Here is a 72089-nt window from a genome sequence, read left to right on the forward strand (position 1 = left end):
AAGCCCCACATCGGCTCTCTGCTTAGTGGGGAGCCTGCTTCCCCACCCCACCCCCCGGGTGTCTGCCTACTTGTGATCTCTATCTGTCCAAAAAATAAATAAAAACCTTAAAAAAAAAAAGTTTCTCTTTACAGTAGCATTGAGTGTATTCACATTGTGAAACCAATCTTAGAATTATTTTCATCTAGCAAAACTGAGACTGTACCCATTAACTTAACATTCCCTCCAGCCCCTGGCTACCACCTTTGTACTTTTCAAATCTATTAGTATCCCCTGATTTATTCAAATAATATGACCAAAAGACTGTTCTTTTTTATGTTCCTCTTGTTTCAAAGAAATTTGTATTATTTTGGTGAATAACAGGTGTCCATTTTTGAGAAATCCATTTCTGCCCAACTTTAGGATAGTGGTCCCACAGATTGGGATCTCAGCTTTATTATTAGTGGCAAAATTGCTCTAGTGGAAAAGATCTGGGAACGCAAGCCCTGCCTTTATGGCCTCTAAGCGCTGTCCAGGGTCCTGTTTTCTCTGTCTTTGGAGGCCAAGGTTGGGGTCCTTCCTTTCCAAGAACATCCATGCTGTGAACTGCGCACCCCAAGCCAGGTTCTGAGGGTGCCTATCTCAGGGACACAAGCTCCAGGAGTGGACTACACAGGCTGCAACTCCTGCTCAGGACCTGCAAGCCTGATCAGGACCGCCTCGCCCCCTGAGCCACCAAAAGCTACGACCTCCAACAGTACCGGGCCCCTGTCTCATCTGTGCACTCTGCTCTGCCTTCCCTACCCTGCTGAGCTCGCCTTCTCCCCTCTCCACCACAACAGCAGACACTCGCAGGAATCTCCTGGCCCTTCCAGGCTTTGTCCCAGGACCTGAGGGCAGATTCACCGCACTTAGTAATTCACAAAAGCCAGCTGGAAATAAGTGCCCTCATCCCCACCAGAGTTGGAATTCAGGGGCTACAGAGGGATGCAGAGGCTGCAAATCCAGGAGTTTCCTAAAAGGTGGGCATTCCCAAACTGTGGGAGTCACAATTTCACTGAGTTGCTAGTAAGTTGGCAAGTAATACAGCTGCCTTCAGGAGTAGTGGGATATTTCTGCTTTCATTCATTCATTAGTTAGTTTGTTCAGAGCCCACACTGGGCGATACTGTGCTGTGGGCTGGAAATACAACAGTGAAGGAAAGAGCCATAGTTCCTGCCCTTGCTGAACTTACACTGTGTTAATGAAAACAGACAATAAGAAAATCTTTGAGAAGCTGTAGGAAAATAAACACCTATGCTCTGTTAGCAAAGGGGGGCAGGCAGTGGTATTTCAGATAACAGTGCTTAACCAAATCCTTGACAAGGGGTATTTAAACTGCAGTGCAAAGATGGCTGAGTCAGCCCTGTGGAAGAGCCGAGGGGACAGAGAGGATCACCCGTGCAAAGGACTGGTGGTGAAAAACTTGTGACATTCAGGGAATTAAGAAGAAATCACTGTGTTGTTTGGGGAGGAGGGAGAGTGACATATTGGAAAGTGGAACAAAAACACTGCTTTTTATTATTGTTAAAAATTTATTTTGGAGGGGCACCTGGGTGGCTCAGTGGGTTAAGCCGCTGCCTTCGGCTCAGGTCATGATCCCAGGGTCCTGGGATCAAGCCCCGCATCGGGCTCTCTGCTCAGCGGGGAGCCTGCTTCCCTTCCTCTCTCTCTGCCTGCCTCTCTGCCTACTTGGGATCTCTGTCAATTAAATAAAAAAAAAAATCTAAAAAAAAAAATTGGTTTAAAAATTTATTTTGGAGAGAGTGCAGGAGTGTACGAGTCAGGGGGGAGAGGCAGAGAGAAGGAATCTTCAAGCTGAGAACCCAGTGCAGGGCTCTATTCTAGGACCCCTGAAATCATGACTTGAGCCAAAACCAAGAATCAGACATTTAACTGACTGAGCCACCCAAGTGCCCGAATTATGCTGCCTTTTAAATAAGGAGAATTTGATCCAGCCCTCGCATGATTCACATACTCTTTCATTTATTCAACAAATACTTATTGGGCACTTCTGATAGGGCAGGCACTGTCCTAGATATTGAAGATTCTGAAGTGAAGACAAATAGGAAAGAGGGCTGTTTAATTAAACAATTACATCTGAAAGACAAAAATATTAACAATATGTGAGTACATGGTCTTTCTTCCTCCTATTGGTATAATGGAACCTGCTAGTTTCCTCCTTTTAATCAATTCTTAGATCTTATCTTCTGGTAAAGGATCTATGATTAAAAAATAAAGGAGTGAAGACAAAAATATTAGAGGGAACGATATGTGCAAAAGGAAGTGGGGACAAAATGATAAGCTGAACACAGTATTCTGTTTGAAATAACATTGTCAGTGGTTTACACTGTTTGGGGGTTGAGAGCTGAAACTGAATGTAAAAGCAGTAGAGGTGGAAGGAGAGAGAAAAGAGACTTGAATATAGTTTTCTGTTTTGTTTTTAAAGAAAGCTACTTTGGTGTGGAAGACAGAGTAGAATGCAATAAGCAAGAAGCCGAGAGACTAGACAGGAAATGATGACCTAAAATAAGCTATACTAATTAGCCTGGAAAGAACATACCTTTTCAGTCTAGTCTTCCCTTATCTCTTTCACTCTTAAAGAAGTATACTGGGGTGTCTGGGTGGCTTAGTCATTAAGCATCTGCCTTCAGCTCAGGTCATGATCCCGGAAAGGGTTCTGGGATAAAACCCTGCATCAGGCTCCCCACTCCGAGGGAATCCTGCTTCTCCCTCTCCCCCTCCTTGTGTTCCCTCTCTCGCTGTCTCTATCAAATAAATAAAATCTAAAGGAAAAAAAAAAGTATATTGACCATGTTAAGGTACCACGTGTTTTTCCCACGCCACTTATTAATTCTCCTGAGACACTGACTGAATATCCTATAAATTCACTCAATTCAGACACTACCTACCTAGAAATAACATCACATTCCACAGGTTAATAAGAACTGAGTCCCACAAGACTGCCCCATATCAGATGCCAATTCGAAGTCCAGGTTGTTAATCTATGCTTCGAACATAAATTACAGTCTGTCAGCGACCCCTCTTCCTCAACTATAGACCCCAACAATTATTTCTTATTGCACTTTCTGAGGTACTTACGATAACTGGAACATTCCAATGGCCAGACCAGAAAACCCGATAGTAATGGCATGCCTAGAGGATCTCATGCCACATGTCCTGTCACCTTCACTGCCCAAGATCATGGGCTGAACATATACTGACCCCCACCCCTGATCACGTCCTCTCTGCCTGCTCACTTGCAGGTACCCCCCAACACCGAAAGTGTCTGCAAAACTCTAGGTGTCTATCTTGCTATTGGAGAGGTAGTTGTTATGGCTTGAGCCTGTCACCTCCCTCAGGTGCTGGCACCCAAAATAAATTTCTCCCTTTCTCTTCTTAACCCTTGTTTCTTGAGTTACTGACTTACCTTGTTATACCCCCAAAATGGGTCCGTGATTAAAGGAGCGAGACTGATATAAAGCAAAGGTCAAGCAAAGCTTTATTTCGCACCAAGCATCAAGAATCAAACCGGACATTCGGAGACGCACCTCTTACAAGAGAGGGCGACCCTTCTCTATTTCACAGACTAGCTTTTAAGGGCAAAGGCCATGCAGTCGGGCCTGGCCACACACAGGTGGCCAATGAAATTGTAACACACAGAGAAAGCTGCACAGTGATGCTGGGTGACCAATTGAATTACAATTTACCCTAGTAGACATTTGAACCAGCCTCTCACATCTTGGTTAGGATTGGCGCCAAAAAGGCTTCCAAAGGGCGGGGGCCCATACTCCTTGGTAACTAGGGAGACAGTATGCATCCCCCCACTGATGGGATGTCTCCACCTGGCCTGACCCACCGTTGTATCTGGGCTTTGTTACCTGGAGCTGGTTTCTGGGACTTGTTTTTAAGTAAATCCCCTGGGGGAAGGGGAGCAGGGACAGTTTAACTTTAATGAAAGCCTCTTGCTAAATAGGTCCTTACAATCTTAGGACAAGTTTATCCGAGTTTGTTCAGCAACAGTGTTGGCAAACCCAGCCAGGAACCATGCTTTCAATGTGTGCAGCCCCCTTGGATTCCCTGTAAGGGACCAGCTGGGTGTAGCAGCAGGCCGAGCCTCACCCGTTCCTTTTCTGGGTTAGTGCCTGTGATAGTTTGGTAACATCAAACACTATTTGGTAACACCCCCTCCTTGGGTTTGATTAACTTGCTAGAGTGGCTTACAGACTCAGGAAATCAGTATACTTACGGATATGAAATGCTGGGGTTTGGGACTGAAGAGTCAAGAAAGAATTCTTGACACATCTTTGGTGCAAAAAGGGTGTTTTTATTAAAGCCCAAAGACAGGAACTGTGGGCAGAAAGAGCAGCATCTGGTTGTGAGGAATGGCCGATTATATACTTTCAAGTAAGGAGGTGGCTGGGGATAGCAAGGTTTCTGGGACCTTGGAGGGCTAGCTGTTGTTAGGAAAAGGTCATTTATTACTGTCTAGTAAAACTAATCATGAGACCCTTCAGAAGTTTATCAGTGGGCCATATGCTTGGAGGATGACTGCTAACATAATCTTGGGAGTGAGGGGGCAAGGTAGAGATAAAGGAAGTTTCCAAAGGGATTTTTATGGGATCCTGGAGGTCGAGCTAATGTCAAGCGTCAAGCTATGGTTGCCTTTTGCCTCTAACAAAGTATTAACATTGAGGCAGCTAAGCAATGAGGAAGATCACTCTGCCTGTACTGAGTACTTGTCAATGGGCTGTAAGTTGTAAGGAAGTTTAATTTTTCTACCTTTGTTCTCGACATCACTATTACTGGATTATTACAATACAACAGAAGTAGTATATGAATAGCCAGATGAAGAGATATGTAGGGCAAGGTGCCTAAAAGTAGGAGCTTCTGTCCCATGGAGTTTGGGGACTAGTGGGTTCATATGTTCTGGTTCACCATCCTGGAAGTTCTACAAACACTCTTGGGTTTTTATGGAGGCTCCATTACATAGGCATGATTGATTAAATCGCTGGCTATTGGGGATTCAACCTACAACACTCCCCCCTACCCCACCAACACCCGCCCCCATCAGGTGCTGTGACTGAAAACTCTAACCTTCAAATCAAGGTTGGCTCCCCAGGCAGCCTGCCCCTCATCCTCAGGGGATTTCCAAAGGTCACCTCATTAACATAAACTTGTTATTGGAAGAGACTTGTTATGAATAACAAGACACCCATTTCACCTTTATAGCTCTGAGGCAATTTCAGGAACTGAGAACAGAAGACCAAATAGTATGACAAAAGATAAGCCCATTGATCTTCCCGCTTAGAAAATTCCAAAGGTTTTCTTAGGAAATTTCTAGAGCTGTGAGACAGGAAGCTTGAAGACTGAAATATTATAAACAACAGTAGCATGGTTGGGTGAAGACTTGTCCTTTTTCTACACCTCCCTCCCTAAAGTTCATTAGCTCCTAGACCAAGATTCAGAGGTGTTAGTGAGACAAATATCTTTTAGCCTCCATGTTAAAGGTAACTCAAGTATGAAAATCATAATGCTTCTGATATCATAGCAGACTACTATAGCAAGCAAGATGCCATCACTCGTATTCAGCAGTGGCCTGTGTTAAGCAGTGACACAAGCACCTAGGGCATTTCAGCTGAGACCAGATACCACCAAGACCAGCACCAGCTGATGACACAGTCAACTTTTAACTGACAGAAACATCAGCACCAGCTGATGACACACTCAACTTATAACCCACGGAAACAGTGGGGGCCCAAGACTGACTAAATACCTTTAACAAAGTAGGATTTTTGCAACAAACTGTTAAGACTCTCCAAGCACTGACCGCTTTATGCCTGACTACTTCTCAAAGGCAGCGGCTGCAGAAGACTGCCTGATTGATCTCTGCAAAGAACAGGGATCCTTCACCCCTTGAACATAATAAGCAGTGAGTCGGGAGAGCCCACTTACATGGGGCCAAGGACTTAACAATGTGATGATTTCACATTTGGTTTGTTAACCTCCTACCCCCTGTTCTATTTAGTTTGTCGTAGGACTTGTCTTGTGCATTACTTTGTGTGCCTTATAAGAAGCCTGTTAATCACATGGTGAAATGTCAGAGTTTGGAATCCTGAACCTGCTTTATAATTATGTTAACTTTAAGACTGTGGAAAGACTCCTGTGTGCGCCTTCATAACGTGCTCATGATGATATCCAAGCAAATCAAAACATAAACCTGTAAATGTCTCAAGGTTAAATCGAAACCTAAGGACAGCCAGTCACAAATAGCCAACTGGCCTTTTCCAAAGAAAGCTTATAATGCTTAAGCTATTGCCATTCAAATAATTTTTTTGCTTTCACATCTTTATTAAAAGACTTCCTCCTGTGTTTGGGTGGAGCCCTTCCAGCCACTTTGTTTGATGCTACATAGTTCAAATTAATTTACCCCTCAAATAAGATCTTAAAAAGATAAACTGAGGCATATTAAAAAATTTAGCAGTTCTTTGACTCTTGATTTGCTATTTGATCAGGAGATTCACAACTAAGGGTATAGAGATTATTTTGTAGAAAACTGATAGCAATGTAAATAATTCTTGTGAGCTAGCAGTGCAAATGTTCTGTATGATTAAAAGATAATCCCAAAGGGAGAGGGGAAGGAGAAGCAGGCCTCCTGCCGAGCAGGGAGCCCATTATGATGCCTGGCTAGATCCCAGAACCCCAGGACCCCAGGATCATGACCTGAGCAGAAAGCAGACACTTAACTGAGCCACCCAGGCACCCCAACAAAGTAACTTTAAAAACCCTTAAGTCTGGAAATTACAAATACTTCTATTTGACATATGGATCACAGAAAAAAAAATCCCACTGTAAGAAAACATTTGGACATGAAGGCTATTGAAAATAACTCCGTATTCAAGCATAGGAATTCAGCTAAAATATAAATTAAGGGAAATTTATACTTTAATACTTATAATAAAAAGGCTAGAAATCAGTAAGAATCTAACTTAAGGAGTTAGCACACTGTCAGAACAAATTCAAATAAGAATAACAAATAAGAATTTATGAAATAAACTTACTTAAAAAAGAAAATGTAAAGAATAAAAAAAAATCCAACAAAGCCAAGTTTATTTTTTTAATTTTTTATTTCTTTTCAGCGTAACAGTATTCATTGTTTTTGCACTACACCCAATGCTCCATGCAATCCGTGCCCTCCCTAATACCCACAACCTGGTTCCCCCAACCTCCCACCCCCCTGCCCCTTCAAAACCCTCAGATTGTTTTTCAGAGTCCATAGTCTCTCATGGTTCACCTCCCCTTCCAATTTCCCTCAACTCCCTTCTCCTCTCCATCTCCCCATGACCTCCATGTTACTTGTTATGCTCCACAAATAAGTGAACCCATATGATAATTGACTTTCTCTGCTTGACTTATTTCACTCAGCATAATCTCTTCCAGTCCCGTCCATGTTGCTACAAAAGTTGGGTATTCGTCCTCCATCCTTGATGGAGGCATAATACTCCATAGTGTATATGGACCACTAAGATGCCTTTCAATGGACGAATGGATAAGGAAGATGTGGGCCAAAGTTTATTTTGATCACCCTATTTGAATCTTTGACTATCCTTTTTGACCCTGTAACTACACTATTTGAAATTGCAAACCCTTTATTCTCCAGGGCTGGATTTAGGATGGGGGGGGGGGTAACTTGGGGGATGCACAACTTTAAGGAGATAGGGAAATACTCAAGAATCAAGATAAACATTTTAGTGGAATATCTTTTAAGTCAACATTAATGCAAATATCCATAAATGGCTACAAATACTTTAAAGACAGTGTCCAACCCTGCACTTGCACAAGGTCGGCCCCAGCCCCCATCTGCCTCCAGTAAATATTTCACTCCCCAATCCTGGCCCATGGATTATCTGATAGCAGTGACACCAGGTGTGTTTCCAAAATTTAGATGACCGTGGTTCTAGTATACTGTTCATAGTACAAGGTAAAAATTCCTTATGTTTTGAAATAAGTACCTGACCAACAAACAATTTTGTTAAATGCCTTATCAACATATGCTGAAGTGATTATTTAGCCTTTCTCCATCAATCGATAACATAAATTATAACATTCCTAATATTTGTCTTTTTTTACTTCTGTTCTAAGTCACAATATATTTACAGTGTATATTTAAGATGTTTTATTTAAGTTATCTCTACACCCATCATGGGGTTCAGACTCACAACCTGGAGATCAAGAGTGACATGCTGTATCAGCTGAGCCAGCAAGGTGCCCCTAATTCATGATATAGTTAAATTCAATTTTGGAATTTTCAAATATTCATATTTATGCATATATATTCGTAAATAATATGACTGTGAATTTCCTTGTAGTGCTATCTTCTACTATTAAAGTTTTATAGCCTTATAAAAGAAAACAGTAAAGTTACCTTCCTCAGTGATGCTCTGAAAAGGTTTAAACAGTCTTTTCCAGAAAATGTTACTGTGTCAGATTTCACATTTGGGATTGTCAAATGTGAAATGGAGGAATAGGTTTAATCCCAATAATCCTGTATCTACTTATATTTTCACAACAGGCTACAGATAATGTTCACTGAGGAAGTAGACTCCCATTTCAATTGAGAAACCAGCCATTCTCAAATAGTAATGTATCTAAAAGCTGCCTGGGAAATAATTTAAAATGCCAGTTCCTAGGACCTTCATCCAGGTATTTTGATTCAGTAAGTCTGATGTGGGGCTCAAGAATCTGGATTCTAAGAAACACCCAAGTGATTTAGACCCAGTGGTTCCAGGAACACAAAACATGCCAGTAAAACATGCCAGAGATGGTGAGGCTGTGAAAGAAGCCATCGAGGCAAGGGAGAGAGAGGAAACCAGATGCGCTAACATAATCTACCCTGGCCTGGTGCTCCAGTCTCATTTCTAGGCTTCTCACATCTGAATTCTCAAGCTCTACATCCAATTAAAAACATGTTATACCTTTCACAAAGCTTATGTTTTTCATTTTATTTTAGCCTCTCAAACCCCATGTGAAGTAGAACAGATACTTTACAGAGAAATGACTCACCTACATAACAGACATCAAACACCATCTGGGCACAAAGCATCTAAAGCTAAGAGCCCCCAAGCCTTGTCACTCTGAGGCCTTTATTTCACTTTTTAAAAGAACATCAGGTTCTTCAAATCAGGTACAGTGCCACCAGGAACCATCTTCGTCATTGTGATCAATATAATCATGCTTAATGATAAGGTGTGGGTTGCTAACTTGCACAGCTTCCAGAAGTTTCTGGGCTTCCTCATCAAACGCCTCTTTGCACACCCTGAGAAAACAAGGGAATATCTCTTCTTGTACTCAGTTTTTCCATAGTCCTGTAATTTCTCTGAAGAATTTGTTTTTCAGAGAAAGACTATTGATGTAGAGACAAACATAGGGAATGGGGCAAGGAAAGTGTGAGTGATGTACCAAGGGAACATAGCAGGTGAAGGAAAATGGAATATAGAGCAGAAATAGAAATAGATTAAAATTTAAGAGAATCCTCCAAGAGCCTTTTTCTACTCAAGGAAAACAGTACTTCTAATGAGGACAATAGCTAACATATAACACTGTTAGGTGTTATATGCACAGTTCTAAATACAGATACCATACCTCTGCTTTTCCAAAGGTCGTGGCTATACCACATCACCTTTATGAGAGAGCTACATTAGCACCTGTTTTTGATAACTGAAGGAAGTTCAAAGATTTTTGCTTTGAACACACACACACAGGTAAAAAGCAAAAATAACTTTTGGCATTTGGGCTGCAGCAAGCCATTACAGAGGCAGCAGGAACCCAAGCAGCAAGAGCAGCCCCTCCAAGTCCTCCCTGGGACCTACGTGCACCTCAGCACCAAGCCATCATACCTTTGAACTGTGGCTGTGGGTATCTGTGCTTCATATTAATTTCTTTTGTGCATACGTCCTAAGGTATCAGAAAAGCCTAGAAGAGGTTATTTTTTGGGGTCCAGGAATGCTCAAAAAAATTTCCGTATAAATTAATGGTAACTGCATCTGATTTACACCATTTTGGCTTGTGAAAGGTTTCATAGGAACACTCTACCTTCAGATAGTAGGGAGACACCTCTACTGCCTTACTGACTTGGCTGATCGATCCTCACAATAAACCATGGGTAGATATTATTATTTCACCCATTTTTATAGATAAGGAAACCAAAACACAGATTGGAAACTAGTGTAAGTTCAAGTATCTTTTAAGTTCCAGCTAGATTTCAAACTCAGGTAGTCTGGCTTTAGAGTTCTCAGCTATTACCACTTTGCTACAGTGTGTCTCAAAATTCAATGTCCTATAGGAGAAAAACAAGTAAGGGCCTCAAAAATACATAGGGATCCACGATCAGGTTGATCCTTAGGCCTGCAATAAATAAGTAGCTTCCCCAATCCCTGGTTACAAGAAACTTTTGCCCTGAGAAGCCAGTGAAGACTTACCCTAGAACTCTCAGTTTACATTCAGGAGACCTCAAGACTTCACATAACTTCATCACTCCTTCGTGCCCTAAAGTATTCTGTCTCAGGTTTATTTTTATCAGGTTTTGGTTGCTTCTAAGAACAGAGGAGAGATCCTGACAACACAGGGAGGTCAAACCACAATATTCCAACCTGAAGGGAAGAGAGACTAAAGATAAAATTAATTTTACTCCAGACAGCAAGCACATAAGACGTCTGTGAGCTGGGAGTGTAGGATGACTCCAGAAGCTTAAAAAAGAAAAAAAAAGGGGGGGGGGCACAATTAGGCAAATGATTCAAAGACTGTTAAGTACTTATAATACTCATTATTACTAGATATTTATAGACTGAATATATTCCTTCGTAAATCATAAATTGCAAGTTCATAATTATAGTCCAGGGAATAAATAGGGAAGCACACTAAGAAAAGCTGAAACAGTTGAATCTTTTATCATCATTAAAAATATAGATACACTGGGGCGCCTGAGTGGCTCAGTGGGTTAAGCCTCTGCCTTCCGCCCAGGTCACGATCTCAGGGTCCTGGGATCAAGACCTGATCAGCCTTTCTGCTCAGCGGGGAGCCTGCTTCCCCTTCTCTGTGCCTGCTGCTCTGCCTACTTGTAATCGCTCTCCCTCTGTCAAATAAATAAATAAAATTAAAAAATATATAGGTATATAAGTAGACTTTTGAAATATGATATTGAATATTTCAAAAGCAGGGTATATAATGAGGTCTCTTAGCACCACACCATTTATGCAAATAAAAATGAATACACCAAAAAACATTACATCTTTTGCAAAGATACTCACAATTCTATGGCATATTTCAAACACAGCAGAGCAGCTGCCTATACACGGGAAGGAGACTAGTTTAAAGGAGATAAATGAACCAACTAGCCAACCAGTAGTCATTGGAGGATCCTTGCATAAACCATGAACTGAGGAAGTATGTTAAATTCAAACTTCTATACATGATGATGTCCCTAACCAACTAAATTTAATTTAATTTTCACCTTATGTTTACTGAGCCATTCAACAACTGAGTGCCTATATAGGTGCAGAGTATTAAAAAAAAAAATTAAGTTACTGCCTAGATGGAACTGGCATTAATGTGGTAGAGCAACACTCCCACTATTTATGACACAAGATAAATATCACACAAAATAAACCATAGGGTAAAAAGCACTATGAGACATAAAAGATTTCAAGAATTCATCAGGAAACAATCATTCTAAGTTTGCAGTCACTTATAATGTTCTCAAAATATAGAAAACTAAAACTAACAGAACGACAAACTGAAGGACAACTCTATAGTTATAAAAAATCACTAAAAATATAGATGATTTGAATAACAGAATTAGAAATCTTAATTAACTCATACAATACAGCAACCAACAACTCTTCATATTAACTGCATTATGGTACATGTCTAAAAATGGACTGTATACTGGGTTGTGAAGCAAGTAATAAATTTTAAAGAACTGTAATCATGCACAATATGTTCTTAGACCACAATCCTAGAGATTAAATATAAAAAAATGACAAGAAACCCCTTTTGTGTTTGAAAATTGAGGAATACACTTTAAATTTTTTTTTTTTTTAAAGATTTACTTATTTATTTATTTGTCAGAGAGAGAGAGAGAGGAGAGAGAGAGCACAAGCAGACAGAGTGGCAGGCAGAGGGAGAAGCAGGCTCCCTGCCGAGCAAGGAGCCCAATGTGGGACTCGATCCCAGGCCGCTGGGATCATGACCTGAGCCAAAGGCAGCTGCTTAACCAACTGAGCCACCCAGGCATCCTGAGGAATACACTTTAAAATAACCAATGGATTGAAGAAAAAAAATCATGAGGGAAGTTAAATATTTTAGACTCAAAAATAACAAATGCTACATATAATATCAATTACAGGATGGAGTTAATGCAATGATTTGAAGGAAAAGTCATACCCTTGTGTTGGAAAAGGAGGAAATATTTACGAACTAAGCATCCAGCTCAAGAATTTAAGAACAGTAAAATAGGGATGCTTGGGTGGCTCAGTTGGTGAAGCATCTTTGGCTAGGGTCACAGTCCCGGGGTCCTAAGATCAAGTCCTACACCTGGTTCCATGCTCAGCAGAGAGCCTGCTTCTTCCTCTGCCTGCCATTTCCCCTGCTTGTGCTCTCCAGGGCGCACACGCATGCACGTGCACTCTCTCTGATACATAAGTAAAAAATTTTTTAAAAATGGTAAAATAAACTCAAAAGGAGAAACAGGATAAAATAATTAAGGAAAAAAAATATAGAGAAGATCAATGTTGTATTCTTTGAAAAGTAAAATGAGAAAAAGCTGAAACTGCCAATACCAGGAAAAGAGATATCAGCAGATGTCTAAAGCACTGGAGATGATCAGAAGTTGAGCAGACAATAAAATATCAGACACTTGCCTAGAGATTTAAAAATTTAGCTGAAATGAATAAAATCATAGGAATAATTTTACCAAGAATTACTCAGTAAGAGGAAACTTACATAAATGTGTGATTATTTTAAAAATTGAATCACAAGTCAAATCTCCACACAAAGGAAATTCCAGATCATATAGCTTCACCAGAAATTTCTACAAAGTTCAAGGAAGAAATAATTCTAATCTTACACAAACCCTCCTAGGAAAAAGAAAGAATGATCACTCCCAAACTCATTTTTTGAAAATACTGTAATCTGGACACCAAAATTTGATGGGAACTGCATAAGAAAATTATAACTTAATCTCCATTATAAACAAAGATGTTAAAATAGTCCTCTATCAACAAAATGAAGTACACAAAGTATATGAGATACCATGACCAAGTTGGTTTTGAGCCTCCCCCCCAATCTAATATATCTAATAAAAATCAATGTGATTTACCACAATTGGCACATTTCATAAATCTCAACATGTATTCATAATTTAGAAAGAAAATAAAAAATTCTTAGCAAAGTAAAGATAGGAACCTTCTTAAATTAATAAAAGAGAAGCACTGAAATTTTGCTTTTGACAAATTTTGCTTTTGACACTGAAAATAACACAGGGAAGCCCAGTATCTCCAGACATTCTATCACATGTCTTACAAGATACTAAGGCAGTAAGAAGAAAAAAGGAAAAGAATAGAAAAGGGGAAAAAAAAAACCCAAACCCTGTTATTCTCAAAAGAGAGGACTCTACCTAGAAGATCAACAAATACAAATAAGCAATTATAATCAACTGCAGGATGTGATAAACTACGGGATGTGAAATTAATATACAAAACCCCAACTGTGTTTCTATCTATAAGGAATAAATAAAACAAAAAAATAACAAAAATACCCATTTCTGGGGCACCTGGGTGGCTCAGTGGGTTAAGCATCTGCCTTTGCCTTAGGTCATAATCCCAGGGTTCTGGGATGGAGCCCTTCATAGGGCTCCTTGCTCAGTGGGGAGACTGCTTCTCCCTCTGCCTCTGCCTGCCACTCCTCCTGTTTGTGCTGTCAAATAATTAAATCATTAAAAAAAATGCCCTTTTCCAAATACTATTGCAATATAACAAGTACTTAGAAATAAAGTTAAACAGCAAAATAGAGGGCCACTACAGGAAAAATTACTAAGCTTTATTAATATAGCTAAGTAAACAAGGATCTATCATAATTGATAGGTTCAGTGCAATTCCAATCAAAATGCCACCTTATGTGTAGGCATAATACATACATACATACATACATACATACATGGGGAGGCTCACGTACACGTGTGTGTAACTTGGTAAGCCAATATTTAAAATTTTGTTCGGAAATGTGAAGGGAGAACCCAGCAACAGACCCATGCACCAATGCACCAATTTATAACAAAGGTGGCCCTGCCAAACAGTGAGGAAAGAAAGAGAGTCATTAAATTTTGCCAGAAAAGATGAGTATCCACATAGAAAAAATATTAAACTGGACTGACCTCCAACCATATTTTAAAATCTCAAATGCTTCATAAGTTGCCTTTTACATTTAGAAAATAGAAGAAGGTCTTCTGAATCCTGAATCCAAATTCAGAATTTCCCAGTGTCGGGAAAAATGTCCTGAACAATTACAAAAAAAACTAACAATAAAAGAATAATCTGATGTTAACAATTAAGTTCTTCATTTCCATAAAAGACACCATATAATGTGGAAAGAAAAGCCCAAGTTATTGTCACATATGTAAGTGACAAGGGCTCATAACCAAAATATACTGGAGGGAAAAAAAAAACAACCCTACAAATCAGTAAGGCCAAAAATGGCTCACCAAATGGAAGAATGAACAAAATACGTGGAAAAGGAACTTGACAAAAGAGGAAATACAAATGGCTTTTAAGCATCTGAAAAAGTATCAAACCTCTAACCAGACACATATTGAAACCAAAGATGCTAAAACACATACCTAATTCCCTAAACTTTAAAAATAAAATCAGACAAAATGGCAAGAACAGAGAACAGGAACTATCACACACCATCAGGGGCAGATTAGTACAGTCTTTTTGATAATATCTGATAAATTTAAAGATCTTTTCCCCATTATGTAATAAATCCATCCCTATTTACCCTAGATAAATATATACATATGTGCCTCAGAATTCATTACTGAAATATTCATCAACAGCACTGGTCAAAAAATAAATAAAAACAATACAAAAGTCCACCTATAATAGAATGGTTATTACATAGTTTGTGGTACAGTCATTCACTGGAATACTTTACTGTGATAAAAATGAACTAAGTACAACTACATGAAACAACTGGATGACAAACTCATAACAATGAGCAAAAAAAAAAAAAAAAGTAACACAAAAGAATATAGAGTAGAATTCCCTGTATATAAAATGCAAAACCTGGCAAAATTCAACAATATATTGCTTAGGGCTATATACTCTTGCAGTCACTGTATGGATAAATAAATGATGGCCACAAACATCAGGATAATGTTTACTTCTTGGGGAGGAAGGAAGAAGCAATTTATAAGGGAGGAGTAGGGGAATTTACTTTCCTGGTCAAATTCAGTTTACTGACCTGGGTGAAGTTATGCACATGATTTTTTTTTAAACAGTTTTATTTGCTTGTTTGTATATATTTTATATTTCATAGTGAAAATATTTAAAATATGAACTTAGCAGATCTTTATTTTTTTCTGTGTATAAACATTTTTTAAAGTTTTTATTTAAATTTCAGCTAACATACAGTGTAGTATTTGTTTCAGGTGTAGAATTTAGTGATTCATCACTTGCATTACAACACCTAGTTCTCATCACAAGTGCCTTCCTAATACCCATCACCCATCTAGCCCACCTCCGTCCATCATTCCGTGGTTTGTTCTCTATCATTAAGGGTTGTTTTATATTTGCCTTTTTCTCTCTTTTTTTTAATCTCACAATCCATCAATTGGACTACTAGGTATTTACTTGAAGGACACCAAAATACTGATTCAAAGGGATATATATATGCGCCTCGGTGTTTATGGCAGCATTATCAACAATAGTGAAATTATGGAAAGAGCCCAAGTGTCCATCAACTGAAGAATGGGTAATGAAGATGTGATACACATATATACATAAACACACACACCCCTCCCCCCACAGAATATTATTTAGCCATTTGCAACAATGTGAATGGAGCTAGAGAGCAATATGCTAAGGGAAATAAGTCAGTCAAAGACAGACAAATACCATAAGATTTCACTCATGTGGAATTTAAGAAACAAAACAGATGAACATAGGGCAGATCTTTAGGGGATGACTGGAAAAACCAAGTTATAGGCAATGGGATGGGACACACTGATCTCACGACTGTGGGGAACAGCAGTGACACCAATACCCAGGGAAGGAATATCTCAGAACCTGAAGGTGCAGGGAGTAGGAAGAACAATTAATGACTTCCTTTCCTTCTCTAGACCCAACACTACTGCCTGGCAAAATGATGTGGTCTGCTTAAGTAGCGGCTTCAGCTGGCAACCTGACCCACTGCCAAGTTTGTCCATGTGCTATGAAAATGGAAAATCTCAAGTGGACATGGCAGGTCCTAATTATTCTGCTCTGTCTGATGTCATCAATGGCAGCCCCCAGACCTGGACCCCTATCACAGGGGTACAAACATAATCAGTACAACCTTGTTTCAGTCTGACTGGTACAAATTCATAAGCTTCACCTGATGCCAGTACAGCTCTGAGTTATGCCATGTATGGCTAACAAGGCATCTGTAACTACTTAGTGACACTGCCTACCTACCTGACATAACCAAATCACTGTAATGGTGACCCAAATCAATAGAAGAACAGATTCCACACTGGAGTGAGCTGTGTTTCTTCAGGTTATATGTTTGTTTTATGTCAAGATATGGACCACTAAATTCTCTTTTTTGGGGATGGGACTGGTTTGGGCCAATTTTTTTGCCCCCCCCCCTTATTACAATGATATCAAGATCAGCAGGTCAACCCAAACCCCCTTTTATGAGTTGTAATAGGTAACAAGACCAATTGGTCCTCTCTGGGTCTCTTTCAGTTGGCTGAGTCCAGGATGCTGAGGGTATAGCTGAAATCAACACTGCAATTTGACCTCATCCTATGCTTGGAGTGCTAATGATAGTGGCCCAAATCAAACTGTGTAGGAGACAAATTGATCAGATTTGGCCCCAGCTTCTGTTGGTCAGATTAATGAGAGTGGCCAGTGGAATGGCATATCCATGTGAAAATTAACCAAGACTGTACTGTGCAGAAAAAGGAGAGATGAATATTTCAGGGAGTCTTTTGCAAGATCCTGACAACTCTTCATATGGGTCATTTCTAGAGTGTGTGTGCTGTGAGCAGCGTGGAGGGATGAGGTAATGTCTCCCTCCAGGACAAAGAGCAGGCTTGCTTAGTGCCTGCTATAAAATGATGGGTCTCCCAAGTTCCATGTTTCTCTCCTAGGATGCAACCCACTACCATGTGCAGGTCCAAGTTCCATGTTTCTCTCCTAGGATGCAACCCACTACCATGTGCAAGTGTCTATCCATGCTGTCCACATCCACCCAGTGGGATTTGGGTGACAAAGGAAATGGACGCAGAAACACTAGTGCTTATGCTGCCATGTGAGGAGTAATAAAGTCCTCAGTCTCTGATGGGATTTTGTGTTTCCTGCCAGTATCCAGGAAATATGGATAGGCTAGCTTACTAGGTTTATAAGCAGGATAAAATTAAATTCCAGATCCAGGGGCACCTGGGTGGCTCAGTGTGTTAAAGCCTCTGCTTTCAGCTCAGGTCATGATCCCAGGGCCCTGGGATCGAGCCCTGCATCAGGCTCTCTGCTCAGCAGGGAGCCTGCTTCCTCCTCTTTTTCTGCCTGTCTTTCTGCCTACTTGTGGTCTCTGTCAGTCAAATAAATAAATAAAATCTTAAAAAAAAATAAAAATAAATTCCAGACCCAAAAGTTATAGTATCATCATTGTTGAGATAAAAATATATAAACAGTCATTGGACACATAGGTAAAGTAAAGCAGCATTTTCTTGTAAGAGTCAGGGAGACATAGAATATTTGGGTTTCCCACATATGGAGCAAAATTCTTGACCCAGAGATCAATAAATCACAATATTTAAGTAAAAATGTACTAGACAATATCCATTCAAGATTTAAAAAACATCTAAACAATATATGATTAAACATAAAAAGTACTCAAAACATAGGATAAGGTTTTATTAGACCACAGGCTCCTTAAGAGCATAAATAGTGGGGTGTCTATGTGACTCAGTTAAGTATCGAACTCTTGATTTCAGCTCAGGTCATGATCTTAGGGTTGTGAGCTCAAGCCCTGTGTTAGGCTCAATGCATGGAGTCTGCTTGGGATTCTCCTCCACTTCTCCCTCTCACTCACATCTGCCCCTCTCCTGCCCATGCTTTCCCTCTAAGATAAATAAAATCTTAAAAACCAAACAAACAAACAAAAACCCCAGCAAAGATAGCATTTCTCCAGATTAAAAACAATGAGCAAAATCTTTTTTTTTTTTTTTTTTTTTTTTGAGAAAGCGTGCACGTGCAAGAGATCTAGCACAAGCTGGGGTGGGAGATGAGGGCGAGGGAGGGGAAGAGGGAGAGATAGAGAGAATCTTAAGCAGACTCACACATAAACCCTGAGTGGAGCCTTATGTGGGCTTGGTCTCAAGACCCTGAGATCATGACCTGAGCCGAAATGAAGAGTCAGGCTGTTAAGCAACTGAGCTACCCAGGTACACCCAAATCTCCACTTTAATTAGAAAAATTCAAAGAGAAATGGAATATCTGAAGGATGATAGAACATGGAAGACCTTAAAGCAGGTACCATTTACTTAATATATACTAATACATACTCTGTCCAGGGCACTAAGGAGGACACAGTGAATTGTGAAATATGGCTTCAATACTAACAGCACATAATACACAGTGATCCACATATTTGAAATTCAGATTCTCATTTCTGAGAGTAACTTACCTTCTATCCCATCTCTCATCCTTTCTCATGTACTAAATTTCTTCTAGCCATGCTAGCCACCAAATAGGTATCATTTTCCTAATGGAAAACTGAACTCACCCAAGCCTCTCAATATTGCAGTTTGGATGTCTCAAAGCCTCAGACAGAACTTTTACTCCATCATCCTGCAGGTCATTGTGTCCAAGGTCCAGGCTCCGCAGGCGTGTGTTGTTCAGAATAGCAGAAGCCAGATCCAGACAACACGTACTAGTAAGAACACAGCCCAACAATCTGCAAGAAATACAAAAGAGGTGAGACTGTCAGTTGTGAAGCTTAATTAAATTATTCCTAGGAGAGAAGCTGAGGTATCTAAGCCTTTTTCCTGACCCTTTTCTCCCCACAATCCAGGACACACAGAGGAATGTCTAACATTACCAGCAGAAACACATGGGATTTCTTAATGAGCTGAAAACAAAACAGTGGGTAAAGCTGCTTTCTCCCACAAATAAGTTATTACCCACCAAGTTTCCAAATCAAGGGTATAAACACTTTTTTCTGTCAAAACAAACAAAATAGAAGTTTACCCAAGGAACCCATAGATCTCTGTGGTTTCAGTTTCTAATATATTTTTGAAATAAAAATACTTTCCAAGAATCTATCTTAAAGTGCTGTTTTCCAAGAAGCAGCAGACTACAAAAAAAGAAGATATTTCTTTCAACCCTCTGTAGGGCATTCAAGAGCATGCATAATCTGCCCTCAAGTGTTCACTTTCCATATTTCATCCCCACCCTACTCATCAAGCATACCCATCTATTTTTTTTTTTTCTTCCAAATCTGCCACATCTATCTTCAGGTCCCTGCTCTCTTCCTACCTTCTGCCAAGGGTATCTGCATACCACAAAATCCTCTTCATCTTTCAAGGCTAAGGTAACTCAGTAGCCTCTGTCCCACTCCTTGCTCCTTGAGACTTTTGTCTCATAATAATACGTGGAATATGTTGTAACTGGCTTTGTCTTTATTTCCTTGCCATCAGCATTTTATGAGTTACTGGAGGGCAAGTGCATCACCTTAGTAATAACTTTTAATGCCCTCAGAATTAGCTTATATTTGTTGGAAATTTTAGTTGAGTGAATTGGCATGGTCTGCATAGAGGCTATGAAGGTAGCTAAGAGAGCACGAATTTGTCTATGTGCTTACAATGTTAAAGAGAGAAAGTAGACTACGCAAACATCTTGTGTGTATAGGTCACTTAGAAATGGTGGCTAAAATAAAGGATTGGATTTAACAATAATTTCCATGAAGTAAAATTTTGTCTTCCAATTGAATAATCATCAAGGAAGCTTCAGAGAATCACATTGTGTATGTTTTCCTAAAGAAAGTAAAGGTACTTACTGGACCCAAGAGTTCAATCACCTTTGTTTACCAATGTAACAATCAACTATTAAACTCTTGTGGAAATTTGGTTACCCTGAGTCTAGTCTAGTCAAACGATCTAGAGTTTATAGTTGTAAAAAAACAATGCTGGACGTTAAACCCTTAATAACTCACCCAGGTGACTAGTCCTATGGGAGGCCCTGGTGGGAAAGTGAGCTGAGGTCACTAAGTGACACCTCTATGTTGCTTCACTCTAGCCACAATATTTACAAAATGAAATATTAAATACTAAATATAGTGCATCCATTATTCAATAAGATATTGAATGTATATAGGATATATTCAATATCCAGTAAGATAATGTTTATAGCAGCAATGGCCACAGTCGCCAAACTGTGGAAAGAACCAAGATGCCCTTCAACGGATGAATGGATAAGGAAGATGTGGTCCATATACACTATGGAGTATTATGCCTCCATCAGAAAGGACGAATACCCAACTTTTGTAGCAACATGGACAGGACTGGAAGAGATTATGCTGAGTGAAATAAGTCAAACAGAGAGAGTCAAGTATCATATGGTTTCACTTATTTGTGGAGCATAACAAATAATATAGAGGACAAGGGGAGATGGAGAGGAGAAGGGAGTTGAGGGAAATTGGAAGGGGAGGTGAACCATGAGAGACTACAGACTCTGAAAAACAACCTGAGGGTTTTGAAGGGGCGGGGGGTGGGAAGTTGGGGGAACCAGGTGGTGGGTATTAGGGAAGGCACAGATTGCATGGAGCACTGGGTGTGGAGAAAAAACAATGAATACTGTTTTTTCTAATAAATTAGAAAAAAAAAGAGAAGTAATAGTAGGAACTAAAAAAAAAAATACTGAACTGATAGCATTTGAATGTGTATAATCCAATTTTATACTTTGAGGTTCTTTTGTGTTAATAACTGAGACAGAATTGATCTTTTCTACATTGAAACCATTACATATGATTTTTTAAATTTTAGCATGAACATTTTTGTGTGCTATTGAGCAATAAAATATATATCCTATTAATTTAAAAAAAGATAACAGCATATAAATATTTGAATGTTTCTGAAATACTATCCTATGAAAAGGAAACCTCTAAGTCCTATCTATACAGTAATAACAATTACATATACACATACCACACATGTAAATACCCACCCCCAGAATAAGAGAACATAGTAATAAAAACAGTTGCTTAATGAGTGGCTTGTTGAACCTTTTTAGAAATTCCCTTCCTAGTGGGTGCCTGGGTGGCTCAGTCCATTAAGCATCTGACTCTTGATTTTACCATCTCAGGGTCCTGAGATCAAGCCCCATGTATGGCTCTGCGTGTGGCGTGGAGTCTGCTTGAGATTCTTTACCTCTGCCTCTGCCCCAGCCTCCCCACTCATGCATGCATACTCTTTCCAAAAATAAAAAAAAATTCCCTTCCTGTTTTTTTAAAAGTTGACCTAGTTATAAACCTGAAAGAAAAACTAGTAGGGCACAGTTTCTGCCTCATGGATGTAAGGCAGAGGACACATAGTAGACTCACTGGGGTACAATCAAAAGAATATATAAAATGGCTGTTCAGTCTGTTGTCTCTGGTCCTCCTTCCCTGAGGGAGGTTGAATTACTGTATTAACTGCTTAAGAAAAATCTGATGAACATACTTTCCCAGCTTGTCTCAAGCAGGGTGAGAGAGAAGGAATCAGCTGTTTATTCTTTTCTCTGACACACACTCAGCTCATCCCTTCTTTCCTCATCTCCCCTACCCTCACAGTAGTCACAGCACCCAAAGAAAGGTCACAAAAGACCTACTCCAGCTCCTGAAGGTGACAGCTTGGATGCCGAAAAGCATCACACAGAAGCTTTACTCCATCATCCTGTAGCCAGTTTGACCCCAGATCCAGGTGTGTCAGGCTCCTGTTGCACAGGAGAGCGGATGAGAGATGTTCACCGCTAAGTGAAGAGAAGTGGCAACGCCTCAGCCTGTAGGAAGGACAGTGTGAGTGAAGATGGAATCACTGCTATTGCCCAGAGGTTCTTATCTTTGAGAAGATTTCATGCTCTGGTCCCTTATATCTATTCGCCAACACTCATCTTATCAAATACCCTCCGCCCTTGTTTTTCAGAATGTTTCTTATTATAAATGAAATGTTAGCCTCTTTACACTGGGCACAAATACAGTGCCCAATTGCAGAAGTAGCTACATGGAGCAGAAGAGCAGGCATATGGAACAGAATGGGAGTAATAACAGAAAAGTATTTTTGTACATAGTAAAAGTGGCATTTCCAATCAGTAGGGAAAAGATCTATTATACCATAAATAATTTGGGAAGGCAGACCTGACATATGGGGGAAATACGTTTAAGCCTTATAACAAATTAGGAATAATTTAACATTTCAAAAATTAAACCATAAAGTGTGTGACAGTTTTTTTTTTAAAGGATATTTCCAATTATGACAAAACTGAGAAGTCATGAGGAGGATTTTGACTTCACAAAAATTTTAAACCTCTATATTCTAAAAATAACCATAAGAAAGTTAGGAATTCAGTAACATGCTAGGTAAATTATTTGCAACATATAAAAAATAATGGCTATAAGGTCTATGTGCTTATTAATAACCATATTATATAACATACATAACAGAAAACATCTAGAGGAAAATTAAATCCATGAAGAGATAATTCCTAGAATACTAAAGGCCAAAAACATCTGAAAAGATGCTCAACATCAAATTATTTTTAGTTATCTTCAATTATCTAAATAATATTGATAAGGGGCTCCTGGGTGGCTCAGTCAATTAAGTGTCTGGCATCCACTCAGATAATGGCCCTGGGGTCATCCCCACATCGGGCTCCTTGCTCAGCAGAGAGTCTGCTTCTCCTCCCTCCACCTGCCGCTTCCCCTGGCTTGTGCACTCTTTCTAAGAAATAGAATCTTTAAAAAAATAATATTGGTAAAAAAAAAAAATTAGATACCCAGTGAAGATCTTAAAATGTAGGCCTCTAGACTGCCGAGGAAATATGAATAATCTGGAGAAAATTTAACCGTATCTAACAAAATAAGAATTTTGGCTCATCAGTTCCTTATCTAAAATTGTCTAAGAGCCATGAAGAAAATAATCATACTGTGATCCAGTCATACCATGGGATGCTGCATTTCTCTTTAATGTTGTTCATATACATATGTATATACCTCTGTTCTAAGCCCAGAATATGGAGCTGGACAGGCAGACTTTAGTCCTTCTTGTGAGCATTAGGCAAGCTACATAATCTTTCTAAGCCTCCTATTTCTTCCTGTCCAGTAAGGCACTTAGAACTCAGGTGGCCAATTTGACACCATCAGGTATTTTTGTACAGATTAAACCAATTTAGCACAGGGCCCAGCACAGAGTAAGGACAGAATGAATGGCAGTTATTAACACCATCATCCTTGTCATCTTATCATTACAGATAACAGACGGGAAAAAGCAAGGGACAGAATATGTTCATAACATTCTCCCTTTTAAAATATATTTCAGCTTTTTTCTCCTTTTTGCTACCATCCTGGTGTGTGGTTGACTGTTCCTCGCCATGTCTTCTCACAAGACTTTCAGAATCAAGCGATTCCTGGCCAAGAAACAAAAGCAGAATCGTCCCATTCCCCAGTGGATTCAGATGAAAACTGGTAATAACATCAGGTACAACTCCAAGAGGCGTCACTGGAGAAGAACCAAGCTGGGTCTGTAAGGCATCACACTTCATGAGATGGCACACATATTGAAGCTGCATGAAGCTCACATGTCCCTTCCCCCCGCCCTCCTCCATGTTCCTATCCTATCACTCTGTTAACGTCCCTCCTACCTGGCCAATAGACATGTTTTATCAGGGAAATGATTGTTCTCTGTTACTATGCCTTTACCTCACTAAATTGGTTCAGTAATAAATGTGAGACCTTTCAGTTGAACTGCTGTTGTGTTCTCATTTGTGAAGTACTGAATTCCTCCTCTGTCAGATCTCATATAGCACTGTCCAATAGAATTTTCTGGAGTGATAGAAATGTCCCGTGACAACCAAATGGCTAGGGGGCACCTGCATGGCTCAGTCAGTGAAGTGTCTGCCTTCCACTTAGGGCATGATATTGGGGTCCTGGGATTGGAGCTCTGCATCAGGCTTCCCGCTCAGTGGGGAGTCTGTCCCTTGCCCTCTGCCCCTCCCCCGCTCGTGCCTTATAATAAATATAATCTTTTAAAAAAATAAAATATATTTCAAAATGTAATATACATGGAAGGATGAACACTAGTAGACTCTTACACAAGGCTCTGGAGATTGCACCTTGGGTTTTTCAAAGCATCACTCACAAATTTTATTCCATCATCTCCCAAGATGTCCGCCAAGCACAAATGTGTCAACCTTTTGTTGTTGATGACAGCCAAAGAAAGATCCTCACAACCAGCTACTGTGAGGCCACAGCTTTCTAGGCTGAAGGAGAAACACAGGAAGGGAGCAGTCAAATCACAAAGTTCTTGTTTCTCCTCTCCTTTGCAGGGACACTAGCTGGTACTTACATCACCTACACCTCTACCATAGAATCAAAATGCCACTGCAGCTATGTACAGAGAAGACAAGGAGGAAAACAGTAAAAATAAGCAGTCATGAAGAAAAGCAGCATTTAAAAGCCAAACAGAAGAGGAAGCAAAGACAGCCTTCATGTAGAGTTCATCCAGGCTTGACACATGAGCCAAGCAGTGTCAAGGCCCATGCAGTTTGCCCTTTCAGCTCTTCACTAAGCCACACCAGGACTGCACAAAGGACCCCAGGAAAACAAATCAGCAAAACTCACGACAGTCTCTCTAGGTGACACTTGGGATGTCCTAAGGCCTCGCACAACAGCTTGATCCCATCATCCAATAGGTGATTGGTCGACAAATTCAGAAATCTTAGGCTCTGGCTTCTGAGGAGAGCCTTAGAGATATTTAGACAGCAAACTGTAGTTAGGTCGCAGGATTCCAAACTGGAAAACAGCGCAGAAGAGCAGAGGACCCTCCTCAGAGAAGAGCTATAATCACCACTCACCAGCCAGAGGGTGTTGTCTCCCAGGCTTTGTGACCCATTCTGAAGACCAGCTTCCCTCCATGGAGTGAGTTCTTTAACTAGGACATGGCTCTGATGGAGAATCAGGAAGGGGAGGGGTAGGAGGCTTGTCTCTTCTATCCCCACCTCCCCTGTTCCTTATGAAAATATGTATTTATTATTTGAGAGCGAGCAAAAGCATGCATATGGGGGAGGGAAAAGAGAAAAATCCTTAAGACCCCCTGCTGAAGGGCTTGATCCCACCACCCTGAGATCATGACCTGAATAGTCGAATCAACAGTCGAATACTTAACTGACCAAGCCACCCAGGTGCCCCCCCTAAAAAATATTTTTAAATGATAATTTTTTTAAACTAGGAAAATCAATAGTCAAATACTTAACTGACCAAGCCACCCAGGTGCCCCCCCTAAAAAATATTTTTAAATGATAATCTTTTTTTTTTTTTAATTTTTTATTTATTTTCAGCGTAACAGTATTCATTGTTTTTTCACCACACCCAGTGCTCCATGCAATCTGTGCCCTCCCTAATACCCACCACCTGGTTCCCCCACCCTCCCACCCCGCCCCTTCAAAACCCTCAGGTTGTTTTTCAGAGTCCATAGTCTCTCATGGTTCACCTCCCCTTCCAATTTCCCTCAACTCCCTTCTCCTCTCCATCTACCCTTGTCCTCTATATTATTTGTTATGCTCCACCAATAAGTGAAACCATATGATACTTGACTTTCTCTGTTTGACTTATTTCACTCAGCATAATCTCTTCCAGTCCTGTCCATGTTGCTACAAAAGTTGGGTATTCGTCCTTTCTGATGGAGGCATAATACTCCATAGTGTATATGGACCACATCTTCCTTATCCATTCATCCGTTGAAGGGCATCTTGGTTCTTTCCACAGTTTGGCGACCGTGGCCATTGCTGCTATAAACATTGGGGTACAGATGGCCCTTCTTTTCACTACATCTGTATCTTTGGGGTAAATACCCAGCAGTGCAATTGCAGGGTCATAGGGAAGATCTATTTTTAATTTCCTGAGGAATCTCCACACTGTTCTCCAAAGTGGCTGCACCAGTTTGCATTCCCACCAACAGTGTAAGAGGGTTCCCCTTTCTCCACATCCTCTCCAACACACGTTGTTTCCTGTCTTGCTAATTTTGGCCATTCTAACTGGTGTAAGGTGGTATCTCAATGTGGTTTTGATTTGAATCTCCCTGATGGCTAGTGATGATGAACATTTTTTCATGTGTCTGGTAGCCATTTGTATGTCTTCCTTGGAGAAGTGTCTGTTCATATCTTCTGCCCATTTTTTTAGTATGATTAATGATAATCTTTTTTTAAACTAGGAGACATTTCCTCCAACTACATACAACATGGAAGGTGGACGGAAGGGCATTGTGTCCTACCACTTCTCAAACAAATGGGCAGAAGTCAGGAGCACAAGCTCTGATACCCACAGTTAACAGCCCACTTATTCATGGGAGTCAGTTCATGTTTTATGAGGAACCCAGTCCTTGAGAGTAAAAACAAGAAGTGAATCAGAAATAATACAGTTTCAAAAATAAAGTAGGGAGGGGCGCCTAGGTGGTTCAGTTGTTAAGCATCTGTGTTCAGCTCAGGTCATGATACCGGCGTCCTGGGATCCAGCCGGCATCCCACTCCCTGCTTAGCAGGAAGCCTGCTTCTCCCTCTCCTGCTGTGTCCCACTCTGTCAAATAAATAAATAAATACAACCTTTAAAAAAAAAATAAAGTAGGGGAGCAGAAGAAGAAAGGAAGAAGTGCATGTAGAGCCCACACTTTTTAGAGACTCCTATATTTAGAGACCACTTGTCCTGGGAGAAGGCAGGGCCTGATACCAGCACTTAGTAAGAGAAGGCAGGGGGCAGCAGGTTCCAGGAACTTGGGAGTTGCTCTAGTTACTTCTTTGAATCAAGCACTTATCAACTCAGTCCCTCAGGAATTGGTTCTCTTCATCAAAATAAGGGTGTACGTAGGTAGGAAAGAGAAGCTCCCTCCTCAGTCCCGAATTAGACCTCAGTGGATGACTTAGGATACAGCCTAAGGCTGAAAACCCCAACTTGCCCTGAAAAAGTGTTATGGACTGAACTGTGTTTCCCACAATTCATGTTGAAGCCTGAACTCCCAATGTGACTGTATTTGGAGACAAGGCCTTTAAGGAGATAATTAAGGTTAAACGAGGTCATAAGTGGGGACTCCTGATTCAACAGGACTGGTGTCCTTATAAGAGAGGCACCAGGGGCGCCTGGGTGGCTCAGTGGGTTAAAGCCTCTGCCTTTGGCTTGGGTCATGGTCCCAGGGTCCTGGGATCGAGCCCCGCATCGGGCTCTCTGCTTGGCAGGGAGCCTGCTTCCTCCTCTCTCTGCCTGTCTCTCTGCCTATTTGTGATCTCTGTCTGTCAAATAAATAAATAAAATCTTAAAAAAAAAAAAAAAAGAGGCACCAGGAATGGGCACACACACAAAAAAGGCACGTGAAGACACTGTGAGAAAGGGGCTATCTACAAGCCTAAGAGAGAAGTCTCACCAGAAATGCATCCTGCCTGCACCCTGATCTTCAACTTCCAGGCTCCAAACTGAGAAATAAATTTCTGTTTAAGCCACCCAGTCGGTGGTATTTGGTTGTAGCAGGCCCAATAGAGTGATAAAAAGGGGCAGGGGGAGGGCAGGGGAAACACCTGGGTGGCTCAGTTGGTTAAGTGCATGCCTTTGTCTTGGATCATGATCCTGGGGTCCTGGGATCCCATGGGGCTTCCTGCTTCACAGGGAGCCTGCTTCTGCCTCTGCCTCTGCCTCCCTCTCTGTCTCGCATGAATTAAAAAAAAAAAAAAAGTTAGACTGAGTCTGCTTATCACTGCCCCTACCCTTTACCATTAGTCCATTCTTTCCTGAAAGCATTCAAAGATACAATGAATATACATATGGCTGCACTTAAATGTGAAAATTTTTAAATCCTTATAAATTCTAGGTTTTTTAAATTTAGGAAATGGAGAGAGGGAACTGTACAATGGGGGAGGGGGGGAGTCTTCAGTAGGGGCATGGGACCAGTTAAAAGTCCAATCAGGAGGAAATCACCCTGAATCTACTGATTTCTGCTATTCCATATTGTGAAAATAAATTGAAGCTGGCCTGATGAACAGCAAATCAGGGCCATAAGAGTCTATTTGGATGGATAAAAGTCTCAATTACAACAAAAATAACTCAAGACTTACCTCAGATTCTGTAGTTTACACTCTGGGTGTTTCAAGGCTTCGCATAACGACTTTACTCCATTGTCCCCTATATCACTCCCTTTCAGGTCAAGATGCATCAGATTCTGGTTGTCAGTCAAAGAATTAGCAATATCCTGACAACCACCAGGGAAAGAAAGAAATCTCAACCTTCAGAGGAAAAATATGCAGGAGGAATTACAAAATTATCTCTGTCCTGTTTACAGCATTCCCTTGATCTTCAAATCCAACTCTTTGATATCTAAATAGTCCTGTCATTTCTTATCTTACTTGGAGTTTCTCTTATTTCACGGTTGGTTATAAGTCAGTTTCAGGAGGTTGCTTAGTAAAACAGCTGGGTTACAACTTAGATGTCCATTACATCCTGACAACTGATACTCTCAACTTATTTTGACCTTGGAGAAAAAGAAGGTAGTAACATCAGGAAAAGCAGAAGGGGAGTTTCTGAACTCAATTCCGATAGAACTATTGGAATAATGGGGGATGTTCCAAATATTTCAATTACAGCATTAGTTCACAATATCTATTTATTTTAAAGATCTTATATATTTATCGGACAGACAGAGATCACAAGTAGGCAGAGAAGCAGGCAGAGAGAGAGGAGGAAGCTGGCTCCCTGCTGAGCAGAGAGCCCAATGCGGGGCTCGATTCCAGGACCCTGAGACCATGACCTGAGCCAAAGGCAGAGGCTTTAACCCACTGAGCCACCCAGGCGCCCCAGTGCACAATATTTAATCCTTTAAATAACCCAAGGTGAGTTCATAGTTAATATCAAGTGTTTGATGTGCATCATTAGCAAAACATATTACTGCAAAATATGCTGTCATCTCATGGACTCTGTTAGATGTACAGAGATAGCCCAAAGCTAAATTAAATATGCCCATTTTTCTTCCTAGTTATCTGCTACTCAGGCACTGTTAGCTATATCTGATTCTTCTTTAAGTGCCTCTGCTAGCCCCCAATGCCCAACATGTTCACACTGCTAACTGTTCAAAACATCCATTTGTAATATCACCTCTCCTCCCTTTTGCCCACCACCTACCCCTCACCCTCACCCTCCTTCCGGCCAGGCATAAGAAAACAAAACTTTCACCTATTTACAGCACTAGCCATCATCATCTGATAAAAATGCCTAATGTACTTACTAAATGCAAACTGAAAATGCAATTTCATGTGTTAAGGAAAAGGGACTTGAGAAAGGAAGGCCACTCTATAGTGGGAAAGACTAAGCCGCCTTCGTGGTGTCCTCCCCCATGGAGCCCTCACATTCTAGAAGAGGAATCCATTTATCCCAAAAGAAGGCAATAGCTCTTGTTAGGGGTTTAGATTGGTGACATTCATGGAAAGGGAAATGTAGGGGAGATGTCTGGGGGCAAAGGAAGAGGATTTCCTGGAACCCCTTAATCAGGACTTCTGCACAGTCACCTACCACATCTACGTGCAAAACCAGGCCAAATCTGATTACTTGGAACCTAAGGACAATCTCACTAAAAACATGGGGGTTCCAAGGAAAATACTTAGGGGGAAGCCTGCCCCCCCAAAGGAGAACATCAATCTCCAGTGCTAATCATTTGTTCAGCACTCGGTACATATTCCTGAGCACTGATTACGCACTTGTTACAAGCACTAATGGACGGCCACTGAGTACAGGAGTAAGTAGGATCAGTTCCAGCTCCCAATACAGTCAGTGGACAAGGGGAAAGATGTGTAAACCAGCCCATGTAAATAAGTGATAGGGTCTGTAGAATCAAATTAAGACGTAATAAAGACTGAAATAGCAAATGTTGGCAAGGATGAGGAGCAGCAGGGACTTTCCTATACTGCTGGTAAACCTGAAAAATAGTACAACCACTCTCAAGAGCTAGTTGGCAATTTCCCAACAAGTTAACACCCATCTGTGAACTAGCAATTCCATTCCAAAATATTAGCCCAAGAGATGAAAACTTGTGTCACACAGAAAAAAATGTGTCCGAAGATAGTCCTAGCAGCCTTATTCATAATGGCCCCAAACTGGAAATGGCCCAGAGGTCTATTCAAAAGAGAATGCAGGAGTCGGTCTATCATACAATGGTGTGCGTATCAATAATGAACTACTGAAACATGCAACTACCTACATGGGTAAATTTTTTTAAGTATCATGTTGAGCAAAAGAATACTGACACAACAAGTACATACTGACCATATGAAACAATCTCAATCATTTACAGGAACAGAACAAGCTAACCTATAGCGATAAAAGGTTAGAAAGGGGTTGCTCCTGAGACTGGATAGGGTAAGAAAACTGAACAGAAGTGTGTAGAAGGAGGGGCACCTGGGTGGCTCAGTGGGTTAAAGCCACTGCCTTCGGCTCAGGTCATGATCCTAGCGTCCTGGGATCGAGCCCCGCATCGGGCTCTCTGCTCAACAGGGAGCCTGCTTCCTCCCTTCTCTCTCTGCCTGCCTCTCTGCCTACTTGTGATCTGTCTGTCAAATAAATAAATTTTAAAAAAAATATTAAAAAAAAAAAGTGTGTAGAAGGAAACTTCAGAGGTGATGTGTTTTCTATCTTATTTTGAATACTGGTCACTAGGTGTACACAATCATCAAAACAAACAAAAACAAAACAAAGCAAAAAAAAAAAGACACATCTGTGTATTTTATTAAAAGTAAATAAACTACTCAATAGAAAAATAAAACAGTATGCTCCAGAACTCACCTTTGAAATTGCTGTTGAACTGCCTAGAATGCCTTATCTCTTTGTTGTTCTTCATCTAGGAAATTCCTTATCAAGCCTCAAAACCCACATGTCAACAGCTGCTACATTCCATGCAATCTTTCCCAGAAGAAGTTAGTTATACCCCCCCACATCCTCAGAGGTTTCCACTGTGGTGTTCTTAGAGTATTTTACACAGTGGATTTTAAGTATTTATCACTGGATCTATCTAATAAGTAGCAGCAGGAGGTAGGACAAAGAAAGAAGTTGAAATAACTCCACAAAGTGTTCTCATGCTGAACTTACAATAGTTTTTGTAGTTTACAGTTTGGGTGCCTCAGTTCTTGATAAAAAGTCTTCATGGCTAATTCACCGACGTTGCTATGACACAGTTCCAGTTCTCTCAAGTGCTCATTTGTACGAAGCACAGAGCAGAGATCTTGCCAGCAATGAGTAATGTGACCACCATCCCTTTGCCTAAACAATCAAGAAAAAAAAAAAAACAAGACAGGTGTAGCTCTTTCAGCCCATGCAAATCTCAGAAGATGGTATCAGGTGGAAGTAAGCTATTCTGGAAATGGCGAGTGCATCACTGCCGGCCTGGCATGGGCACAGTCCCCCCAACAGTCTTCCTCTTGGCACTCCAGGAGGCTTTGCTTGCTCAAAAACTCCTTCACCCCTTCAACACATGAAGTTACACTAGAGAGACTTTGTTTTGGAGGATGAGACTTAGGAAGGACGACAGAGGTCTTCAAATATCCAAAAAGTCAGTATCAAGAAGAAAAATAATCTAAGACCACAAAGAGTAAGTATATGAGTAGTGGGTAGAGATCCAGGCACAGGGGTGGAGGTTAAGAACCACAGGTTACGAGATGCAGTTCTCCAGTGTACTAGACACCTGACTTTAGGTAAGTCACATCAGTGCTATGAACTTTGAGCTTTCTTCATCTGTGAAATGGGAATTCCATCTTCTTTCATGGGATTGTGAGGATCTAATAGTCAAGTTAAGTGCACACACAAAAGCACTCTATAGATTTGTAAGTATTAGGCATACTTTCAATAAGCTCGTTATAAACAAAGGTTAATAAGGAACAAAATAGGATAGCCTTATAAGTGTAAGCCCTGGAACAAAACAGTCCTGAGCCCCAACTCTGCCATTCGCTAACATCGGTGATTCTGGCAGTGCTACTAACTTATGTGTGTCTCCACTACTGCTCCTTGAACAATGAAGATAAGGGTATCTATTTCTTAGGATTACTGTGAAAATTCAGTAGGCCATTCTATAGAAAATGCCTGGCAAATGTTTTCCACTATTAAATGCTTACAACTGATAGCTGCCCTTATTCATATTAAAATATATAAAAATCTAGCATGTTGCTTTACACAAACAGCTGCTGTAGGAGAGGGAAGTATCTTTTTCCTTGTGCCCTCCTAGCTTCTAGAGGGGCCCTGTAAATTGGATTGACAAACGACAGGTTAATAAGAGACCAGCATCCCAGTTACATTAGCATGTGCATTGTGGATACACGTGGGTGAAATTAGTGAGGAGTAACTTAAAGGGGTAGGTAGAATTTGGAGTTTATATAGCTAATTTAGCAGGAAAAGGGCAGGGGGAGAAGTCACTTGTGGAAAAACAAATGACTTGTTGGAAAGATAAATGTACCCTAAAGAAAACAGATGAGACATGATAGTTTATGACAGGGTCTGTCTGGTTATGGGGTCAACTTCTGTCTCCAAGAAGAAAGTAGAGAAATTGCTTCCAGGGAGGGGATTTAAGACAGTCGAGTTCTTTTTGGAGGCTCTGCTTCTAGGCAGGTGAGGCGTTTCAGGAACTCACATGCCTTCAGCTCAAAATACTTTTTTTTTTTTTTTTTTATTTGACAGACAGAGATCACAAGTAGGCAGGGAGGCAGGCAGAGAGAGAGGGGGAAGCAGGCTCCCTGCTGAGCAGAGAGCCTGATGTGGGGCCGATCCCAGGACCCTGAGATCATGACCTGAGCCGGAGGCAGAGGCTTAACCCACTGAGCCACCCAGGTGCCCCAGCTCAAAATACTTCTTATGGGGATGCCCGAGTGGCTCAGTGGTTAAGCTGCTGCCTTTGGCTCAGGTCATGATCCCAGGGTCCTGGGATCAAGTCCCACATCAGGCTCCTTGCTTAGTGGGGAGCCTGCTTCTCTCTCTGCCTCTGCCTGCCACTCTGCCTGCTTGTGCTCTCTCTCTCTGGCAAATAAATAAATAAACTCTTAAAAAAATACTTCTTATGGAAAAGTGGCATATTTATGGGTGGCATATCCTGATCTCCATCACTACTCAATAAATACTGACTCTCCCATATCTTACTTACCTTGGATTGAATAACATTGCAGAGTGCTGTCTCTACATCACCTGAGGTCTTAAATTTGACAAAACTAGGCAATAAATCATTCAAACATTTAAGTGCTTACTATGTAGAAATGCCATAGGATATAATGGTGAACAAGAGAGATGCTGTTAAATTTACAACATTGTTATATTATAGAAGACACTGACCCACCTGGAATGTGCCTCTTAAAGCACTGGGTTCTCAGACTTAATTTAGCAACAATGCCAGCTCTAATATAGGTAACACTAGGACACAGGTGAGGGGAAGGCAGCATGAGGACTAGCAATATAATGGCCAGAATGCCTTCCTAATATTATTAGGCATAAAATACATTCTAATGCACTGGGTCCAAGTCACAGTTCTGATCAGAACCACTAAGACAGAATTGAGAAAACAGATGAGATTATTTACAATACCCCAAGGACAGTAAAGATCACAGCATCCCAGCCTATGATTCTACTCCCACAGCAGAAGAGAAATATGTAGGTCCTTATAAGAGACGTGGTTCTGCAACTGTATGTAATGGTGGTGAGGCAACGTGGGTGAAGTTGGAAAACCAAGGACTTAACAATCAGTCTGACCTCAGTCAAGTTGGTATCTTCTTAGTACCTCAGGGTTTTTACTAGTAAAATTGAAATAACCGCATCTTCCTGGGATTGTTGAGAGATGCATTGAGTTGAGACTCAGAAGACTGTTGGGCATGTGTCAAGCAGATGCTAGCTACTGTCTGATGTGTGCTTGAATCAGTAATGATACACTTACTTTCTAGGTGAACTACTGTGAATCGCAGTTTTGTAATCCCAAAAATAGAGATATGCTTTGGCCAGCATCAAATTGGATAAGTGGTTAAATATTCCATGTGCTATATAACTATATGTCACATAGTAAGCCCTCAATTTCAGTTAGATCTAGAGCTAATCCCATAATTCAATTCTTCCCTTAGACATAGACAGATAGAGTCAGAAAAGGAACTCATGGAAGGGAAGAAGGTAAAATAGGCATCAAATGCTAATGATTCATTTATTTTTTCAAAATATTCATTCAGCTCCTACTGTTTCTTATCCAAATCAGACTCTCCTGTTAGGTGTTAAAGGGCTGAGACCTTTCATGAACTACAAAGCAAAGGCTGACCTCTGTCTAGGCAATGGGGAAGGTGAGCTTGGTTGGTAGCTTACAGAGGAACAGAGACCAGACAGATGCCCTGTGTCAACTAGCTTCAGCAAGAATTTCCTGGTCTCTAGTCCTTCTGGAGTGCATTCTTTTTATAAGTTAAATATATGTTCCACAGTGGATCCAACTTTGTGCTAGGTCACATGCCTCCCTGAGGACTAAAGATTATTTCTAGTTGTTAAGAGGGTTGCCAGGTAATTGCTGTCAGCCACGCCCCTTTCTTGAGATTGCCCTCAGGCCAAGACAGTCATTTCAGGCAAGTTTTTGTCCTTTTCCCACCAGTAGCCATGACTGGTCAATAGGGATTTTGGTGTTTGGCCTCCTTGCCTCAAGGTGGGGCAACTGAAGGTATTCCTGGCTCTGGGACCTCAGCTAAACAAGTCCCCTCCCCTGTCTCTGATGGTATTTCCTTCCATCACTCCCCGGACAGGGCTTCTCCCCACTTACCAAAGTGCAGCTGGGCAGCCTGAGTTTAACATCTTCTCACATGACACAGTTACAGACAGTTTAATGGCCCGTAAGCATTGGCAGTGCTTAAGGCAGAATGAAGACACAAGCAAGTGGACTTTCCCACAAACATCAATAATAGCCTTCTGGAAAGATCTCATTGCCTGGCTTATAAATGCTTCATCTTGAGTCTCATACAGACAGAGAAACAACTCCAGAAATTCTAACTGTGTTGGAAAATGTTCACTGTTCCCCAGGATCTCCAGCCACTGAAGGATCTTCCCTTTTATCTCTAGTGACATTGTACAATTCAAAGTTGTCTCCAGTTGTTTCACTAGATCTTCATTCAAAAGGCCAAACAAAAAGCATTTCATCTGTGTCAAATGGGGATCTTGACCACTGTTGGCTTCAAGCAATAGCTTCACATCTTCAAATGACTGAAGGGAACGGTCCCTGGTCTCCCAGTTGTCTTTCAATATATAGAACATAGCTGCAAGAAACTCCTGAACATGCAGGTGTGTGAACACATAGCAATTTTCATATTCCGTGTCCTTTTGAAGAATATTCCTGTCCAGGAAAATCAACACATCGGATTTTGTTAATCCATGCTTTCTGAGATCTTCCCTGTAGAACACAGATGTCAGAGTCCACACTCCTTTGGCAGCCAAGTGGCACAGGCTCCTCAGTTGGGTTTGGTTGGGTAGACTAGTACAGCTTCCATCTACTGGCGTGAAGAAGCTAGAGATATAGCAGGTGAACAGAGTGGTGGTTGTTTTGCAGGTTAATGAGACATCACCACCCATCTCCATCTGCTGCTCCAGACAGGTGCAGATGGCCCAGCACACCAGGGGGACTTTGCACATGCTGAAAAGCATCTCATTGCTTCTTAGTGAGTTGAATACCTGGAAGGCCCTCCTCTTGTCTTCAAAAAACTGATAAATATACTCTTTCCTTGCACCCTCGGACATACCCAGCAGCTCTACAGAATGCTGGTTCTTCAGCAAAGGCTTTAGTTTCTTACAAGCTGTAGGTCTCGTCGTCACCAATAAAGATGACTCAGGGAGCATCACTTTCCTCAGCAGACTACTCATAAGGAAGGACACTGGGTGCACCTGGGTCCAATCTTCACATAGCACAAACTCAGGTTCCTCAAAGGCAAAGTTCAGTTCATCAAAACTATCAATAATAAAAAGGAGACTACTTGGCTCGGACATTATCCTTTCAATAGGACCTTCCCTGCTGGGCCAGTCCTTTGATACCATTTGAACAAAGCTTTGTTCTCTCAACTGGTTGATTTCTCTTGCATTGAAATAAAAAACATAGCTAAACCTCTGCTGATAGAGGTTACCCTGGGCCCAATCTACTATTGCTTTTCTCACCAAGGTTGTTTTCCCAACTCCAGCAGCTCCCTGGAGCACGACAGTCTGGGGCTGCTCTCCGGTTTCACATCCACATCGAATAGATGTTCCAACAGTTCTCGATCTTCCTGAGCAACTCCAATATGGAAATCTTCAGGTTCTCCAAACAAAGACTTCTTATCCCACATGATACAAAATTTTTCCTTTATTTGGATTCTGTATTCTGTTCTATCACCTAAGTCAGAATATAGCAGGGAAAAACAAAAAAACAAAGATATACATGATCAAGGCAAATTCTATGAATTACAAAATTACAGTGTTAAGAACATTCTACTCGGCTCAAATCAAAGTGCAGCTGGTTTATTTATTTTTTTATAAAATTTTTAATTTATTTGACAGAGAGAGAGGGAAATACAGAGAGAGAGCAAGCACAAGCAGGGGGTAATGGCAGGCAGGGGAGAAGTGGGCTTCCTGCTCAGCAAGGAGCCAGATGTGGGCCTTAGTCCCAGGACCGAGGGTCATGACCTGAGCCGAAGGCAGATGTTCAACTGACTGAACCATCTAGGCACCCCAAGTGCAGCTGGTTTAGATAAGAATGTAAGTAAAACAAACAAACAGAAAACCTGCATAAGAAACTGAGAAAACAAAACTGAACATGCAGAAGGATGACTTTGGAGTAGAAAGTAAAAATTAGATTCACTCCAGAAATATGTTCTCTTAATACAAACACCATATAATTTCACTCATATATGAAATTTAAAAAAACAAAACAGGGATACCTGGGTGGCTCAGTGGGTTAAAGCCTCTGCCTTCGGCTCAGGTCATGATCTCAGGGTCCTGGAATCGAGCCCCGCATTGGGCTCTGTGCTCAGCGGGGAACCTGCTTCCCCCTCTCTGTCTGCCTGCCTCTCTGCCTACTTGTGATCTCTCCGTCAAATAAATAAAAAATATTAAAAAAAAAAAAAAACAACAGATGAACACAGGGGAAGGGAAGGAAAAATATGAAAACTGAGAGGGAGACAAACTATAAGAGATGCTGGACTCTAGGAAACAAACTGAGAGTTGCTAGAGGGGAGGTCGATGTGGGGTGATGGGATAATTGGGTGAAGGACATTAAGGAGGGCACTTGATGTAATGAGTACTGGGGTTATATGCAACTGATAAATCACTAATTTCTCCCCCTGAAACTAATAGTACACTGTATGTTAACTAACTTGAATTTAAATAAAACAAAAAAAGAAATTTTTTCTTTGTACTTTTCCTCTAAAAGAGGACTATAGGAGGACCTGAAAATACATACGAATCCACAGATCAAAATAATCCACTTTATAGTAAAACATTAACAGAAATGAACATTGAAGCATAGCCTGAAGAATATTAAAAAAAAAAAAAAGAAAAGAAAAGTATTCCCTTTTCTAGATATGTCTCCTCAGGCATGGGAAACAAAAAGCAAAAATAAACTACTGGGACCGCAAGAATATAAAAATCTTCTGCAGAGCAAAGGAAACAAATCAACAAAACTAACACACAACCTACTGAATGGGAGCTATTTGCAAAGGATGTATCTGACAAAGGGTTAGTATCTAAACTATATAGAGAACTTCTACAACTCAGGGCACCTGGCTGACTCAGTCTGTGGAGCATGTGACTGACTCTTGGTTGTTTAAGTTCAAGACCCATGTTGGGTGTAGAGATTACTTAACATTAAAAAAAAAAAAAAAGGATGCCTACAACTCGACATCAAAAAAATAATCCAGTTAAAAATGGGAAGATATGTACATGAAAAAGTGCTCCACATCACTCAGCATCAGGGAAATACAAATCAAAACCACAATGAGATACTACCTCATGCCAGTCAGAATGGCTAAAATTAACAAGCCAGGAAATGACAGATGCTGGCAAGGACGTGGAGAGAGGGCAACCCTCCTATGCTGTTGGTGGGAATGCAAGCTGGTGTAGCCACTCTGGGACAAAGCGTGGAGGTTCCTCAAAAAGTTGAAAATAGAGCTACCCTATGACCCAGCAATCACACTACTGGGTATTTACCCTAAAGATACAGATGTAGTGATCCGAAGAGGCATGTGCACCCCAATGTTTATAGCAGCAATGTCCACAATAGCCAAACTATGGAAAGAACCTAGATGTCCATCAACAGATGGATAAAGAAGATGTGGTGTACACACACACACACACACACACACACACACACGAATACTATGCAGCCATCAAAAGAAATGAAATCTTGCCATTCCAACATGGATGGAACTAGAGGGTATTATGCTGAGTGAAGTAAGTCAATCAGAGAAAGACAATTATCACATGATCTCCCTGATATGAGGAATTTGAGAGGCAAAGTCAGGGGTTGTGGGAAGTAGGGATGGAAAAAATGAAACAAGATGGGATGGGAAGGGAGACAAACCATAAGAGACTCTTAATCTCACAAAAGAAACTGAGGGTTGCTGGGGGGTAGGGGGCAGGGATAGGGTGGCTAGGTTATGGACATTGGGGAGGGTATGTGCTATGGTGAGTGCTGTGAAATGTTTAAACCTGACGATTCACACACCTGTACCCCTGGGGCAAATAATATGTTACATGTTAATAAAAAATTTTGGGGGGCGCCTGGGTGGCTCAGGTGGGTTAAGCCTCTGCCTTCGGCTCAGGTCATGGTTTCAGGGTCCTGGGACAGAGCCCTGTATTGGGCTCTATGCTCAGCGGGGAGCCTGCTTCCCCCTCTCTCTCTATGCCTACCTCTCTGCCTACTTGTGATCTCTCTCTGTCAAATAAATAAATAAAATCTTTAAAAAAAATTTTTTTTAAATGGGAAATCATGAACAGACATCTCTCCAAAGAAGACCTACAGATGGCCAACAGATACAAGAAAAGATGCTCAACATCACTCATCATCAGGGAAATGCAAATCAAGACTATACTGAGTTATCACTTCACACCAGTCAGAATGGCTCAAATTAACAACACAGGAAACAACAGGTATTGCTGAGGATATGGAGAAAAAGAAACCTTCATGCACTGTTGGTGGGAATGCAAACTGGTGCAGCCACAATGGAAAACAGTATGCAGGTTCCTCCAAAAATTAAAAACAGAATTATCATATGATCTAGTAATTCCACCACTGGGTATTTACCCAAAGAATAGAAAACACTAATTCAAAAAGATACGTGCATCCCTATGTTTATTGTAACAGTACTTAAAATTGCTGGACATAGAAGCTCCCGAATGTTTATTGATAGATGAATGGATAAATAAGTGGTGTATGTATACAAGGGACTATTACTCAGCCGTAAGAATGAAAATTGGTTATTTGCAACAACATGGATGGATCTAGAGAATATAATGCTAAGTGAAATAAGTCATAGAGACAAATACCACATGGTTTCACTCCTATGTGGAATTTAAGAAACAAAATAAATGGAAAAAGAAAAAAAAAAAGGAAAACCAAGAAATAGACTCTTAACTATAGAGAACAAACTGATGGTTACCAGTGGGGATGGGTGGAATAGGTGAAGGGGATTCAGAGTACACTTACTTCCAAATCTGAAAACAGAGGACACGTCTACTCACCCTGCACTGTCTCCTGACCATCTTGTTCCTCTTGTGTCCTGGCATCGTCTGGTCCCATGGTCTGGGCTGTCCCTGTGACAGGTTCCAACAGGATCATGAGATTTACCAAAGACAAGGGGAGCTTTAGTGATAGATAGAACAGGGGCTAGAATGGTCCTCGCTGGTCCAATTCTATGACATCTGGGCTTAAGAAAATGGGAACCAAGAGAGCTTCAGACTCCACAGCTTAGCTAAGGGAAAAGTGATGTGGTGTCAACAGCACTGAAGGACAGGACCTCTTGCCAGGCCCTCCCACCATTCTGTCACTCTAGTCTAAGTCTGTTTCCTGTCTACCTGGACCTCCCAGGAATATGGTGAGGCTCCTGGGAAATAATGAATACAACTTTGTAGCTGTAAGGCCTTGTAAAGAATACAAGAAAGAAATTTTTGAGGTCTGTAATATTTCAAACTTAGGAATGACAAAAAATTATCAAAAATTATCAACATGGCTTATGCCCCTTAATATTTTACTGTTTCCTCATACTTTAGCAAAGATTTTAAATCTTATTCTAAGTTATTTAAAATTTAATGCAGCCTATGACTATTTGCAGTTCAGGCAAAGGAACATTAGATGGGACAATTCTTATTATTCAATTCCTTTAATCATTCTAACTGGTACAAGATGGATGAATTACCCCCAGCTAAAGAGCCAGACTGAGTAATAGTACTCAGAACCCTCCTGCCTCCTCAGGGTTTCTCAAATGATCCAACAATGATGTAATCCCCAAGTCCCTTTCATAGAGCCTTGTTGATGGGCCTCAGGAAGCACATCCTTCCCCCAGCCCCAGATCTGTCCCCAGCATCACTCACAGTTGACCTCTGCTGTTGCTCTCTCACACAGATCCTTCAGGTTCATCTTGCCAAAGATTTTGAGAGCCACATCCCAGGCTTGCTCCCCCGGGTAATATTTTTTCATCAAATTAGCCAGGTCCTTTCGCTTGGCCTTCTTCACCTCAGCCCAGGGTATCTGGCAGTCCCTGGGCTCCACGTTCTCATTCTTTAAAAGTAACTTGAATTTATTCAATTCCTCTTTGTTTAGCTCCTCCAAATACAACAGCAGTCCAAAATCATGAAAGAAGGAAGATGACGACCCATCTGTCATCTTGCTTATGGATCAATATTCAGGCTTCAGTGAGAAAAAAACAATCAGAAGAATATGAGTGGAACACCTGAGTGGTACAGTCAGTTGAGGGACTGACTCTTGGTTTCTGCTCAGGTGATTATCTCAGGTTTGGGAGATGGAGCCCCGTGTAGGGCTCCATGCTCAGCGTAGAGTCTGCTTAAGACTCCATTCCTCTCCCTCTGCCCCTGCCTCCACTGCCCACTAAAATAAAATAAATCCTTAAGGAAAAAGCATAAGAGACTCAAACTCAGGAAACAAACTGAAGGTTGCTGTGGGGGGCGGGGATGGAGTGGCTGGATGGTCATTGGGGAGGGTAGGTATTGTGGTAAGCACTGGGTGTCGTGTAAGACTGATAAATCACAGACCTGTACTCCTGAAATAATACATATATGTTAATTAAAAAAGAGCTAAAGTTAATTAAAAAAATAAAGAGCAAGTTCATTAAAAATATGAGTAACAGGACTGTTAGAGAAAATTAGAATATGAAATGCCTATAAAAATATAGATGAATTCCACGGACACATGGTGAAAACTCCAGTGTTAGGCTCAGTACTTACTGGCCCCTGTATTACTGTCATAAAAACATTCCTCTGATACAGACCAGTGTAGGTTTCTTCCACTTTCCCAAAGTTACACCCAGTCCCACCACTTATGAGCCATAAGAAATGAAGGCAATTCATCTCTCTGAGCCTCAGCTGACTCTCCTGAAGAGAGGAGATCAGAATCACCCCCTGAGAACTGCGGTATGGATGAAACGAGGTAGAGTTCATCTATCACCTAGCACAGACGAGACTCCTAAGACTGGCAACCTTCCCACGCCTTCTCTCCCCAACCTCACCCATACCTCAACCCATAAAACATTGTTATGGCACCTCCACCAACACACCATTACTTCTGAAGCACAACTGGAATATACCACCATCTACCTCTTTTTGTCCTGTCATCGCTGGTCACAAATCCATACACAGCCAGTGAGGGTCTGCATTCTCAGGTCACAAGCTCCTTTCACACCCACTCCGCAACACTACACATTCTGGATGTGTTCTGCGTTAAAGCTCACCCAAAACTGCATTCTCTCCCATCACTGACATTCTCTCACAGCAGCTCCCGTGACCATGTTCCACTCCAACTTTTCATTCTGATGCTCTCACTCCTGAGTGTACCAGCAAGGACTACTCCGACTTAACCCACAGGGTCCTATAACATATTCACTCCTAATACCTTCCAGGTAACTTAACAATTTCTTGCCTTCCCTCCTACTGCGACAGTTCTTCAAATACAATCAAATCCTCTTATTTTGAGGCCTGTTTTCCTCTTATTTATCAGCCGCTTAAGAGCCTTATTCAGTTTCTTATTCAGCACAGGCACTTCCAGTTAATCACTTACGTGGTGTCCTCAAGTGTCTCATCTCTTGAGCAATTGGCTAGAGAGACAGAGCTAGTAAGTGGTACAGACAGAACTCTGAGATCTTTCTATTCTCTAAAATCCTTCCTCTAATCTTGCTAATGGCCCTGGAGAAGGAAGAGGAAGGATATAAAAATGTACAGAAGGGGAATTTTACTTCTTAAGCAGAAAGTGAATTATCTCAAAATTACATAGTAAATCAGGACTTTATCCTACAGTAATTAGGGAGCAATCAGCTATTCTAGGATCTTGGCTGTGTGTGTGTGTTTTAACTATATTGCATAAATATTCTAGATTCTAGATTAGGATGTGACCAAAACAGCTTCCATAGTAATTTTTTAAAAAAGAAACAAAAAGGAATACATTTGAGGAATCTTCAAAGGAACACTGAAATTTCTCAAGGATCAAAAGGCTACTCCCTGACCACTCACTCCTTCTCACTGACATACAAACATGCACAAATCTAGTCTTACATAAATGTTCTTTACATTTCCTGCTTCATGCTCAAACTTCTTCAGAGTCTTCTATATATAACCTATTATTCCTCCACAGTCCACTGCAATCTCACTTTTGCAACCAGAATTCCACTGAGATGATTTATACCAATTACCACTCTGTTGCAAAACCCAGTAGGTATTTATTTTTGGACTCAACTGTCATATCTATAAGATCAGTCCCTACTTCTGCAAAAATTAGAAGTTAATGTACACACTTAACTTACAGGGTGCCATACTATCCTAATTGTTGTTTTTACAATGCCTTTCTTCTTGATGTTCTCTTTCCCCTTTGCTTTTGATGAGGGAGCGGGAGGCTGGCTGAGGACAAAGCAAAAGCTGGCACCTTGCACCCCCTCTCCATCCGCTCCCCTCGGTGATGTGTGTGGCATTCCTCAGGTACCCCTTACTGCCAAAACAAATCGTTAACTTGCAGAGATCACAATCCTGCAAGGCAGGAGTCTCCCTTGGTTTACAAATGTCCTTGAGATTTACAACAAAGAAGTTACCTTATCGATAGCACAATTTCCAGAGGCAAATAACTCAGTTCCTCAAGCCCTAAATAAAGTTAAATTTCTTCTAAACCCAAATCTCACTAACAAGGACACTTGATAGGAGAAATGTGAAACCTTATCTCTAGATCTCAAGATAGTGTCGAATCATTCCCAAGCATATGGCCCACTGATATACATCTAAAGGGTCTCACAAGACTAGTAATAAATAACCTTTCTCCCAACAATAGCTAGCCCCTCAAGGTCCTGGAGACCTTGCTTCCAAAATTCCTTAGAGACTAACATCATCCCCTTTGTCCTCACCTACCTAACTCCTGTGTATATAACCAACCACTCCTCACATCCCCGGGGCAGCAGCAGCTCTTCCTGCCCACGGGTCCTGTCCCCGTGCTTTAATAAACCACCATTTTGCACCAAAGATGTCTCAAGAATTCTTTCTTGGTCATCGGCTCCGGACCTCAGCCCACCGAACCTCACCCAGGTTCTAGAACTTCATCATATGGCGCCCAACGTGGGGCTGTGAGTCTTTACATTTGGACTCTGAGCTTCGGTGCAAAATTGGTGAGTACTTTCTCTTTTCTTCCTTTACTCTCATTTCAGGGGCTTTTCAAGGAGTATGGTCTTATTGGAACACTTGCATGTCAGTTGCTCAGGCTGTAATCCTCTAGCCCGTGGCTGCTCTACGGGGAGGAGAGCGTCTGCCTTTTGGCTGCAAGTTAGTACCCCGGCCGGAATGGCAATAAGACCCAGAAACTTGATGCCCTCTCTTTATTCCTGTTCTTATATAAAGTTGTCTCTCTTGGGCACGGGACAGCCACCTAAGTCACCAGGACGGCTGCCAATCTTAAGACTCCCGTGTGAGGTTTCCTCCTGATTGATCTAATGTGATCCCCTCCACATCCCTGGTCTAGCCACTTCTGGCCGAGAGACCTCCACTGGGAGCCGGCTGAAACCAGTACCCGATTGAATTAAAACGCAACCGGGGACCGTTTCCTGGGGAAGTTGGCTGCAAGGACCACATGTGTTGGAATGTCGCATAGACCATGATGGATTTCAGTCTTTACTATTTCTTGTCAGTGTCTTCTACAGACTACTTAAAGCTATGAAATTGGCTAATTTCCCCTTGCCAAACTTTTCTAGTATTTCCATGGGTTAAAATGGCAAAACAGTATGCAGTTTTCAGTACAGACAATGGCATGGCATGGCACAGTATTTTGGTTCATTCACCAGGCACCCATCAGCAGCCTAGGATGCAATGGGGAAGGGGAGGGACGCCGGCAACCCTCCAGGGCCTTTAATGGCAGGAATGCCTTCCCGGGGAAGGCAGGATGGTGATCAATAGCGATATCTTGAGGGACGCCTCTGGTCGCTTTTGACACACGAGAACCTCTGACATATTCTGCGTGGGACGCCACCCAGGAGTCGGGGGATTTGGTAATGGACCTTCTTTACGTTTCTGGGAGCATGGCCTCAGTAGGCTTCTTCAGTTCCCAAGGACTCTACCTTGGGGTGCCTTTTAACCCACTGGAAATAATTTGGATTGCAAAACTTAGAAAAGGACTGAGCTCCTGTAACACTGCATGGCCTCAGTGGAAACTATCAGATCTCCTCTGCAGGAGGAGATGGACCTAGGATACCTTCATTGCTCATACCTAGGCCTTCATTGCTCTGCACCAGGACCCCAAACTAAGGGGCTTTTGCTGAATGTGTTTGCCCGAATGAGTCAGCTAGTAAACTTCCTCCTGACATATTGGATGATAATTACGTTAATAAGCCGCCTTCTAGTAAACCCAGGTTGCTGGGTCATCCCTAGCAAAGGGGACTCTGACTTTCTCTGTTCCTCCTAATAGATGTGGGGGCTTCTCCTTCACTCATTTCCCGTGTTAATGGCTATAACTGGAGCCAACTGGGGTTAGTCTTAACTCGAGACAGAGACCTTAAGGAATATTCCCAAGCAGCTGCTGAAACTCCTTTGTTTCGGGGAAATTCCCTGTTTTCTCTGGCCTGACTTGGACTGCTTAACCCCTCCCCCCTGCTGGTGGGAAAACATGGCGTCTGCTCCTCTGTTGGGGCTGATGAGCTCTAAAACCGGGAATCCTTTCTCTGCCTCCTGGCAGCACTTTATTTCCTCTGTTTCCCCCTTCTCGTGTTTCTGCACCAATGTGCGTGCAGACTGCATGACTAGCCTCTAGATCATGCACCACGGCTCCTTCTCTCCTCACTGTCAAGGAGCAAGAAGATCATCCCCTGGACCTAACACTCCCCACTCCAGATCTCCCCACTCATGTCTCAGGTAAACATTCAAAGTGGAGTGGGCCCAGGTGGAATGTAAATCAGTATTGGAACTAAGTTAAGTTTATTGGTTTAATTAAGATAAACATGTCTTTTAAGTTATCAGCAGTAAATGTGAAACTTCCGAAGTTTACTGAAGATCAAATGAGCTCGTGTTATTTGTTTAAATTTGTTAGCAAAGAAATGACTAAACTGATGGTTAATTGTCTGTCTCAAAGTTTTAATGGGTAATTGCTGAAGTAGCTTTCAAAGTCTTTGGTAACATGAAACTTTAAAGTTTTGGTTGGATGACAAATGGAATTAAATTATGGACATCTAGGTCTTAACCAAACAGGATAAAATGCTAAGTCATTAATTACTGGATGTAGGTTTGTGCTTTTGACTTCTTACTGCAAAGAAACTAAGAGTATTTAAGTCTGTTGGTAAACATGTTTTGTGCTTAACTGATTGATAAATTTGCCATCTAAAGAATTCTGTTATAACAGTTCACAATTGGTTAATAACTGATTAAGGTGTTTCGAAGAGTACAAAATGCTAAGTGTAACTAAGACTGATGGAAAAGAAGGGAAACAACTCTGGAAAAGTAGATGATATGTAAGAAAGATTTAAGGAATGGAAATGCATTTTATTAAAGGTAAAAGGTAAATTTGTCCTAAATAAGATGGTTGTTTGGAAGGAAATGACTTGGGACAAAACCTGAATGCAAAGGAAAGTTGTAGAAGGTTTGTGAAGGGAAATCTTCAGAAAAGGAATTTTAGCTATGGTCAGGATGGACTAAGATTGAAATGAATGGGTTTTAAAGGTACATTGGTATAAGACTGAAATTCTCTCTGTTCAAAAGGACAAAGTTTTCTTAAATTAATTGATCTGCTGTTAAGAAAATGTAAATGGTTTTCTCTTTGCCTGCCCAGAAAACCCAGTTTCTGTGTTTTGTCTTATCAGGTGTTTAACATCCCTAATTATATTTAGGCATGTGCTTTAAAACTTTATAAGATTTTAGCAAATGTTGACAAGATTTAAGTTGTAAATCTCTTTAACTCAGGCTTTTCCTTAGTATGCTAAGTTACTCATGAAGTACTGCTAAACCAATGATAAACCTTGGGTCACATTGGGAAAGTGCTATAACTATCCTAGAGATTCTATGCATTTCCTAAAGTTTTTAATGTTTTGAGAGATCATCACTTGATATTGTAATTATAGAAAGGTTATGTGTCACAGAAATAACCCTATTTCCTTGCCAGCTAAAGTGTGAACTCTCGTCTCATCAGCTCTAACCATATCCATTCTGAGTTTTTGTCATTTATAATTGTTTTAATTCTCTTGTAAAATGAGTTTTATCTTAAAGGAGATTCATATAAAGGACTTTCAGGACAAATACAGATATTTGATATACTTGAAAATCCTAAAACTGAAATGGGTAAGGTTTTCCAAAACTAAAGCTGCATTCACCAGATTTAGTAACATGGGACTAAATGAACTAAAAGATTATAGTGTTGTGTCTCTTAATGTTTTGTCTTGTTTTAGACATTGCTGGTTTTTTAATGTTTGCTCTTCCAGACTAAGGAAACTTTTTTCTTAAGTTATCTGTAACTTACAGAGCTGTAAAAGTACTCATTTGTAAAGGAATCAAAGCATTCAACTTTTCTCTCTATCTGAACCCTCTGAAACCAAAAGGTCTCAATAAGTATTCTTTCTTCCATGGCAATCAGTCATTTGCATAAGTTCAATAAGAATCTGTTCTCCTTGTAACAGGATAGCATTGGAAACTGGTTATTTTACCAAGGCTTTGACTGGAATGTCATATTTGAAAAGACTCAGATATGACCAGACAGTTTAAAGGAACTAAGGTTGACTTTGTGAAACCTGGAGCTGTAAAGCCCCTTGGAACTGTTGGCCTGATACCTTGCTTACAGAGTTCCTAGCAGCCTCACCAGGTGAGTAAAGAATGTCACTCCTTGGTAGGATACTTTGGGGAGCTCAGAAGAGGCATTTGCCCAAATGAACAGGTATTGCAGGCATGTCTGATGGCAAGTACGTGGCTTGGCTTCTGGCCCGGAGAGGCTACTAAAAGTTCAACCTAGAGATTCCTTATAAGAAGTTCCAGCAAAGCAGATTCTAAAAGATCTATATGATCACACTCACTGTTCTTGCTGAGCTTATGTAAATAATAGGTCAAGTTTGTTAAAACTGGATTTGTTTCTCAAGTAAGTCAGTCCTGATTTGGCTATCCCTGGAGATGAGGGTTATTTTAGAGAGAAAAATTATGTTTTAATAACACACCTTTATGGATGTCAAATTCTAGATGTAATTGTTCTTAAATGTTTTTTTACCTAAGTTAGACAATTTGAGGTAAACTTCAGAGAAGTTGCACAATAGCTCATTTAGACTATCTTCTTGTTTTTTTATTCTGTGGGGATAATAACAAGACCCCATGGCATGTGATTAAACAACTAGAAAATGGAATTGATTCCCTAACAATTGTATAACTATCACCTTGTGTGTGGCTGGAATAATGAAATTGCCTAAAAGCCAGCATACCACACTCCATAGGATTAACTATGGACTTGTGGAGATAATGGATGACCCCACTTTTCTTATGATTGGATTGGATGATGCATGGGGAACTCCCCTTATCTCTTGACAAGTTTTCTCCCACTTGCCAGTGATCCTTTGTAATTAGGATATTGTTAAGGCTGGACCACTCAAAGGGCTTCTTAATGGTTTCATCCCTTAGTCATATTTATTCTAGAAGCCACTTCTGTTGAGGTACAATAGGACAACCCTCCTCATAAAAGAGCCTCAAAGCTCACTATGGGACAGTCCCTGACTGTAATGACTTCACATCAGGTCCAGATTTGTCTTAGAAACCAAAGGCCACCAATGGATGATGGAGGCCAACTTATTAAATACTGGGCTATACTTACAGATATGCCAAAAATAATACTTAAAACTTGTCAAACTTTAAACCTAGTTACCTGTATGCCTGAATCTGACCATTGTACTTCTCTATAGAGCCCAGATTTAAGATGCTCCTGTTAAAAATACAAATGACAGTTGGTTTACTGATGACAATACTTTTCATAGAAAGAATAAGAAAAGCTAGGTATGTCATAGTGCTCACTAGCACTTTGCAATTGCCAAAGCCTAAAAATAAACAACACTGACTCCAAATATGCCTTCCTGGTACTACATGCCCGTGGAGCTATTTGGAAGGAAAGGGGATGGCTGTCAAGCCATAACTCCCCAATCAAATATGGGCCTAAGTTACAAAACCCTCCTTATCGCTATACTAAGGATGGTATATATCAAATCTGGGATATGTATTTGTGACTCACACCCACTATTGGACAGCTCAGTTAAAAGACAGTTTTATGCTGGGAACAAAGAAATCATACATATGATACTTGGGCAAATAACACACGGCATCTAGGATGGCTATCATTAGAAATGTGTTCCCAAATAATAGTACTCCAGGCTACTGACTGGTTTGCTACTGATTGGGCAAGGCAACCTGGCATTAGATAGTCAGCTCCAAACGGAACCCACTGGATATGTGGAACTAACCTGTGGCCCTGGCTTCCTCCAGGGTGGATAGGTCGCTGTACCTTAGGATTTGCCTGGATTCATGGGTGCATTACTAAAACCATCACCACTCTAGCTAATCTCAATTTAAAGCAAAGATCCACACGATCTGTTTTTTTTTTTTTAATTTTTTTGTTTTAATAAACATATAATGTATTTTTATCCCCAGGGGTACAGGTCTGTGAATCGCCAGGTTTATATATTTCACAGCACTCATCATAGCCCATACCCTCCCCAATGTCCATTTCCCCACCACCCTCTCCCGTCCCCCTTCCCCCCCGCAACCCTCAGTCTGTTTCTTGAGATTGAGTCTTTTATGGTTTGTCTCCCTCCCAATCCCATCTTTTCATTTTTTCTTTTCCTACCTCCCCCCAAACCCCCCCACCTTGCATCTCCACTTCCTCATATCAAAGAGATCATATGATAGTTATATTTCTCCGATTGACTTATTTCGCTAAGCATGATACCCTCTAGTTCCATCCACGTCGTCGCAAATGGCAAGATTTCATGTCTTTTGATGGCTGCATAGTATTCCATTGTGTATATATACCACATCTTCTTTATCCATTCATCTGTTGATGGACATCTAGGCGCTTTCCACAGTTTGGCTATTGTGGACATTGCTGCTATAAACATTCGGGTGCACGTGCCCCTTCGGAGCACCACGTTTGTATCTTTAGGATATATACCCAGGAGTGCAATTGCTGGGTCGTAGGGTAGCTCTATTTTCAGTTTTTTGAGGAACCTCCACACTGTTTTCCAGAGTGGTTGCACCAGCTTGCATTCCCACCAACAGTGTAGGAGGGTTCCCCTCTCTCCGCATCCTTGCCAGCATCTGTCATTTCTTGACTTGTTAATTTTAGCCATTCTGACTGGTGTGAGGTGGTATCTCATTGTTGTTTTGATTTGTATTTCCCTGATGCCGAGTGATGTGGAGCATTTTTTCATGTGTCTGTTAGCCATCTGGATGTCTTCCTTGCAGAAATGTCTGTTCATGTCCTCTGCCCATTTCTTGACTGGATTATTTGTTCTTTGGGTATTGAGTTTGATAAGCTCTTTATAGATTTTGGATATGAGCCCTTTATCTGATATGTCGTTTGCAAATATCTTCTCCCATTCTGTCAGTTGTCTTTTGGTTTTGTTAACTGTTTCCTTTGCTGTGCAAAAGCTTTTGATCTTGATGAAATCCCAATAGTTCATTTTTGCCCTTGCTTCTGTTGCCTTTGGCGATGTTCCTAGGAAGAAGTTGCTGCGGTTGAGGTAAAAGAGGTTGCTGCCTGCATTGTCCTCAAGGATTTTGATAGATTCCTTTCGCACATTGAGGTCCTTCATCCACTTTGAGTCTATTTTCGTGCGTGGTGTAAGGAAATAGTCCAATTTCATTTTTCTGCATGTGGCTGTCCAATTTTCCCAGCACCATTTGTTGAAGAGGCTGTCTTTTTTCCATTGGATATTCTTTCCTGCTTTGTCAAAGATTAGTTGACCATAGAGTTGAGGGTCTATTTCTGGGCTCTCTATTCTGTTCCATTGGTCTATATGTCTGTTTTTGTGCCAGTACCATACTGTCTTGATGATGACAGCTTTGTAATAGAGCTTGAAGTCTGGAATTGTGATGCCACCGACTTTGGCTTTCTTTTTCAATATTCCTTTGGCTATTCGAGGTCTTTTCTGGTTCCATATAAATTTTAGGATTATTTGTTCTATTTCTTTAAAAAAAATGGATGGGATTTTGATAGGGATTGCATTAAATGTGTAGATTGCTTTAGGTAGAATAGACATTTTCACAATATTTGTTCTTCCAATCCATGAGCATGGAATATTTTTCCATTTCTTTGTGTCTTCCTCAATTTCTTTCATGAGTACTTTATAGTTTTCTGAGTACAGATTCTTTGCCTCTTTGGTTAGATTTATTCCTAGGTATCTTATGGTTTTGGGTACGATTGTAAATGGGACTGACTCCTCAATTTCTCTTTCTTCTGTCTTGTTGTTAGTGTAAAGAAATGCGACTGATTTCTGTGCATTGACTTTATATCCTGACACTTTACTGAATTCCTGTATAAGTTCTAGCAGTTTTGGAGTGGAGACTTTTGGGTTTTCCACATATAGTATCATATCATCTGCAAAGAGTGATAGTTTGACTTCTTCTTTGCCGATTTGGATGCCTTTAATTTCTTTTTGTTGTCTGATTGCTGAGGCTAGGACTTCTAGTACTATATTGAACAGCAGTGGTGATAACGGACATCCCTGCCGTGTTCCTGACCTTAGCGGAAAAGCTTTCAGTTTTTCTCCATTGAGAATGATATTTGCGGTGGGTTTTTCATAGATGGCTTTGATAATATTGAGGTATGTGCCTTCTATCCCTACACTTTGAAGAGTTTTAATCAGGAAGGGATGCTGCACTTTGTCAAACGCTTTTTCAGCATCTATTGAGAGTATCATATGGTTCTTACTCTTTCTTTTATTAATGTATTGTATCACATTGATGGATTTGCGGATGTTGAACCAACCTTGCAGCCCTGGAATAAATCCCACTTGGTCGTGGTGAATAATCCTTTTAATGTACTGTTGGATCCTATTGGCCAGTATTTTGGTGAGAATTTTCGCATCTGTGTTCATCAAGGATATTGGTCTGTAATTCTCTTTTTTGATAGGATCCTTGTCTGGTTTTGGGATCAAGGTGATGCTGGCCTCATAGAATGAGTTTGGAAGTTTTCCTTCCATTTCTATTTTCTGGAACAGTTTCAGGAGAATAGGAATTAATTCTTCTTTAAATGTTTGGTAGAATTCCCCTGGGAAGCCGTCTGGTCCTGGACTTTTGTTTGTTTGGAGATTTTTGATGACTGTTTCAATCTCCTTACTGGTTATGGGTCTGTTCAGGTTATCTATTTCTTCCTGGTTCAGTTGTGGTAGTTTATACATCTCTAGAAATGTATCCATTTCTTCCAGGTTGTCAAATTTGTTGCCATAGAGTTGCTCGTAGTATGTTCTTATAATTGTTTGTATTTCTTTGGTGTTGGTTGTGATCTCTCCTCTTTCATTCATGATTTTATTTATTTGCGTCCTTTCTCTTTTCTTTTTGATAAGTCTGGCCAGGGGCTTATCAATTTTATTAATTCTTTCAAAGAACCAGCTCCTAGTTTTGTTGATTTGTTCTATTGTTTTTTTAGTTTCTATTTCATTGATTTCTGCTCTGATCTTTATGATTTCTCTTCTCCTGCTGGGTTTAGGCTTTCTTTGTTGTTCTCTCTCCAGCTCCTTTAGGTGTAGGGTTAGGTTGTGTATTTGAGACCTTTCTTGTTTCTTGAGAAAGGCTTGCACTGCTATATATTTTCCTCTCAGGACTGCCTTTGTTGTGTCCCACAGATTTTGAACTGTTGTGTTTTCATTATCATTTGTTTCCATGAATTTTTTCAATTCTTCTTTAATTTCCTGGTTGACCCATTCATTTTTTAGAAGGATGCTGTTTAGTCTCCATGTATTTGCGTTCTTTCCAAATTTCCTCTTGTGATTGAGTTCGAGCTTCAGAGCATTGTGGTCTGAAAATATGCAGGGAATGATCTCGATCTTTTGGTACCGATTGAGACCTGATTTATGACCCAGGATGTGGTCTATTCTGGAGAATGTTCCATGTGCACTAGAGAAGAATGTATATTCTGTTGCTTTGGGATGGAATGTTCTGAATATATCTGTGATGTCCATCTGGTCCAGTGTGTCATTTAAGGCCTTTATTTCCTTGTTGATCTTTTGCTTAGATGATCTGTCCATTTCAGTGAGGGGAGTGTTAAAGTCCCCTGCTATTATTGTATTACTGTCGATGTATTTCTTTGATTTTGTTATTAATTGGTTTATATAGTTGGCTGCTCCCATGTTAGGGGCATAGATATTTAAGATTGTTAGATCTTCTTGTTGGACAGACCCTTTGAGTATGATATAGTGTCCTTCTTCATCTCTTATTATAGTCTTTGGCTTAAAATCTAATTGATCTGATATAAGGATTGCCACCCCAGCTTTCTTCTGATGTCCATTAGCATGGTACATTGTTTTCCACCCCCTCACTTTAAATCTGGAGGTGTCTTTGGGTCTAAAATGAGTTTCTTGTAGGCAGCGTATTGATGGGTTTTGTTTTTTTATCCATTCTGATACCCTGTGTCTTTTGATTGGGGCATTTAGCCCATTAACATTCAGGGTAACTATTGAGAGATATGAATTTAGTGCCATTGTATTGCCTGTAAGGTGATTGTTACTGTATATTGTTTCTGTTTCTTTCTGATCTACTACTTTTAGGGTCTCTCTTTGCTTAGAGGACCCCTTTCAATATTTCCTGTAGAGCTGGTTTGGTGTTTGCAAATTCTTTCAGCTTTTGTTTGTCCTGGAAGCTCTTTATCTCTCCTTCTATTTTCAATGATAGCCCAGCCGGATATAGTATTCTTGGCTGCATGTTTTTCTCGTTTAGTGCTCTGAATATATCATGCCAGTTCTTTCTGGCCTGCCAGGTCTCTGTGGATAGGTCCGCTGCCAATCTAATGTTTTTACCCTTGTATGTTACAGACTTCTTTTCCCGGGCTGCTTTCAGGATTTTCTCTTTGTCGCTAAGACTTGTTAATTTTACTATCAGGTGACGAGGTGTGGACCTATTTTTATTGATTTTGAGGGGCGTTCTTAGCATCTCCTGGATTTTGATGTTTGTTCCCTTTGCCATATTAGGGAAATTCTCTCCAATAATTGTCTCCAATATACCTTCTGCTCCCCTCTCTCTTTCTTCTTCTTCTGGAATCCCAATTATTCTAATGTTGTGTCGTCTTATGGTGTCACTTATCTCTCGAATCCTCTCCTCGTGTTCCAGTAGTTGTTTGTCTCTCTTTTGCTCAGCTTCTTTATTCTCTGTCATTTGGTCTTCTATGTCACTAATTCTTTCTTCTGCCTCATTTATCCTGGCAGTGAGAGCTTCCATTTTTGATTGCACCTCATGAATAGCTTTTTTGATTTCAACTTGGTTAGATTTTAGTTCTTTTATTTCTCCAGAAAGGGCTTTTATCTCTCCGGAGAGGGTTTCTCTAATATCTTCTATGCCTTTTTCGAGCCCGGCTAGAACCTTGAGAATTGTCATTCTGAACTCTAGATCTGTCATGCTACCTATGTCTGTATTGATTAGGTCTCCAGCCTTCGGTACGGCCTCTTGTTCTTTTTTTTTGAGGTGAGTTTTTCCGCCTTGTCATTTTGTCCAGGTAGGATTTGCTTTCTCCTGCTGTGGAATTCCGCTGTTCTTGGTGACTGAAGTTGGTTTTGGATCGGTTTCTTGTTGATCTTCTGGGGGAGGGGCCTGTTGTAGTGATTCTCAAGTGTCCTTGCCGCAGGCGGAATTGCACCGCCCTTGCCAGGGGCCGGGCTAAGGAATCCGCTCGGGTTTGCTTTCGGGAGCTTTTGTTCCCTGAGTGCTTTCCGTAGAGTTCCGGAGGACGGGAATGAAGATGGCGGCCTCCCAATCTCTCGGCCCGGAGGAGCCGAGAGCTTGGGGTTCCGCTCCTCAGTGCGCTCTCAGAGCAAAGCGCCCAATAGCCCCGCCTCCCTGGCTTGCGGTCGCGCCTCGAGGAAAGCAGTCAATTGTTGGAGCTGGAGAAAAGCGCCGGGTCGCTTTTGTCTCCGTGGCCTCCGGCCGCGCTCCGAGCCCACCCAGCCTGCGACCGGCACAAGGTAACCCCGGGCTTAGAGCTCACTCCTCGGCTTTGTCGCTATAGCCGGCTTCCCCGCTCTAATACCTGCGAGCTCTGCGGCACTCAGACACCCCCAGTCCTTCTGTGACCCCGCGGGTCCTGGGGTTATGCTGACCCCGCCTGGGTTTCCCCCCAGTTTAGCCTCTGGAGCGATGTCTCCCACTGGAGCCGACTTTTAAAAGTCCCGATTTTGTGCTCCGTCGCTCCGCCGCTTGCCGGGTGCCGGCCCCTCCCCCCGGGGTCTATCTTCCCGTCGCTTTGGATTCACTTCTCCGCAGGTCCTACCTTTCAGAAAGTGATCGATTTTCTGTTTCTGGGATTGTTGCTCTTCTTCTCTTCGATTTCCCGTTGGATTTGTAGGTGTTCACAATGGTTAGATAAGCTATCTAGCTGCTCTCCTGCTACCCGATGTCGTCTCAGCCTGCTACTTCTCCGCCATCTTGACTCCTCCCCCCACACGATCTGTTTTTAAATAATATGATCACTTAACGTCTATTTTTGTTCCATCTGTGGAACTAGAGGATGTCATGTGCCATATAGATGCCCTTAATAAATATACTACAAAGGCACTCAACGATTCACTAAAAGAGCATCTCCCTACTTAATACTGAAGTCTCACAGATACACAAGGCAGTCCTACAAAATAGGATGGCCTTGGATGTCCTGACAGCAGCACAGGGTGGCACATGCGCAATTATCGAAACAGAATGTTGCGTATACATCCCAGACTGTCACAAAAATGTCTCAGGACTAATAAAAGATATGAATGCCCAGATTAAGGCTCTATAAGATTCTTCTCTCTCTCTCGGGGATTGGTTAAGTTCCTGGTTTGAGGGAGGGCTATGGCCAACATTTAAAAATCTCCTTTTCGGGCTTCTCATTCTTACCACCTTATTAATCTTATTATGTTGCTTTGTTCAATGTTTCTCTACTTGGTGCCGAGACTCCATTACTGCAATAACTTCACGACGACAGATGATCCTTACCACCCACAGAGACACTTCTTCACTGTCAAGCGCTGGATTCAGCTGCCTCCGCCTTTTGTAACTCCCTTATACGTTCCTCCACTGATCAATATTGACCCGAGTAGGTAGGGACAGCTCTACGCCCCTGTTCAGCAGGAAGAAGTTACAGAAGATGAGACCTTCCACCTTCAACCACCTTAAAGATTTAAGGGTCAAAATTGTTCAGGGGGGAATGATGAGGGAGCGGGAGGCTGGCTGAGGACAAAGCAAAAGCTGGCACCTTGCACCCCCTCTCCATCCGCTCCCCTCGGTGATGTGTGTGGCATTCCTCAGGTACCCCTTACTGCCAAAACAAATCGTTAACTTGCAGAGATCACAATCCTGCAAGGCAGGAGTCTCCCTTGGTTTACAAATGTCCTTGAGATTTACAACAAAGAAGTTACCTTATCGATAGCACAATTTCCAGAGGCAAATAACTCAGTTCCTCAAGCCCTAAATAAAGTTAAATTTCTTCTAAACCCAAATCTCACTAACAAGGACACTTGATAGGAGAAATGTGAAACCTTATCTCTAGATCTCAAGATAGTGTCGAATCATTCCCAAGCATATGGCCCACTGATATACATCTAAAGGGTCTCACAAGACTAGTAATAAATAACCTTTCTCCCAACAATAGCTAGCCCCTCAAGGTCCTGGAGACCTTGCTTCCAAAATTCCTTAGAGACTAACATCATCCCCTTTGTCCTCACCTACCTAACTCCTGTGTATATAACCAACCACTCCTCACATCCCCGGGGCAGCAGCAGCTCTTCCTGCCCACGGGTCCTGTCCCCGTGCTTTAATAAACCACCATTTTGCACCAAAGATGTCTCAAGAATTCTTTCTTGGTCATCGGCTCCGGACCTCAGCCCACCGAACCTCACCCAGGTTCTAGAACTTCATCACTTTCATAAACCCACACTTTCTTCAAATTTCCTCTTGCCTTTCTGGGTGTCTCTGTAAGTCAAGATCTGTATGGTTCTGAATCCTATTGGGTTTCTACTACTCCGGGAGGTCTACAATTCTGACAGAGAGTACCATATACTCTGGCCTCCTTCCCAAAGGTTTTATGCTATTCTGGAAGGAACTATTCTTTTTGTTCTATGGTCTTCCTTTGTTTATATTTTTGGGAAGAGGAAAACAGATGCTGTCTGTCTGGTGTTGCTCTTCTTCTGTGAAGGCATTCCTAAATTCCAACATGTTCTGAACTAAAATGGGAATCCATGGTCTAAGATAATTTATTTCAATTTGCAAATTTATTGATGTAAATGTTTGCCCCTTATAATTAAAGCACATTTATTCAAAATATTCATTCAGCACATGTTAATGATGACCACATTTGATAAGGATCTACAGTGTATATAGGTTCTTTATGAACATTTTCTGTAGTCTTAAAATAGTCCTGAAACTTGCCTAGGTTACAGATTTGTCAAGTAGCCAATCAAACTACAAATCTCATTCATTCTCTTTCTATTAGGTACTGTTAGGTCCCCCCCAAAATGGGTCCGTGATTAAAGAAGCCAGACTGATACAAGGCGAAGGTCAAGCAAAGCTTTATTTCGGGCCAGGCATCAAGAATCAGACTGACCGGCCAGGGCTGCCCCTCTTACAGAGAGGGCGACCCTTCTCTGTTTCACAGACTAGCTTTTAAGGGCAAAGGCCATGCAGTTGGGCCTGGCCACACACAGGTGGCCAATGAAATTGTAACACACAGAGAAAGCTGCACAGTGATGCTGGGTGACCAACTGAATTACAATTTACCCTACAGTAGACATTTGGCCTAGCCTATCACACCTTGGTTAGAATTGGCGCCCAAAAGGCTCCCAAAGGGTGGGTCCCATACTCCTTGGTAGCTAGGAAGACAGTATGCATCCCCCCACTGATGGGATGTCTCCACCTGGCCTGACCCACCCTCGTATCTGGGCTTTGTTACCTGGGGCTGGTTTCCAGGACTTGTTTTTAAGTAAGTCCCCTGGGGGAAGAGGAGCAGGGATAGTTTAAGGGTTAAACAACATTATTGTTTTAACCTTGATGGAAGCCTCTGGCTAAATAGGTCCTTACAGTACCACTGCTTTTTAATTTCACTTTATTTTTCTAGGCGCCAAGGAATTCAGGGTTAAATGCAATCTGTGTGACCATGTTCTGATGTTGAACACTGGGCTTTGGGAAGAGGAGGACCTCTAAATATGTAATGGCAATCTTTTGAGCTCTAGAAGGACTCTAGAACAGAAAGGAAGTAGGGATTCTTTTCGAGAAAGGATAGAGAAAAGAAGGTCTGGGGAGAAGTGACATTTTAATCTAGAAAACAGGATATTCCCACCCTTTTCATACACTACTGCTTGATTTTCTTTCTTGGTAGCTCTGATGGAATCTCCTGTAACAGTTTTTCAAACTTAGGACTACTAAAATTCCTGGCCAGATAATTCTTTGAGGGACACTTTTACGCACTGCAGAATGTTTAGCAGCAGCATTGCTGGCACCTACCCACTAGATGCCATTAGAACTTTTAATCTCCCACAACTGTGGGAAAGTGCCTTCAGAAATTGCCAGATGTCTCCAGGGCAGCAAACTGCCTCAGGCTGAAACCACTTCCAAAGCCTTACCCTCTATTGCTGAATATGTACTGAATTGGTCCTTCTCTTGGATGCTACCATAACAAACAAAGCATACCAGCAGGATAGATAACTCAGGAAAAGACAATATGATAAGATTTTATGTATGACAGAAGGAATACTGTAATTGAAAAGGGAAGTATTTCAGTGCAGATTATTAGGATAACTAGTAAACCATTCAGAAAAAATTAGTATCCTTACAGAATAAAGCTCAGAGTAAATCAGTAAGCCATTAATACTTCAAACCAAAGGAGCAAAAATAGAGAACATTCATTTACACCTTAGGAGTGGAGGGATTTACCAGCTTGGGCACAGTAAGGGAAATGAGAATCTGGACGGCTATTAGGAGACAGAGTTAACTATGTTGAAATTAAAACATTTTGTCCATAAGAAATCAACCACCAGTGGGAAATCAAAAGAAAAATAGCAAACAATTTTATAGGAAATTTGGCAAATAGAGTTGGAATATAAATCAGTAAAAACCACTTCAGAACTGTTGACATTTAATAAAACTGTAGATATCCAATCTGACTCAGGTATTCGTTCTAATACTCTTCTATAGTAAGAGGAATCAGGGCTTATTGGAGAAACTGCAGATTCTAGGGCTGGAGCTGAGAACACACAAGATGAGCCAGAACTTATAGTGCCAGAAAGGAAAAAGGACAGGGTAGGTCAAAAAGACATGGGCAACTGGAAAGAGTTCCCACCAGCCAAAATAACATATTGTTTTATCATAACCCAAAGCAGAAAGCAAATATTCATGAGTACATAGGACATAGATAAATGACTGAATGAATAAATGGGGGAAAGGGACAACTCTCTCTTACAGAAGAATTCCAAATATGTTCCATAGATTTTCCCTCTTTCAGGAAATAGATCTTAACCTTATTCCACTCCCCCGCAGGAGTGTGGACTGTGCTTAGCAATCTGTTAAGTGGGGAGACCTAATAAATATGGTCTCTGCCTGGTGATCAAGGTTATCAGTCATACATCATTGTTAATAGTATGTACCAATGATAATGATGTGATGAGAATGGTATGTCACCACTGTCTAGTCCTCCCCTGAATCCCAAATCCCAGTCTACGCATGAAGAAAATATCAAGACACACCCAAAAAGGCTACAAAATACCTGATCTGTACTTCTCAAAATTGTTAGGGTTATCTAAAAATAAAAAAAATTAAAAAATAAAAAAGGCAGGAGGCAGCGCAAAGAGAAATCAAGGAATCAATCTCATTTACAATTGCACCAAAACCAGTAAGATATCTAGGAACCAAACTAACTAAAGAGGTAAAGGATCTGTATTCTGAAAACTATAGAACACTTATGAAAGAAATTGAGGAAGACACAACAAAATGGAAAAGCATTTGACACTCATGGTTTGGAAGAATATTGTTAAAATATTTATACTACCCAAAGCAGTCTACACATTCAATGCAATCCCTATCAAAATATCACCAGCATTTTCCACAGAGCTGCAACAAACAATTCTAAAATTTGTATGGAACTAGAAAGGACCCCAAACAGCCAAAGTAATGTTGAACAACAACAACAACAACAACAACAACAAAAAACCAAACCAGAGCTGGATATCACAATTCCAGACTTTAACAAAGCTATAATCATCAAGACAGTATGGTACTAAAACAAAAACAGACACAAAGATCAATGGAACAGAATAGAGAACCCAGAAATGGACCCCCAACTATATGGTTACAGTCTCTTCAACAAATGGTGTTGGGAAAATTGGACAGCCACATGCAGAAGGATGAAAGTGGACCACTTATACCATACACAAAAATAAACTCAAAATGGATTAAAGACTTAAATGTGAGACAAGAATCCATCAAAATCCTAGAAGAGAACAGAGGCAGCAACTTCTATGACCTTGGCCATGGCAACTTCTGGCTAGACAGGTCTCCAAAGGCAAAAATAAACTACTGGGACTTCATTAAGATAAAAAGCTTCTGCATAGCAAAGGAAATAACAAAACTAAAAGACAACTGAGAGAATGAGAGATGGTATTTGCAATGACATTGTAAGGGTCTATTTAGCCAGAGTGGCCCCACCTTCGGTTGAACAGCCATTTTGTTGTTTATGCAGTAAAACTTAAATTGACCCTGCCCCACCCCCCCCAGCCCCAGGGGAACTTATGTAAAAGCAAGTCCGGGAAACCAGTCCCAGGAACAGAGCCCAGATACAAGGGTGGGTCAGGTCAGGTAGAGATAACAGCCTGAATGCAGGGATGAGTTGGGTCAGGTGGAGACATCCAATCAGTAAAGCACACATACTGTCTCCCTAGCTACCAAAGAGTGTGGGCCCCGCCTTTTGGGGGGCCAATTCTCACCAAGGTGATAGGCTAGTGCAAATGTCTACTATGGGGTGAATTGTAGTTCAATTGGCCACCTGTGTGTGGCCAGGCTCAACCACATGGTTTTTGCTCTATAAAAGTTAGTCTATGAGGCAGGGAGGGGTTGTCATCCTCTCTGTAAGGGGTGGCCCCAACCTGTCTGTTTGATGGTGGGTTTGATTCTTGATGCTTGGCGAGAAATAAAGCTTTGCTTGACCTTCGCTTTGTATCAGTCTCACTCTTTTGACCATGGACCCATTATTGGGGGACCCAACATTGGGGACCCAACAACATATCACATAAAGGACTAGTATCCAAAATCTATAAAGAACTTATAAAACTCAAAACCCAAAAAACCCAAAAAATCCAGTCAAGAAATGGGCAGAAGACATGAACAGACACTTTTCCAGAGCAGCATACAAAAGGCTAACAGAGGAATACTTGGGTGGCTCCATCAGTTAAGCCTCAGACTCTCAGTTTTGGTTCAGGTCATAAAATCAGGGTCCTGAGGGGCGCCTGGGTGGCTCAGTGGGTTAAAGCCTCTGCCTTCGGCTCAGGTCATGATCTCAGGGTCCTGGGATCGAGCCCCGCATCGGGCTCTCTGCTCAGCGGAGAGCCTGTTTCCTCCTCTCTCTCTCTGCCTGCCTCTCTGCCTACTTGTGATCTCTGCCTGTCAAATAAATAAATAAAATCTTAAAAAAAAAAAAAAATCAGGGACCTGAGATTGAGCTCCACACTGGGCTCCACCCTCAGCAGAGAGCCTCCTTCAGATTCTCTCTCCCTTTCCCTCTCCCTCTGCCCCTCTCCTTGCTCACTCACATGTGGAGCACACACACGTGTGCATGCTCTAAAAATAAAATTTTTAAAAAATGTCCGACACACAAAAAAATGCTCAATATCACTAATCAGGGAAATACAAATCAAAGCCACAATGAGCTACAACTACACACCTGTCAAAATGGCTAAAATTAACAACTCAGGAAACAACAGATGATGGTGAGGATGCAGAGAAAGGGGAACCCTCTTACACTGTGGGTAGGAATGCAAACTGGTTTAACCACTCTGGAAAACAGTATGGAGGTTCCTCAAAAAATTAAAATAAAACTATCCTATGACCCAGCAAATTGCATTATTTATCCAAAGGACACAAAAATAGTGATTCAAAGGGGTACATGCACCCCCAATGTTTATAGAAGCAATGTCCACAACAGCCAAAATATGGAAAGAGCCCAAATGTTCATTGATGGATGAATGGATAAAGAAGATGTGTCTGCACACACACACACACACACACACACACACACTAGAATAATACTCAGCCATCGAAAAGAATGAAATCTTGCCATTTGCAAGGATGTGGATAGAACTAAAGGAACCAGAGTATATTATGCTAAGTTCAGTCAGAGAAAGACAAATACCATACGATTTCACTCATGTGGAACTTAAAACAGATGAACATAGGGAGGGAAAGAAAATTAGAATAAAATATATAGAGAGAGGTAAACTATAAGAGACTCTTAAATATAGGGAATAAACGGGGCTGCTGGAGGGGAAGTGGGTGGGCGATGGGGTAACTTGGTAATAGGCATTAAGGAGGGCATGTGATGTAATGAATGTTGGGGTCCATTATCAAAGGAATGAGACTGAGACAAAGTGAGAGTTATGCAAAGCCTTATTCTATGCCAAGCATTAGAAGTTAGACTGACCGGCCAGGGGAACGAGATTGAGACAAAGTGAAAGTTATGTGAAGCTTACTCTATGCCAAACATTAGAAGTCAGACTGACCGGCCAGGGCCACCTCCAAAGAGAGCGACCCCCCTCCCAATCTCATAGGCTGGTTTTATAGGGCATAACCACAGACCTAAGGTAGGTGGCTTCTATTGTTAAGGCATTTACTCCCGGAATCGATACCAGGAACTAGGGGGGCATTTATTCCCGGAATGAAGTCCGTGGATGTAAACAACAATATGGCTACCTAGGCAATATGGAGTTGCTCTGGCTAAGCAGGCCCTAATAGTTAAACAGGTTTTAACATTAAACTGGCCCTAACAATGAACACTGGGTGTTATAAGCTCCTGATGAATCACTAAATTCTCCCCCTGAAACTAATACTAAATAAAAACATAAAAATATGTTAACTTGAATTTAAATAAAATCTTAAAAGAAAAAAAATGGCAGGAGGGAGTGGGAGGACTGAAAAACTGTCACAGACCAGAGGAGACAAGATGACCAAATGTAATAGGTATTCTGGAAAAGATCCAAGAACAGAAAAAGAACTGGGAAACACTAGTGAAATGTGAATTAAGTGTGACTTAGTTGATACTCTTAATTGCCTTAGTGGTTTCAAATCTACCATAGTAAGACAAGATGTTAAACTATAAGAAATTGGGTAAGGAGTACATAAGAACTCTTTCTGCAAATCTAAAACTATTTTAAAATAAAATGCTTTTTTTTTGGACACCTGGGTGGCTCAGTCATTAAGCGTCTGCCTTTAGCTCAGGTCATGATCCCAAGGTCCTGGGATCAAGCCCCACATCGGGCTCCCTGCTCTGCAGGGAGTCTGCTTCTCCCTCTCCCACTCCCCCTGCTTGTGTTCACTCTCTTGCTGTGTCTCTCTCTGTATCAAATAAATAAATAAAATCTTTTAAAAATGCTTATTTTTTTATGTTCCAATTTTTTTTATTAAAATTTTTTATTTATTTTCAGCGTAACAGTATTCATTTTTTTTTGCACCACACCCAGTGCTCCATGCAATCTGTGCCCTCCCTAATACCCACCACCTGGTTCCCCCAACCTCCCACCCCCGCCCCCAAAATGCTTATTTTTTTAATTGGAGATACACATCCCTTACAGCCTAACAATGACAGTCCTCAGAATACACCCAACAGAAATGTGTGCACAAATACTAAGAGACATCTAAGAAAAGCCATAGCAGCATTGTTTGTAATTCCCAAGTACTTGAAAAGACCCAAGAGCCCACCTATGATAGAACCAGTAAATAAATTGTGGTAAATTCATACAATGAAATCCTATACAGCAATGAAAATAGAGGATATGAAGCTACCTGCTAGGATGAATCTCACAAACATTATCAGTGAAAGAAGCCAAGAAAGAAACTCAAGAAAATTATGTACCGTAGAATTCCATTTACAAAAAGATCAAAATTAGGGGTACCTGGCTAAGTTGAAAAAGCATGCAACTTTTGATCTTATGAGTCTGAGCCCCATGTTGGGTGTGGCGATTACTTAATAAACTTTATAAAGAGATCAAAACTGAAAAAAGAAAGCCAAACTATATTGTTTATGGATGCATGTATAGGTGATAAAGCCATACTTTTTAAATGTGCTAGTATGGAGGTAACTACCTATAAAAGTTGATTTGACAGCACTTCTGCAGGGAGGGAGGTGTTCATGATCAGGGAGATGCCCCTGGGGTGTGTGGGCACTGGCAATTTTCTTTTCCTTGACTTTGTATTGGTTTATGTGGATGATCATTTGGTAATCACTCACTAAGCTGCACATTTCTTTAATGCTGTCTTCTATATGAATTATAGTTCACACTAAAAAATTTTTAAAAGGTTCATATTTTCAGAAAGACATAATACAGATAGATTAGAAAAGCAATAAAATCAAATTATTGCTAAAAGCCTATTCATACAGAGAAGGAAAAAGGTAAATGGCTATCAAGTATTTCAGAAAATGTTCAATCTGGAGAGATCAAAACTAATACAAACCAGATGATATCACTTCACAATTATCAAAATGGCAAAAATATTTAGCTGTAAAAAACAATACAATATGATGATGAGAGTGGAGTGGAGCAGATACTGTCAGCATAAATGTTAATAGCTACACTCTTGGAAAGCTGCATGTCCACCTACAAAGAACTTTACAAACATGCATGACTTTTCAATCAGTAATCTCCCTCTGAGAAACTATCCAGTGGAAATAATCCCAAATATAGAATAAAGTTTTCTTCATAAAGGTATTTTTTTAAATAGTAAATAATTGTCAAATTAAAATTCAACTTTGATTAATGAAACAGATGCATTAAAAATATGGCACATGCTAGGGCACCTGGGTGGCTCAGTCAGTTAAGTGACCATCTCTTGATCTCAGCTCAGGTCTCCATCTTAGGGTAGAGAGTTCAAGCCTTACGTTTGGCTCCAGCCTGGGTGTGGAGCCTATTTAAAAGAATTCTTTAAAAATATGGCACACACTTGATCAAAACTAGTTTAAAAAAAAAAAAAAAAACCTCTGCATAAAAGCAGATAAAGAAAAGATACCAAAATACTAACCTTGGTTGTATTTTGGGTTTATGACAATTTGTGACAATTTTAGAATATATTCCTTAAGTGGAAAACCAAAAAGAAAAAAAGAGGCGGCATTATCAATTTGTCAAATCCCAAAAAGTTTAAGAAATGAATGTCTGTCGACCGTACTTGAATTTGGTGGGTGGGAGCTCACTGGGAACCACTGTATCGCGGGCAATTTTAGGTCGCTGCTGAGGGACAGGACTGGGAGTTATTTAAAGCCTCACTACCGTGGGTAGAAGTGACCAGTACATGAAGCAAGCATGCGCAATTCTTTCTCGAACTTTGCTAGTTCAGAGAGAGAAATTGGCAGCGTGGAGCACAGGGTCTATAAAGTTTTTGGCTGTTTGTGTTCTGTAGGAAGAGTGGCCGAGAGAAGGCAGAGTGGAGGAACAACGGCTGAGCCCAGGTGGAGAGAATATTCTCAGACTGAAGACTAAACACCTGGTGCCAGGCAGGAAGGTGAGAGGTGTGCCTGAATTTCAGCGGTTTGGTAAAAGTGAGGCTAATCCTACCACCTGCCCTCAGGGCGGGTATGCACGTGAGTTATGGACCACCCTAGGTGGCAACCTGAAGTGGTCTCTCTACCCACGTGCGCACGTGTCCGTCAGCCCCAGCACGCCTGCAGCGTTCTCCATCCAGAGGCCTCACAGCTCCTCCTCTTGGACCTCTGGTCAGGGTCTCCATTCCCTTCCTCGCCTTCCGTAAGAACGTGGACGCTGGGGAGAACTTCACGGGACCTAACCTAATTTAGAGCAAGCAAAACACCCCCAGAGAAGAAGAGGGTCATTCCATACCCTGGGTCACAGAGGGCGTCCAGGGGCGAAAGTTAAATCCCAGCACTGAAAGCCACGAGCCAAAAAGGAAGGGAAAGAAACGCCTCAACACGTACCTGCTGCTTGAGGCGAAACGCGACCTCACCCTGGTCTTACGCCCAAGTACGCCTCCGCCGCGCTCGGAAGCAGGGACGCCGAGCGCAGCGCCAGACTCGCGGGCTAAGGGACCCTCTTTGGGCCGGCCGGGAGCCGCTCTTCCCATTGGCTGGGGCAGGGCGTCGGGTTCTCAGGCACGCCCTGCACTCAGCGCTCGGAGCTCCGCACACCTGTGGGCAAACAGCCTTGTTGCTTTCCCCCTAACCGAGAACACGTGCGAAGGTGAGGGTCTGGGAGCTGGACCTGGCTGCGGAGGATCTTTCCCAGACAGGCTGACTCCCAATAGGCTGCATCCCCTTACTCATCCATACAGTAAACCATGTAATTACTGAGCATCTACTTCGGGCCTGGCAGTCTTCAAGGCCCTCTCTAGCTGGAAATAAAACATCCGAAATTCACAAGTGCATACATCTTAATAGAAACTATGAGTATTAAAGGTTTGGATTCCAAAATCATTTCTAACATGCTTATAAACCATGAAAGAACATATTCATTCCATGAAAAATAGCAGAGACTGTTAGTGTAACAGTTTTAGAAGCTGAGGGTCCCTAACTGTGCCTTAATAAAGTGAATTAGACCCCCGCCTTTTCATTTAATTTACATATGCCTGGCATATTTAATTTTATATAAATGCTTAAGTATTAGACAACTTAGTGCCATCTTTTTTGTTTCTTTTCCCTTTTGGTTTACCCTACCATAGAAAGCAACCTTGGGGAGGAAGAGCATTGCTTGCCCTTTACTGCATTATCACTAAAGAAAATTCACCTTTGTTGTTTCCCTATTTTGCTAAAATTTAATTTTTCAGGGCTTCTTTGTCTTAAAACACTCAATAATAAGTGGAAAATGCAAGTCTATTTATTTAACAAGTGCTAGCAAGAAAGAATCTTAGAAAAAAAGTTTTAAGATGTCTCCTCATGCCATTGCAGCTGGAAGGAGAGACACCAGTCTTCATAAAACTAAACTGAGAGGGTGGGAAGGTAATAAAGGCAATTAAAAGCACATTTATTATATGTGGATGAGGATGGCAAAGCTCATAATTCATTTTTGTTAATTTCCTATGGACACAAAAATGTGTTCTCTATACTAAGGATATAAGTTTCTATATAACTCTTAAATCAAGATTTTTATACTATTCAATTTCTGTAGGACCTTATCTTTTGTCTCCTAGATGTAATTCTGACACAAATGTATTGAATTTCCCCCACAGAACTGTATTTAACAAGTTCTCAGATTTGTACATTTTTGCCCTATGTATTTAGCAGATTTGATGCTATTATACTTGTTCATAAATTTGGCCTTTTTTCAATGTAAAAAATCCATCTCCAATTCTGAACTTTGAATTAGTTTTCTGCAATTTCTGCTTTTTGTTTCCTTGGAAGCTTACTGATCAACTTCACAGGTGTTTCTTATAATCAGCATATGTCTGGATTTTGTTGCTTGACCCAGTATGTCTCTACCTTTATATAAGAAAATTCAGTCCATTCACCTTTAGCACATGGACTTAAAATTTATTGCATTCTTTATGTTACTTTGGGTTCATCATTAAATTTACATCATGGATTTCTCTGTTTCCTTTCCCATAATTTTTCTGACTTATCTCTGTCTTTAGTTTATTTGTTATTTGCTTAGAGCCCTTTCTTGAACTGTTTCTTCAGATGGAAGAGACCTGGATGATACAGACTCCGAATTCTTGCAAATCCTCAAATATTTATTTCATGAGGACAGGTGGGTATCTTTTAGCTGATGGACTGCAGCCCCTTTATTTTACCAGTCAATAGCTGATGTTTTCTAGCTTCCAAAATTACAAATGAGAAGTCTAATATTTTTTTCTTTTTAGATAACTGGCCTTTCTGCCTGAAAGCTTATGAATTTTCTTTTTTTTTCTTAGCATGTACAAATGACATCTGTATATGCTTAGTATAAGTCTTTACTCATTAATCCAGATGGAAATGTACTGAGTTCTTTAGATCTACAGACTCAAACCTTTAAATTTTTTTTCAGCCCAGAAATTTTTTCTATTATTTTGTTATTCATTCATTTTTTTTTCAGTTCTCTCCATTCTTTTCTTTTTTTTTTTTTTTTTCTTTCCTTCTGGGACTTCTGTGTCTGCATATTAGGTCTCATAGATCTATCCTTTAAGCCTATTAACATTTCTTTTTTTTTATGATTTCTATCTCTTTCTTTTCCTCTATGCTTTGGGGTATTTAAGTTATTTAGGCTACTTCTTGGGTCTCAAAAGTGACCATTTCAATTCACTTGCTAAATTGATGAATTAGGAAGATAGAAGTAAATAGATACAGATTTAGACATTTTTAATTTTCAATTTCTATTTTTAAAAGTATATATATATATATTTTTAAAGATTTTATTTATTTATTTGACATGGAGATAGAGATCACAAGTAGGCGGAGAGGCAGGCAGAGAGAGAGAGAGTGGAGGAAGCAGGCTCCCCACTGAGCAGAGAGCCCGATGCGAGGCTCAATCCCAGGACCCTGGGATCACGGCCTGAGCCGAAGGCAGAGAGGCCTTAACCCACTGAGCCACCCAGGCGCCCCTAAAAATATATTTATACACACACGTATATTTGTTTTGTCATTTCATTGAGGTTCAAGTCTAGTTAATGGACTATTTTAAGTGGTAGTACTCCCATAGACAGGGGAAGACAAAGAGGCAAGGCAACCTTTAAGGCAGCTGGCTATTGAGTAAGAAGCATAAGTCCTGCCATTTTCCTATTGAGGCACCTGGATAAAACCCTCTTGCTTTCTAGTCTACTTACAATCTCTCAGACTCAGCACAGGAAACAGTCAGCTTCAGCTTTTTCTTGGCCTCCTGGGAGTCAGAGAACCCCAGTAAATTTATACAGATCTCCTAAGAGGTCCACAGAACTAGGGTCTAGGCTCTTTTCAAGAAACCCCACTTTCAAGTCTGCATACCTAGGCTCTGATGTTGTTTTCCACATTCTTATCTAGCCCATGAAGAAGGGGATGAGAGAGATCCAACATCAGGTTTCTAAACCAGTGCTCTGAACTTCTCTCCATAAGTCTCAGTTCTCTGGTTTAGGAGAAGCAAACATCAGACATCATAGGGAATAGAAGAGCTCATTACAATTCTCCCCCATGATCCACATCTAACTTAGGTAGAGAGTTTGAAAATTTATTTTTTTATTGCACTTTTCTGTGAATGACCTTATAAAATGGGAGACCCATTCACTATCTTTTATATGAAAAAGTTCTGATTTTCCCCCAGTATTTTCCAACCTTAGCATGATGAAGACATGTGTTTGGGATGAAAGGTCTTAAGGATTCCAGTTGTTTGAAACAAAACTCTGGTTCCACTTCCTTCTCAGAGAAAGTTCAAAAAAGCTTAAAATCCAGGGGACCTGGTCACATCTCTGAGATCCTCTGATACACCACAGTTTAGTCTGTTAGTCTCAAAGTACATTTTAGAAATAAGACTATGGGGGCATCTGGGTGGTGAAGTGGGTTAAGCAAGCATCTGACTCTTGGTTTGGCTCAGATCACAAAGAATCCCACCTAAAACCCTACATCAGGCTCTGTGTTCAGTGCAGAGACTGCTTGAGATTCTCTCTCCCTCTCCCTCTGCCCCTCTTGCTCATGCTCTCTCTGTAAAATGTGTGCATTCAGGATCTTAACTAGAACAATTTAACCATACTAAAATCTTCATCTTACAGATGAGAAAACTGTGGGAGTGAAAGATTAAATAACTTTCCCCAAATTATCTAATGGGTAACACAACCAATTTTTTAAAAAGAGTTTATTTATTTATTTGACACAGAGAAAGATCACAAGTAGGCAGAGAAGCAGGCAGAGAGAGAGGGGGAAGAAGGCTCCCCGCTGAGCAGAGTGCCCAATGTGGGGCTCGATCCCAGGACCCTGAGATCATGACCTGAGCCGAAGGCAAACGCTTAACACACTGAGCCACCCAGGCACCCTAACACAACCATTTTTAAAGTCAGTTCTGTTAGACAGGAAAACCTGTTTTTTTTTTTTTCTTTTTTTTTTAAAGCAAAACCTGTCTTTAAACACTGTGCCATATAGACTCTGAATGTGTAAGCCAGGGAGGGGTCCACACAATGATTTTCAAAATGTGATCTTGGGAGTCATAGAAATTCAGGTGTTCATTTCCTGGTGGAAGCCAGAGGGGTAGGCCCTGGACCACCTACTTCTGCCAAGCATTGAACTATAAACATAGTTAATATATATAACTTCCTATGTGCCAGGGACTGGTTTAAACATTTCGAGGACATTAACTCAGTTAATTCTAACAACAAACTTGTAAAATAGTTACTATTATTGTGCCTATTTTAAAGATTACACCAAAAGGCTGTCATTCAGCCAAGATCACATCGTAAGTGGGTGGTATTGTCAGAACAGAATCCAAGGAGTCCCTTGCTTTTAAAGACTACTCTAAAAAAGCGTTCCTTACCTAAGAGTCGAATACTACTGATCCAGCCTAAGTTTGAGAAAAAGTGCTTTAAGGTAATGAAAACATTTTCCTAAGAGAACACTGAACAAGATAATAGAAAAGCAAGTGGTTGGATCTCTTTCTGGGGCTCTTTCCTATGGCGCCGCCTCGATCCCACCTTGTCTTTCTCCTCTCAACCTGCAGTCTCCAGAGAAATCCAGTACTTGGCAAGAAAAGGGCGAGGAGGAAAGCGCGACCCCGCCACAGCGTCAGCAGGAGCCAAGAGGGTCCCGGGAAACAGCAACCTGGAATTTGAAAGGTCCTCTTCGCGGCGGCGCGACTCCAACGTCGAGTTTAGGGACAATGCTAGGACCAGAGCTAGTGGGGTGCCTATTCCGCCAAAGGCGTGGGAAAGCGGGCTCAAGCGTCCCTCGCCCCCAAAGGCGAAGTGACAGCAATGGTTTCCCCCAGGTTTCCTGTGGGGGGGGGTCCCCACTCGCGGGTTCGGCGGGTCCCAGAATTCTCCGAGATCGGCCAGAATCCCCAGCCCTGTCCCTTTCCCAGGGGACCTAAAAGCTCCTAGAACAGTCCTATTTCGTTAGCATTGGGGTGCTGCACCCCAGCATCTTCTCAGAGAGCGGAGGGTACAGGTCTTCTGCCAGGCAAGCTGGAGGCTGAGAGCCGGACTGCGCCTGGAGCCTTACGGCCAATCAGGAGCCACGTTCTCCGGCGCTCTCCTTTCCGCCCCGCCCCTTTCGTCTCCATGGAAACGCTCCTACTGTCTATGCCGAGGCCCGGGGCTTCCATTTCGGTCTAGCGGGGGTGCGGCCATTGTTTGTGTAGACGGTCAATTTTGGCCGGTCCTGTCCCCATCAGAGGCTCCATAAGTGACGCGGACTCTCGGGAGCACCGAGCCAGAAGCGGACAAGGGCGGGGAGAGCTGTGGCTGAAGAAAGAGTGGCAGAAAAGGGAGGGTGAGGGGCCGAGAAGCGGCTCTGGCTTAGAAATCCCGAAGACACCAGTGTAGGTGGGTCCTTCACGGCCGCACTCCTC

The 72089-nt window shown here is 41.2% G+C and overlaps 2 protein-coding genes across 2 annotated transcripts; one reads left to right on the top strand and one right to left on the bottom strand.

The window, feature by feature from the left end:
* Positions 1 to 9198: 9198 nt before the first annotated feature.
* NLRP14 (NLR family pyrin domain containing 14) lies at positions 9199 to 41386 on the bottom strand (the record flags this gene model as incomplete). The annotated part of the gene is given in 12 exon segments (XM_080816300.1): positions 9199 to 9334; positions 10497 to 10667; positions 19060 to 19230; positions 22140 to 22310; positions 24618 to 24785; positions 25147 to 25317; positions 28620 to 28787; positions 31636 to 31806; positions 35309 to 36752; positions 36755 to 36901; positions 40246 to 40317; positions 41095 to 41386. Coding segments are annotated over 12 exon segments (3282 nt in total).
* LOC308351687 (large ribosomal subunit protein eL39-like) lies at positions 23885 to 24053 on the top strand (the record flags this gene model as incomplete). Its single annotated transcript, XM_080817563.1, has 1 exon — positions 23885 to 24053. Exon 1 carries the CDS (start codon positions 23898 to 23900, stop codon positions 24051 to 24053), a length of 156 nt encoding a protein of 51 aa, XP_080673689.1. The 5' UTR covers positions 23885 to 23897.
* Positions 41387 to 72089: the final 30703 nt, after the last annotated feature.

Source organism: Martes martes (genome assembly GCF_963455335.1).
Source record: "Martes martes genome assembly, chromosome: 10".
Taxonomy (NCBI): domain Eukaryota; kingdom Metazoa; phylum Chordata; class Mammalia; order Carnivora; family Mustelidae; genus Martes; species Martes martes.